The 61,206-nt window shown below is 35.0% G+C and overlaps 4 protein-coding genes across 4 annotated transcripts; 3 read left to right on the top strand and 1 right to left on the bottom strand.

The window, feature by feature from the left end:
• Window positions 1-21,489: 21,489 nt before the first annotated feature.
• On the bottom strand, window positions 21,490-27,918 carry LOC117315396 (BTB/POZ domain-containing protein 6-like). The gene is made up of 4 exons (XM_033869560.1): window positions 27,820-27,918; window positions 25,062-25,324; window positions 24,180-24,553; window positions 21,490-23,846 (listed from the first exon to the last, which is right to left on the bottom strand). Exons 1-3 carry the CDS (start codon window positions 27,853-27,855, stop codon window positions 24,469-24,471), a joined length of 384 nt encoding a protein of 127 aa, XP_033725451.1. The 5' UTR covers window positions 27,856-27,918; the 3' UTR covers window positions 21,490-23,846; window positions 24,180-24,468.
• Window positions 27,919-29,615: 1,697 nt separating this feature from the next.
• Window positions 29,616-37,533, top strand: LOC117315394 (BTB/POZ domain-containing protein 1-like). The gene is made up of 4 exons (XM_033869557.1): window positions 29,616-29,706; window positions 33,003-33,263; window positions 33,990-34,362; window positions 34,829-37,533. Exons 2-4 carry the CDS (start codon window positions 33,007-33,009, stop codon window positions 35,474-35,476), a joined length of 1,278 nt encoding a protein of 425 aa, XP_033725448.1. The 5' UTR covers window positions 29,616-29,706; window positions 33,003-33,006; the 3' UTR covers window positions 35,477-37,533.
• A 5,330-nt stretch (window positions 37,534-42,863) lies between these two features.
• On the top strand, window positions 42,864-49,415 carry LOC117315397 (BTB/POZ domain-containing protein 6-like). Its single transcript, XM_033869561.1, has 4 exons — window positions 42,864-42,957; window positions 44,167-44,429; window positions 46,905-47,277; window positions 47,462-49,415. The coding sequence occupies exons 2-4, from the start codon at window positions 44,173-44,175 to the stop codon at window positions 48,107-48,109; spliced, it is 1,278 nt and encodes a 425-aa protein (XP_033725452.1). The 5' UTR covers window positions 42,864-42,957; window positions 44,167-44,172; the 3' UTR covers window positions 48,110-49,415.
• Window positions 49,416-53,295: 3,880 nt separating this feature from the next.
• Window positions 53,296-57,347, top strand: LOC117314997 (BTB/POZ domain-containing protein 6-like). The gene is made up of 3 exons (XM_033869118.1): window positions 53,296-53,893; window positions 55,014-55,386; window positions 56,288-57,347. The coding sequence occupies exons 1-3, from the start codon at window positions 53,637-53,639 to the stop codon at window positions 56,933-56,935; spliced, it is 1,278 nt and encodes a 425-aa protein (XP_033725009.1). The 5' UTR covers window positions 53,296-53,636; the 3' UTR covers window positions 56,936-57,347.
• Window positions 57,348-61,206: the final 3,859 nt, after the last annotated feature.

Below are 61,206 nucleotides of genomic sequence, written 5' to 3' on the forward strand. Positions count from 1 at the left end.
TTAAGCCTTTCCGAGATCTAACCTTGTCTATGAGGTACCGTTTTTCGCTGTAAGTAAAACTAAAAATGCGTTCTTAGCACACTTTCCGAAAATCATGAAAATTTATAACCCGGAACCATTTTTCTTAAATGTATTTGTTTAGCAAATGTGAAACCTGCATATATTACTTCAATTTCAATTTCAAAACATTTTATTGACACATAAGGACAATAGGATTGGACAGCAGGCAAAGCCTATATAAGTCCTCTCCCAAAACAGTAACATACACAATGGTACAAACATGAACATAATAAAACACATTACATATTACAATCCCAATGCTTAACAAAGAGACATCTCCATTAGATTAGTATTAATTTTGTTTTATGAAAGGAATACTCTAACCTTTTTAAATAGGTAAGACAATATTTATAGCAAAAAGACAGAATAGGCATTTATTTCCTTATTGAATAAATTTTAACAAACTGTATGGAATAAACATCTGATGATATCCCAACAGATACAGGCCACATAGTCCATTTCATCATCACACTGGCCATCCACTGATGAAATTTAGAAATTCTATATCACCAGATAGTTTATATTGTTTGGGTTAAAGGTTAAATATAAAGTTTGAAAATGATTATTTGACTGAGAATAGTATTTAACAGGAGCTGCCTCACAATATTTACATGTAGGTAGATATATATATATTTTTGACCACCAAGCCACACTCGCCATAGTAAACAACCATATGACTTATATATAGAAAAATATAGGCAGAAGCAGGAAGTAGCATTAAATTATATGGTATCAGTTTCCTGGTATCAATATATATATACCATCTTTGTAAAAATGTATTCATTACTACTAGTATATCATAATTAATATACAAAATGTACATCATTTTTATTTATATCTCACTACACATGCATATTTTGTTAAAGGAAATAATAATAAATAGTAAATAATAATAAATAATATAAGTATGTCTTTTATATCATAACATGCTTACATACATGTACATTTTGTATAAGTACTATACCAATGTGGTTATAAGTTGTCAAGTATGAAATTTAAATCTTTTTGAATCAGAAATGATGAATATATTACTTCATATTGAATATGTCAATTATAGCATACATTTATTCATGTATTTATTTATTAATCTATTTTTTTATGCATATCATAATCCAGAAGTAATTTCCTTAACAAAAATAACATGACCAGTCTGTCCTACTGTATTACAATAACACATTTAATCGAGGAACAATTACAACACAAATACACACATACACCACTCGCAGTGCTATGATATGTTTATGGTGGCCTGTGGTATCGCTGATATATAAATGAAGATTAGGTGTGGCGGAATATTCCATTGAGGATGAGGAGCGGCAGCGTTTTGATGATTTTGTGTTCAAATATGACACTTATTCCATGAAACTTACTCACATATATGTTTATAAACTTTGTTCAATTATAAATATGATAAATTATTGATTAATGATAAATTTATCTGATTATTGGGACAATTCTTCGCTGGAAGGGCAGATATGAGTTGCACAGTTTACATGGTCATGGACTGTTGCATTATTGGTCACCCTTCGATGATCATGAAACGTAGCATTAATCACCCTCAACTTGATCCTACGATAAGGTGGCATTACCAAGGCTTTACGAGATCACAAGATGTCGCGCGCTGGTCACATTTACAGCATCATGGAACATCGCAACATTGACCGCTTTTCACATGCCCTCACAATTTTACATGATAATGCGGTTATTTTACATTTTATCAACAAACAATTATATCACGTGACTATGACGGAGATTCTGGTCGTACTCTATGGGAGTTACTGATATCTGCACTAGAGATCATCCCACCAAGATAACTATTGCATGGTTCTCCAATTATCTCTGTCGAAACCCGGAACTTGAATACAGCTATTCTAGAGTACGTTTCTCCGTCAATAACTTGTTTATGTTGTTGTATTCATTATCTGTCAAATAGAACATCTAATGGACAGTAACACCTATGTCAATGTATGCACCTTTTGAGAAGATCTTATGTATACAGTTGTATTTTATTTCATTTTTGTTTACTAAAAAAATCACATACAAGTGTTTGTATGAATTAAACTGTTAGATAAGGAAAAGTTAACATGAATACGGCATACTTCGAATCAAAATTGTTCGAAACATTTGAGCTTTTTACTGCAATCACATCATACAACTCCTCAAGTATTTGATTGTAGCGTGTTCGAAGTGAGGTACTTGTAAGAGGTAATTTTCCGAGTGACATTCATCAGTTTTAAATCCGATAACGTTTTAAAATCAAAAAATGAAAGTGTGGAAATCAGCTTAAAGAAAAATAAAGAAGTACATGCATATAACTTAATTTTGTGCATGTATATGGATACCAAATCGCATAAACTATTGGGCTCTATTACTATATATTGTAAAATATAAAAACAAATAAATAGATAACTATACAAATATAAATAATGTGTATACATTATTCTACAATGACAAAGACTAGAGGTTGTTATACGAACCTACCTTGTACAGATCATATCACAGACATAAACTATCATTTCAGTCTTTGCTATCTTTTTGGGGAAAGACTGATATAGAACTCACGCTGATGTCTTATCCAATTGTTAAATGTATGTTTGAATACTCTTTCTATAATGTTATTATTAAAAGGTCAATTGTAATGTGCATTATCAAAAAAATAGTTTGAATTATGGTCCAAACACGTCAAGTTTATATCATGGTCCAAGACCTTCTAAATCTGACCTCAAGACCCGTAAGTATCTTGTGAAACGAAGACCTTCTGGAACGGTACAAAAAATGCTCCTCAGTTGTTCTAATGCCGTTCAACTAAAGGGGATTTCTTTGTCAGGGCGAAATCGTCTTTTTTTCAAAATTTAATCCTATTTCTCTGTCAAAGTGTTATTATTGTATGGCTTTAACTGTGTAAACATTGTTCCACGGTAACAGTGTACACTGTAACCAAAATTTCATAATTATGGTTACAGTGTACACTGTAACCATAATAACCATTGTTTGTCTGTCACAATGTAACCATTCTTTTTCTGTCACAGTGTAACCGTTATTTCTCTGTAAGAGTGTAATTATTGTTTCTTTGTTACAATGTAAACTCTGTTTCTTTGTTAAAGTGTCACCAATGTGACACTGTAACCATTGTCTCTCTGTCACTGTGTAACCAATGTTTTGTTGGTTTTTTTTGTGTGTGTAACAGAGTAATCTTTGTCACATTGTAGCCATTGTTTCTCTGTTATAATGTTACCAATTGTTCTCTTTCACAGTGTAACCATTGACGTATATCACAGTTAATGTGTAGTTTTGGTGACAAAGTCATTATCCTTGTGTTAGTGTGCAATTCGCTTTCTCAAGACACATTACAACCATTTATCGTACGGTAACGATGTAATCTTTATCGCTGTAGCATTGTTATCCCTGTCACTGTCAAAATGTAATGCTTGTGACTTTTACAGTGTGACCTTGTCACTGACAAGTTGAAGTCTTCATCACTATCACAAACAGATCCCTGCTTTTGTCCTAATGTAAACATTGTCGCAGTGTAATCCTGATCGATGACCCGTCGATGGCAGTGTAAGCCTTGTCACAGTCACGATGTATTCATCCTTGTCACTGTCACGATGTCATCCTTGTCAGTATCACAGTGTAACACTTGTCACTGTAACAGTGTATTCGTTGTCACTGCAACAGTGTAATCCTTGTCACTGTCACAGTGTAATCCTTGTCACTGTTACAGTGTAATCCTTGTCACTGTAACAGTGTAATCCTTGTCACTGTTATAGTGTAATCCTTGTCACTGTTATAGTGTAATCCTTGTCACTGTTATAGTGTAATCCTTGTCACTGTTATAGTGTAATCCTTGTCACTGTTATAGTGTAATCCTTGTCACTGTTATAGTGTAATCCTTGTCACTGTTATAGTGTAATCCTTGTCACTGTTATAGTGTAATCCTTGTCACTGTTATAGTGTAATCCTTGTCACTGTAATAGTGTAATCCTTGTCACTGTGACAGTGTAATCTTTGTCAGTATCACAGTGTAATCCTTGTCACTGTAACAGTGTATTCCTTGTCACTGCAACAGTGCAATTCTTATCACTGTGACAGTGTAATCCTTGTCACTGTTATAGTGTAATCCTTGTCACTGTTATAGTGTAATCCTTATCACTGTGACAGTGTAATCCTTGTCACTGTAACAGTGTAATCCTTATCACTGTGACAGTGTAATCCTTGTCACTGTTATAGTGTAATCCTTGTCACTGTAACAGTGTAATCCTTGTCACTGTTATAGTGTAATCCTTATCACTGTAACAGTGTAATCCTTGTCACTGTAACAGTGTAATCCTTGTCACTGTAACAGTGAAATCCTTGTCACTGTTATAGTGTAATCCTTGTCACTGTTATAGTGTAATCCTTGTCACTGTAACAGTGAAATCCTTGTCACTGTTATAGTGTAATCCTTGTCACTGTAACAGTGTAATCCTTATCACTGTAACAGTGTAATCCTTGTCACTGTAACAGTGTAATCCTTGTCACTGTTACAGTGTAATCCTTGTCACTGTTACAGTGTAATCCTTGTCACTGTTACAATGTAATCCTTGTCACTGTCACAGTGTAATCCTTGTCACTGTCACAGTGTAATCCTTGTCACTGTAACAGTGTAATCCTTGTCACTGTAACAGTGTAATCCTTGTCACTGTAACAGTGTAATCCTTGTCACTGTTATAGTGTAATCCTTGTCACTGTAACAGTGTAATCCTTGTCACTGTAACAGTGTAATCCTTGTCACTGTTATAGTGTAATCCTTGTCACTGTTATAGTGTAATCCTTTCACTGTTATAGTGTAATCCTTGTCACTGTAACAGTTTAATCCTTGTCACTGTAACAGTGTAATCCTTATCACTGTGACAGTGTAATCCTTGTCACTGTAACAGTGTAATCCTTATCACTGTGACAGTGTAATCCTTGTCACTGTAACAGTGTAATCCTTGTCACTGTTATAGTGTAATCCTTGTCACTGTAACAGTGTAATCCTTGTCACTGTTATAGTGTAATCCTTATCACTGTAACAGTGTAATCCTTGTCACTGTTACAGTGTAATCCTTGTCACTGTAACAGTGTAATCCTTTCACTGTTATAGTGTAATCCTTGTCACTGTAACAGTTTAATCCTTGTCACTGTTATAGTGTAATCCTTATCACTGTAACAGTGTAATCCTTGTCACTGTTTCAGTGTAATCCTTGTTACTGTAACAGTGTAATCCTTTCACTGTTATAGTGTAATCCTTATCACTGTAACAGTGTAATCCTTGTCACTGTGACAGTGTAATCCTTGTCACTGTTATATTGTAATCCTTATCACTGTAACAGTGTAATCCTTGTCACTGTTACAGTGTAATCCTTGTCACTGTAACAGTGTAATCCTTGTCAATGTTACATGTAATCCTTGTCAATGTTACAGTGTAATCATTGTCATTGTTACAGTGCAATCCTTGTCACTGTTACAGTGTAATCCTTGTCATCGTCACAATGTAATCCTTGTCAATATCATAATGTAATCCTTGTCACTGTCACAGTGTAATCCTTGTCACGTTTACAGTGTAATCCTTGTCACTGTGACAATGTGTAATTCCTGTCACCGTTACTGTGTTATTCTTGTCACTATCACAGTTTAACCCTTGTCACTGTCACAGAGTAATCCTTGTCACTGTTACAGTGTTATAATTGTCACTATCACAGTGTAATCCTTGTCACTGTCACAGTGCAATCCTTGTCACTGTCACAGTGTAATTCTTGTCACTGTCACAGTGTAATTCCTGTCACTCAGTGCAATAATCGGCCATGTTTGCCGAGTGTCACATCAGTATATCGGGAACCACACAGACCAATACCAGCCCCCACCGATCCATTTCCTCTTGAAGTTGCATCTACTTCCAATTCCGGACATCAGTTTTTGCATCTCCTTTACGATTTCTGTCATAGATTGGTCGTCACGTTGTCTTATCGTGGGCATCCTTTGACACGTAGAGTCGAGACAAGACACAGGTTTACCTGTAATTGTTGTGAAATAACTTTATATAACACAAACTTTCTTTTTAATAAAAGTGTCTTTATATTTGATGGATGTAATGAAACAGAACGATTTAAACTCTACTTTGGGTAATATTATATAAGCCATTGATTAAAGGGAGACGACCCTTACAAAAATGTAAGATGCATGCATATGTAATGTATGTAATATTTCTGAGAAGGGCCAACATATTTAGAACATTATCGAAGATATAATGTTTTGTTTACCAGTTAAATATTTATAGACAAGTGTTAGGGTTAGGGTTAGGGTTAAGAGAAATCCAGAAAAGAGGTGGTTTGAGAATATGCTTGAAAAACAATGGCGATATAGTATAAATGCCACGAGAGACAAATCGTTATTTTGAACTCTAATTGTGACTTATCTCTGTAATTTGGTTAGCTTTGTCATTAAATTGTGTTTTGCACTTAGCTGCTCGCTTTCCTATTTCTGTTATTACAGTTACTATTTATGCTATCCTGTTCAGTGCCATTTAGCCTATGACCAAACATGGATCTCTTTTATAATTTGATAAGAAACAGATTCCTTAAAAGTCCGTGGCATGACGTCATCAATACGGGCAATGCGTATATATAACGTTCTGCAAGTCGTATAAACTATTAAATCGGGAATTAGAATATTCCCTCTTCCATATGGCAGCCATACTTAAACTCTCTCTCTCTCTCTCTCTCTCTCTCTCTCTCTCTCTCTCTCTCTCTCTCTCTCTCTCTCTCTCAATGGTATAAAATGTATTAATCATTGATAAAATATCGTAATGTTTTAAGTACTAACCTTCTACGATAACTTCGCACAGGGTTAAAAAACTGGATCTCTTTGTGATCCTGAGGTAGCGGCCGATAGTGTCAGTAGGGCATGCAAGAGTCCTTATTTCACCAGAAGGCACGTGAGCTTCAGTGTAATTGTAGCACAGCTTGGCTTTTTTAAGATGACCATCTGACCCAATGGCGTTCTTCTCTGATATTTCTACAGCAAAATCTTGTAGCCGGTCACCTATTTAAATGTAATAAATTGGTAATCATCTGACTCATGCCATTTCTTCGATTTAAAGATTTAGACATTTTATCCTTGAATATAGCATGGATTAACTTGTCTTTTATCGAACCGCTTTATTCCCTTTGGAATATAACATTTAAAGGTGCATTCCTTCGTGTGATAAAGTTGAGGGCGTCAAAATTAAAACTACTGGAAAAATATGCATTTTTCCAAGCAGTTAAAGTTATTAACATTAATAATGCAGTTTTACTCTCAGGATAAACCAAAGTTCTTCGAGAATAAGTCCTGAAAATTTTGAATTCTAACGAAGTACCACTGATTACCGCAAAGACATACGGTATTTGTATATCATACGCCTTTTTCTTGTGCATTTCGGCGTTAATGTCATTACATGTAGGCACATATAATCAACGTTAAGATATATATTTCATCAATAGAAATTGTGCATGTTACTGTTGTCCGAACGAAGGAATGCTCCTTGTGTAACTGAAGGGGAGAAAATGTAGCGGCCAGACCGGGGTTCGAACCCGGGACTTCCGAACACTAGCCGAATGTTCTACCAATTTAGTTACCTGGTCACCGATAATCGACCCAGTCCAGTCCCGCTACACACCTCCCTCTTTTTATCCAAGTCTTCGCCCTCGAAGACACACGAGACCCTTATACCACCACCGTAGGTATTTTAGTTGGGCGCCAATTTTGTAACAGGAGAGGAGAAAATGTAGCGGCCAGACCGGGGTGCGAACCCGGAACCTTCGAACACTAGCCGGATGCTCTACCAATTGAGCTACCTGGTCACCGATGATCGACCCAGTCCAGTCCCGCTACACACCTCCCTCTTTTTTTCCAAGTCTTCGCCCTCGAAGACACACGAAACCCTTATACTACCACCGTAGGTATTTTAGTTGGGCGCCAATTTTGTAACAGGACAGGAGAAAATGTAGCGGTCAGACTGGGGTTCGAACCCGGAACCTCCGAACACTAGCCGGATGCTCTACCAATTGAGCTACCTGGTCACCTATGATCGACCCAGTCCAGTCCCGCTACACTTGAAGGTATATGAAATGCTACTCCTGTACATGTATAACATTGTCCGTGAATAATTGACGCATTATATGTCACCATACTACTATGTTTTAAATACTGTTGCACATACATCAATGTATATTAAAGCTATATAAGTAGACTTCGTTTGCGCAATTCAGCGGTATTGTTGTGATGTGAAGTATTTTTCTATAGGTTGTATAAATTGTCCGTCCTACCTGAAGTCAATCTATTCTGAACAGAGACATGGGTGATAATGTAGATGTTTCCCAAGTCCACCTGTCACCACGTTTTTTTATCCGAGACCCCCGTGTGTGTGCATGACCTATATGTAGCAGTTTCCGAATTGAGATCCCCGTCCACAGCTTTTCCCGCAACTAGTTCATAATATGTAGACGACTGGGTTGCCGGTTTATTCAGTGCTATGTCGGCCAAACTGCATTCACCAGTGGATACTGAATTAAATAAAGGGAAAATATATACTGAAACGAAAAAGAAACGCAACTTCAAATTGTAGGTTTAATAAAATAATACTTGTGAGCATTATGTTTAAATTTCATATGTAATAGTTAATATTGAATATTGATGTAACATCCTTTAAATGTTTAGAGATTTTTAAGAACAGGTCACTTTGCTAGAAGGTCATGATTGGTAGTACCCTACGTGAATCCAAGTTGAAATGGCAGCAGTTTTGAAACCGTGCCCTAATATCGTGTGTGTCCTCCTCGAACAGTTATCACATCTCTAATTCTTTGTTGCATTGAGTTCATCAGGGCATTGACTTTCCGTATTGGAATGTTATTCCATTCTTGGACGAGTGCATTTGCTAACTGAGGGAGGGTATTTGGGGGGTTACGGCGATTTCGAATTCTTCTGTCTAATTCATCCCACAAATGCTCGATTGGGGACAGGTCGGGGCTATATGGAGGCCAATCTATAGGAACAATGTTCTGTGTCGCAAGAAAGTCTCTACAGACTCTTGCAACGTGTGGTCTCGCGTTATCTTGCTGAAAGGTTAGATGATGCTGCCTAACAAACGGCACAACATGGGGCCTAAGGATCTCATCCCGATAGCGTACGGCCGTTAAATTCCCATTGACTATCACCAAAGGCGTCTTCAAACCATGGGAAATTCCCGCCCAAACCATAACTGATCCACCCCCAAATCGGTCGTGTTCCAAAACACAGGCGTCAGCAAAACGTTCGCCTCGACGCCGGTACACACGTTGACGGCCATCTGCTCGAAATAACGTGAATCGAGATTCATCGGTGAAGAGCATAGACCTCCAACGTCTCATAGGAAAACGTCTGGGCATATGTGCCGTTGCCCATTGCATACGACGTGCTCGACGTTGCGGTGTTAGTGGTAAACCAACGTACTGTCGCCTTGCACGCAAATTAGCCTCACGCAGTCTGTTGATCACTGTTTGGGGATGAATTCGACGGTTATGATTACCAATCGTATTCCTTGCCGTTTCAGCGACCGTTAATCTCCTGTTACGTAGGTGTGCCAACCTAAGAACCCGGTCTTGACGTCGCGACGTTACGCGTGGACGTCCTGATCTCGGCTGGTCATCGACTCTTCCTGTTGCGTTAAGACGTGAAACTAATCGACTAATAGTCGATTTGTGAACTCTGAATTGTCGAGCGACGTGAAGTTGCGTGTTCCCTGCCAGAAGCATCGCTATAGCACGTCCTCTATCAACCTTTGATAACCGTGGCATAATTGTAAAAGGAATTATTGTTTGCAAAAGTATTGGCGATGATGTGGCTCAATGTTAGTGATGAATTGATACTGGTTTGAATGAAAAAAGAACGCATATGTTTGTACAGGCACGGTTTTTGATGTTTTTACCGCGCCGGAAGTGCATAGGTCTCTAGTCACACTTGGGTGATTTTGAAGATTGGTATGGGTGTTAGGCAGGGTGCATGTTTATTTCCGCGATTTTTATACAGATATGTATATTTAATACAAAATTAATCACAATTTTCCATGTTGCGTTTCTTTTTCGTTTCAGTATAGTTGATAACATAGACAAAAAATGATCAAACAGAGGATTGCAATATGGATGTAAACAAACAAATGATTGCAATATGGATGTCAAAGCAAATGAATGAAATCAATAGCTAATTTGATACCATAAACTGTATTTGTTGGTATCTACTAGGTATTTCCTTTTAGATTACGACCAACGCACCGCTTAGTTAACAACCGTTTATACCACAACAAATATCCCCGTATTTATTTCTGTTTCAAAATAAACTTATTAACTACCGTTTTCTTATCACAAATTGTTCCATATCATTATATCACTGTTGCCATTACACCAATTTCATTTCGGCTGCATTTTACCTTTGTTTGTCTCTAATCAGAAATAAAGAAATAATGAAAATGTCTGACACGTTTATGAGTTGTTCATGGTGCGATCGTTTAAAGTCAAAATAGGGGAATAGGTATACTCATCACACAAACGTTCACTAGTTATATTGAAAGTGACACTGATCATCAGGAAAAATAGCTCAAACAATATGATATATTAAAATGGAAAACACAGTTAAAATAAGACTGCATTGCATTCAGATATACATGTATTTCTAAACGACAAGACCACTTACCCACAGGAAATGATAATTGTGTACTAACATATAGCTTAATTGCTATTAGGTTTCTGTGTTTTGTAATACATCACATCGGAAAATTGCTTGCATAGTTTTTGTTTTTTTTCTCATAACGACGTGTCCGATCCTTTTGATAGAACAGATACCCAAATATAACGTGATGTTTTGGAGTGTTTACAACAGAGTGCATATATTTTACCTTCAGCAACCACCTCACAGAAGGTCAAAGGATCGTTCAGGATTTCAACTATTTTTGAAATCCTTAAGAATCGACTGACAGTGTCATGTGGGCAAGGTAAGGTGATTATATGATCATCTGGATCTTGTGACTCGGTGAAGTTGTAGCACAGACTGGCATTAAGTAGATGACCACTAATGTGAGAAGCGTTCGTTTTGGATAATTCTACAGCAATATTGTTCAATCCGCCAGCTAAAACGAAAAAGTTAAGATTAATTAATACACCTATGGAACTTCCATTGATCGTATTTTAAATTCCGCATTCCGCAGTTATCAATAAAGAAATAATTCGCCTTATAACAATGTGGAGCTGATTCTGCAACTTAAAAATCAGACGCATTTTGCGTCAGACAAGTAGAAAATGGATTTTTATGAAAATAATTAACATATGTATTTTTACATGTATGTGGACATATCTCAAATTGCATTATTTTTTCTCAAATTTTTAAAACTATATCGCAATGTCGTTGTCAATTAGCCTTCGAGAACTTCACTAAAAACAACCAACAAATGTTCATCTTTCCAAATTGTTGACTTCCTACAATTGGAGTTGATGATTTTTGAGATCCCTAGACAATAACTCACCTCTACATCTTAAATGTTGTACAACGAGTGCTCTGGTATCAGTGAGATATATCAAACATGCATATACTATGGTACGAACACACGTATATCTAACTCTAACGAAAATGTTATCTCATTGTTTACATATTGAAGTCTAGAATGTGGACATGACCGTGTTCGAATCTGTTTGATGAATTGATTGCTTAAGAATATTTGCAAAAATAACTAAATAATAAAATTAACGTAGTATCGCATTCGTTTCCATTGTATACATAATTTACATTACTTTTCGGGAATTTAACATTTTTTAATCGCCTCTTTCAGGTTCTGAAAAATGGAATTTGGACACGTTTCATAAATTTCATATGAAATAAGTCATAAAGATCACCTGTAGCTATATCACATGCAATATAATTATTTCCCTAAGAATGTTACACATACTTACGGTTACTAATATTGATCTGAATGGAAACGTTTGTTATCGTGTAGACTGATCCGAGGTCAACCTGCCACCATTGGTAACCAGTCTCCGAGGTAGACATACAGGTTGGAGGGTCGACCAATCCGTCCACAGCACGCGAGGAAGCTTCATAGGTCGTTGATTGGGTAGTTGGCCTGTTCAGTGCGACGTTCGAAATGACGCGACTGGAGAAGTAGCCATGGACTGAATCACAACGGAAATAAAAGTTGAAAAATACAAAAGTATGTGTCCGTATTTTGTTTATAGAACAAGAATTTTACAAAACGAACTTAATTGCACCGTTTAATGCGAAATAAATAATTTTCACATTGAAGGCCGAATAATGAATGTAAAACTACAGAGATGATTCAACTTTATCGGCTATACATGTGTAAGGCAACCAATGTTCACAGATGATGATGACGAGAAGGCATGTTTTAGTTCCAACATGAAAGTGTATACTGTTTACCTGGTACTTTTCGCCAAAGGTTATTTCCGCCCTTGAGCAACACAAAACATATTGAATGTAGAATTGCGTTGAAAACTGAACAAATTGTTCAACAAATTGAAACGTTTTTAGAAAACATATTTAAAATGACAACAATTTATTGGTGTTGATAAAGTTTCAGTGTAAAAATATAGATTCAGAGAACGGTATAAATCAGTAAGTGCTTTAGCCTGTGTTTAATATTAAATATCCATGCCCCCCTTGCCAATGATGCTGACATGTCTTAGTTTATTTGATAGTCAAGAATTGTCCCACATGTCTTTAAACTAATTACTTGGCCTGTGGCAACAAAATACTTGAAATAATAAAACAAATATAAGAATGTAAATTTGAAACGTATGTTTTACCTGTGTAATAGCAACACGATACTGTGTAAACTGTCCACCATAGAGTCCTCATCATGTTGAACAGTCCTTTCACCACCGTCATATGGACTCAATTCCGTAAACGGTTCTGGCACTCTACTCCACGGCTGATCTTTATCAAACAGTTGGCTACGTATACTGTTATATTAATACATGACGGTAACAGAGCTTTCGCATGCATTAGTCATGATCTTAAACAACATTTTCAGTGTCCTTACGGGATTTGAGCCTGTCGGTACTAATGGTGACATTATGACTTATTTATGAGGCTTATCTCCTTAGACAAACAATTCCTGTACTCAACAAACCTTTGACAAAAACGGACTTTTCTGAATTAATATATTAACGTACTGTTTCTTTCAAATAATACATACTATGTATAAGGACCGTTACTATATCTCCTGATTGCCACTGACAAGATATTTGTATATCATTGTCAGTTTCATGAAGTATTGCTTTCCCCAGAATTTTACTATCTGATTTTTCTTGATTATTGAAAAATAAGTTTACAGAATCTAAGGGAAAATTAAGATTTCTCTTATTAGGCATTATTTTGACAACCGTATATATTGTAAGGTATAAAGATTGTTATTGTACTATAATATCGATTATTGTAGCCTTTTGATTAGGTCAAAGAAAATAGGATCGAGGCCGAAGTTGCTTGTTTTTATTTCAATTGCGTGCAAAGTGTATTACAATGTTGGACAACACCATAGAGTGGTAGTTCATAAATAATTTCGGAAACACCCAGTTAAACAACAACGTTTTAATCATTTTTTTTCATTGTTGGTCAATATAAATCATAAACAGAAATCACTTGACAATGTTTTTGTTAGTGGCAAAGTGTGAAAAAATGATTTTATAAGAACATATGTAATGCTATGAGACACCAAATTTGATGTCAAGGGACTTCGTATAAAGCATTTGGCAACATGTTTAATGTCATGTGACACGTGTATCGTACCATGTGATAAGACATGTGATATTATTTAACACCATGTAAACAGTGGATCACTAAGGAAATAATAATAGTCTACACTCAAAAATCCAACCAGGCTATCTCAATCATAACATTAGGAAATGTTGGAAGACATTCACCTACTCATTTTGTTAGGACTACATGTCTGCAACTGAATAACATTCGGGTGTTCGAAAGAAATTGAATTGGATTTTATTTGTGTATGATTTTTCAGAGACATTTAATGTCTTTATAAAGACGCTGTTTTATTCACAAACTTTATATTAGTTCTGTTGCAGTGACAAAAAGAAAACCGAATGAAATTTCACGGCAAAACTAGTTTTACTTATCCGCGTAATATGCGACTGTTCGATTCGTTGGAAAAAACAATTGTTTTGACACATTTTTTTTTTTTTTTACTTTTGACATTTTTATTCAGATTTTCAAAATAAAGTAATCATATGATACAGAAAGAAATAAAGACAACTTTCACATACACACTTAAATACACAAACTATATATATATATAACTTGAATACAGAGTATGTGGCGTACTTATACCTAATAAGTGAATAATATGCATGAAACAAATCTTTTCTGTCTATTGATCAAAAATATTACGAAAAAGCCTCCATCATATCTTCTAAGTATACAGCATCCTCTTTTCTCAAATACCACAAAGAGAGTTATTCTTTTGATTGAGCGTTATGTACTTTCAGTTGGATTTTTATGCTGTGGAGGATCATTTCCGACACCGAAGGCAGTGCAGTTACACAGGTCACTATTCAGAACTCACATCTTGTACCAATGTTCATAATTCCGATCCATGGTTAGCGTTCACCTGGTCATAACATCATAAATTATATGATAATTATATTATCATATTAGATTGATAATGTCGTCAGTTCCTACTCACATGGAACTTTGTTGAAGGGGCAATGTAAACGTTTTACAACACTTAACATGTATATATTTTGGTCATGTATAATTATCTTTCTTTTTGGGTGATAATCTGCAATATTTGTTCATTTGCAATCTTTTTTCAATGTGATATTTCTGTATTGCTATTAGACATATCCAGTTCTGTACCTCAATGTACTACGTACGCGTACTGGAAAATTAATTAAGTTGCATCTAAAGTGACTTTTATCGATGCTCGTTAAAATCCTGCACATAACCTAGCATATAAAATGAGAGAAACACGTGGTTTAACACATTTACGACTTGAGCCTTAGCTCTATAGTTTCCTTTGATTTATAACATCTCCAGTTTAGTGCTCCGAATAACACTTCTGTCGAGTAAATGCGTACAACCGAAATAATCAGATGACACGTATATATACTTTGGACTCGTATCGTTTAACGACTCATCCACAGCCAATGTCATTTCAAGACTGCCTCTCCTGTGTGGGACATGTGTTGGTATGGTGAATGTGTGTGATGTTGCGGTATATTCGTGAATATTTACATTCTGTGTTGCATTTGTCTATATGTCGTTAGCAAACCAAATTGTATTCATGAGACTGTATACTACAATTTACAGTGATTCGGTCAGTGTAGGAATACAGCTCCAAGTGTTGTAGGTTAAACAATGGCCGCCAGTTACTTTCGGCCTAGAGAGCTTTGGGATGCTAGCATTTATTTACAAAAGCCACAACGAAAAATAAAGCAACGTCACAAGTTATGAGAATATCATTTGATAATTAGAAAAATGTAGTCAACACGAAATTACTATAAGTGCCATTCTTGATCTATACGAAATATGATCAAATTGTGAATGTCGTCACACTCACAGGGGCTCGTTCCGAATTTTCAGAAATGCAACATACGACAACAATAAAAGTAATGTATTTTCTTGTATAAATATCGGGAGTATCGACATGGTTTCCGGTTGAATATGTGTAGGCCTACTGGATTTTAGTTTTGTGATTATTCACTGATGTCAAAGGCCTACCTTACAAAATCGAGCCCCTGTGAAGTTGAAAATCGTCTGCTAAGTCAGCCTAGCGACACTGAGTTGACCGGTTAGACTGGAATCTGTTTCGAACGAAATATCCTTGGAATCGTTTCCCCTACTGTCAAGACGACTTTCGTTTAGAATCTAAACGCTGGTATTCTTGTTAAATTAACGTAAATCCAGTCGATAGAAATATAAGTGTTTCCGAGGAATCAAGTCTGTCCTGGGCAATGCCCGTTCGAACCGCATCACTTCTAAATGTTAACTTTATATCATTGCGCAGAAAAAAACGGTTTCGATTTTGAACAATCAGAAATTATGCAATTGTGAACAATTTGGCGATACCTACAAGCGTATATGAAATAAAAAATAAAGCCAAATTTGTACAAAAACGTTCGTATGTGCTTGCTATTAATAACGTCATCAGGGACTATATTATTCCTTCTGGAAATTTCGGCTGTTCCGTTATTTGAACTTGATGACGTCAGTGATAGGGTAAGCGGCAAATTTAAACGCGTCATAATCTACACTAAATAAAAAAAAATTCTTTATGAATGTAAATATAAGCATTTAACTGTTACCAAATAGTAGTATACAGTCGATATGAATACAATTTGGGTGACAGATAAATAGAATGTAGCCCGTTATATATATTCATATCGACTGCATACTACCATTTGGTAACAGTTCAATGCTTAATTATCCCTGTTTGATAACATGTAACTGATGCCGATTCACTGACGCACATCCGGCCAAAGACACCCGGGGGTACACTTCACCTGGTTACAAAACACTGTCAACGGGCGAACCCGTCGTACCACTCCCAGGATACTAAGTAGGAGCAGAAAACTAGTTATTTTATAGAGGCTATGGTCTGTCTTTGACAGGGCTCTTAGGGGCTCTTAGATGATATATATGACAGTACGTTATTTAAGCAATAAACTGCCTAGATGCGGCAGACCTACTGGTATAACTGCCACATGTGTCACAGACAAACTGAATGGTGCGCGCTAGCGCACCATGATTGTTTGTCTGTGACACATGTGGCAGTTATACCAGTAGGTCTGCCGCATCTAGGCAGTTTATCGCTTATATTTACGTTCTATTAATGAATCGCAAAAATAAAAAAATATGAAAAAAATCTTCCAAAATTCAAATTTCCCGCTTTCTACCGTCAGGGCAACTTCAGTTATACTCTCATAGATGAAGCTGCTTTTGGTAGGGATTTACTAGTAATATATAAGGGCATTGCCACACCAAATGTAAATATTAAATAGTAAAGCCGCCATCACACCATAACGCATGTGTATGACTGATGTTCTTTTCAACGTAGTTCAAAGCAGTCAGCTAGTTGAAGTAGAGTGCGGTAGAAGTGTAGAAGTCTAATGGTTTCCTAGTCAACCTTACTTCACTGCAGTTTCTACCGTAATTTTTCGACTATCGACTACATGTACGTTCACACTATGATCACATTAAGGTCTTGGTTCCCAAACTTACCCTAAAGATCTTTTAAACATGTTGAACGCGCCACGGTTAAATAATGGAGTTCTTTGATTATAACATCGTTTATAAATATGTTGAACAACGGTCGACTGTGTCTAACTACGCTCAATACGTTTGACATAGGTCAACTACGTCCCACAAGTAGTTATCCACTACTAAAACAACCAGAACGTGAATTGGTCCTGTCAATCAGCGATAATTATTAATTATATAAATAAACGGTAGAAAACTACTACCGAATACAATTATGTGTAGACCATTTTAGTGGTCTGTAGCAGAGATCGCGTCAAAGCCAACCGATTTATCTGTACAGTTTCCTTTCACGAACATTGAAATCATAACTAATAATAAACTCAAACTTATTGATCCGATGTGTTCGTGTAACATATGTCATGAACGGTGTTAATTTCATATTGATAGGTGGCGTTTTTGACATATCGACGGCTGTTTGGCGCTCTGGGAATTTACGGTAGTCAATTTCATCAGAAATTTTTAATACGATTTTTTTTTTAGTGTCTATGTCCTTCTTCAGTACAAACTTTATGTCATTTCAGTCGTTATGTTAACTCTATGGCGCTACCTTTAATTCATTATATATGTTGGATGTATGTTTATTGTTCACGTATCATATATACCGATCTGACTATAAGATAAACTTATTTCTGTACAAGAGTCCGGCATGGCTACGTCACTCAGATAGCTATTTTTCGATCAGACTCTGTGAATGGGAGTAACAGTGGAATTATCATGTTTATGCCTGTCATAAAGTGGAATTATCATGTTTATGCCTGTCATAAAGTAAACATTCGCTGATTAAATGATATCATAAAAAATCGCTTAATTTAGGTGTCGGGAAAATAATTGTTATGCAAGTGCTCACTAACAATTTCAGTGACCGTTGATATGTTTTCTTCATTTTTTTTTCACTTTTGATAAGACCTCCAGCCATACTACCCGTCTGTATACGCCCATATGTCTGTATATCATCAGTATATGTCTATGTCTGCTATAATATTATTCCTGAATGTAATTGATTTTAATTAGAGATTATATTTTTGGTGACAAATTGCAGGAACAATTTCATGCAATCAACATGTATATATATCTACACATGGCATATCAAAATTATGTTAAAATATGTTAGAATATTAAAATTTCAATACACTATACAATGTTTGCAATGAAATAACAATACAGCTTTACTTCACTATGCAGATATTCAGTTATCAGTTTCCGTTTCCATGATAAATTGTAAGGATTACATGGCTATGAATAACTATATAATTCAGCAGTGGTATAAAATGCGACGATGCCATCAATCTGTCTGGCGCTATAAAACAATCATGATCGCTAATTCTAAATATATACACGTTTGTCTGTTTTATAGATTAACATGTACAGAAATAATACACATACAATACACATGACTTTGACTTTTGAAGTGCTTACCAATTGAAAAACGGAATAAAGACACAACAATTTAAATTGATTAGAAGCACACACGTATATGTAGACATTGCTAGTTTGCACTTTATAAGTGGATATATTGTACATGCATTAAAAGTGCACAAATGAGAAAACTGCTCACGTAGCGAAATATAAGTCTTAAGTTCTTAAATCTATAGACACCAAAATTTACAAAACGTCATCATCATCTGTATATCAAGGTCTAATTGAATAATTTCCTCTATATTAGTCAACATTTGATCAGCGTATTATGATTTGGCTTTTCCCCCGCGCCCGTCCACTCAGCTTTTTTTTGTGTAATTGTGCTGTCGGAAGCGGTACGTAGATTCGACTATTTTAGGGGTTGTTACAATTTGTGTATTTCAGTCTCATTATGTTATATGGAGATATCCTGCCTCAAATCATATAGTCTAGTTATTTAATTTAAGGGCCTACAGAAGATTACAAGCATGAAGATTAATTATTATCTAGTAATTTAAGAGTCAATGCAATAACGACATGTAAAAAATAGGTAATCATATATCAGTTGGAACCAACACGTTCTCAGTTCTATAAATAGTATTGCTGTTATGTTATATGCTATCTTGAAATTGCAATTCTTTTAACATGAGCTCTATTCTCCATTGAACTTACACGTGGAAAAGGACTAATATTACCTTAGCATGCATATAGAGGTAAAACGATACAACCATTCCTCCCTCCATTCATTAGTTATCGTTGTCATTGGGTATTCAATAACACAGAAGAGTTCCAAAATTACCAATCACCATTAACAAACAAACATCAAATCATACCGGCGCAACCTTTTCACGGGTAAAGAAGATTGAATTTGAGAAGAATATTAAAGTTTTACTGGAAACCATTGTCAATAGAATTAATGGTTATACATAGACAATGGTCCTTCACGTGGAATTCACATGAAATTCGCGTGAATTTCACGTGAAGGAATATTGCCTGTGTATGTGGGCGTAGTGACTTCTTGGTAACGTTTGAATGCAGCTGGTGACAATACTGCACATATTTCAGGCCACGTGACCCGTCTGAACGAACAATAAATGTGTCGTGCACTAAAGTCTGTATTTTATAATTGACATGAAGAAATGGCTCGTGCATAAACATGATGGTATTTTCTTAGAATTATTTCAGAAGTACAACATAAGCATGCATGCGCGCGATCAATTTATCATGAACATTAAAAGATGAAAACAGTATTTTCTGAGATTGCCATCAGACTGTCATGAGATGAAAATCTAAACAAAACTTAACACAAATAACATTTCGGAATACATTGTTCATGTTTTTTCAAAGTTGGTGCTGTTGTTAAATTATTATGCTTATAACTAGAACTAGATACTAAGAACTGGTGTGTTGGGTGAATAGCTAGTCCGAAAGGCTTTATATACACTTCTATACTTATACACTTTTCTTTGGTTGTCGACCTCCTCATTAGACAAGCCAACATGTTTAGATTGTGTTCCTTTGAAGTTTGAGTAAATCAACGGCCATAACAGAGAGTTAGCGTTAGCTTTCAATGTGGGATCTATTTTGGTTATCAGGCTGAAATAAGATGATCTCAGTCTTTTTCTCTGTCCTCTTTCCATAGAGTCGACTTTGAATGGCTCTGGCGGGTAACTTTATGGTTATTGTTCATGTTATGTTTACGTATCATATTTTGTACCGCACTAGGAACAGTCAGCGTCAATTTGAGGTGGAGCCTCCTTGTAGTAGCTGATTGCTACCTCCTTAAACAACTTATAGGAGGCCCTTCACATGGCATCAAGAACAACCAAGGTAAAGTAGAGTGACACGCCGACGGACAAAATCGCATCAACATAGCCTGGTTCGTTTCACAGCTTTCAAAAAAAAAAAAAAACAACAAAAACAACAAAAACGGCAACAGCGTCAAATCAAGCACCTCGGATTCTCACCTGAGGTTACGTAGGCCAACTCTGTAACCGAATGAACTGTATTACTGACAAGCTGCCCATTGGTTTCATAGTAATGTCTTACCATGATTAAAGTCTCTTTTCCTGATGGCGATTCACTTTTTTCTTCAATAACTTTGTCAACATCTTTTTGTAGAATGTCTCTTCACCAGTAACTAATTTCTCGCTTTTTTTTCTAATAGGAATTCTAACCTAGACCGGGGCCGTCAAGGCATGTAAGCAGCTCCATTTAAATGAGTATTCCCAGCCCCTATTTCAAATCAGTGGAAAGCGATCTCTAAACAAGTAAAATATGTATATAAAGTAATTTAATGAAAGGCTAACCTGAGTTTGACTGATGTCCAACAACAATTTTCTCTCACACCCTTAACATTTTACTGATATTTCGGATGAAAGACTAATGGATCAAACTTGGATGAAAGAGGTCATAATTAATAAATTTGGTAAATTACTACAATTGTTAAAAAAAATTGGTTACCCTACTTTTCCTCTTCCTGCCAGCGAACGTGCGCTGTGTTGTCATATTGACGACATATGCCACTGCCCTTGTCACTAAACGTTTTCCTTTCTCTTCAATGCAAGCCACCCAAATTTTTCTTTTTTGTTTCTTTTCTCGACATCTTACAACTGTTTAAAAAAACATATACTGATGAACTATATACAATATTCACTTCACAGTGTCTCAAAAACAAAAATTTATAGAAAAATATCAAGTGTAAAAAAACAACGCTAAATGTAATATTTTGTTTACCTTTAATAAGCATTGACTTACGTTTACAAACATGCTGGTAATAATCAAAGTAAAACAAATTAGTGCTCGATAGTTAGAAATTATCAGGAAAACAACAAGGTAGATTGTCTTGTAACCTCTGTAGAAATGTAAAGAAACAAAGGATGTCAGCAATTATCATATTGCAAAGTAATTACATCTATGTTAAAACAAATCATGTCAGCAATGATCACATTTCGAAGTAATTAGCTCAATGTTAAAAACCAAATGATGTCAGCCATGATCACATTCCAAAGTAATTAGCTCAATGTTAAAAAGCAAAGAGTGTCAGCAATGATCACTTTGCAAAGTGATAACCTCATTGTTAAAAACTAATGATACTACCGATCCCCTTCACAGCTCTGAAACCCTACGATTGCAGACTGGCTGTGATTCTGGTACTAACCGGAATTCAAGGGGTCGATTTTTGGCAGTAAAACTTAAAAAAAAATATTGCATGGAGTTAATTTCAAGTTTTATTTTCACGTTCATTTCAAACACAACAAAACTCTATCTCGTTCATAATGGCGTAGGGTTATGATATCATGCAACAAGACAGTGATATAGTAAGTAAAAACCACTAGTGATTGATGAAGTGAAAGAGATCAAGATAATTCAATGCCTGATTGCCATTTTGGTTTTATGCTCCGAGTCCGGATATTGTAGGTATTGAAATCTCTGGAGGAGAAAGGATATCATCCACAGCATGTAAATGTTGCACCAGGTGCCAATCGAACACAGCGGTTTGGTTTGGTTTTATTGGTTTAACGTCCTATTAACAGTTAGGGTCATTTAAGGACGGCCTCCCGTGCGTGCGACATGCATGCGTGTGGTGAGTGCGTATGCGTGTTTTGGGAGGCTGCGGAATGCACGTGTTAAGTCTCATTGTCATAGGCCGGCCCTTTTGTCGATTTATATATAGTGCTACCTCACTGAAGCATACTGCCGAAGACACCCGGTCACATTATACTGACAACGGGTGAACCAGTCGCCCCACTCCTAATTTACTGAGCTTTCAGCAGGAGTAGCAACTACCATTTTTAAAGACTCTGGTATGTCTCGGCCAGGGACAGAACCCACGCATAACCTTACTTACTATGTACGGTTTATTAACTTGTGAGACACACACCTAGGCCCTTGTGACCTCGCTCTTGACAAGAGCTGTTATATATAATGTATGTTGTATAAGCTGATGGTTAAAACAAAAAGATTGACATGTTAAACATTTAGGGGAGCACTTCTTGAATATGTTTTATTTTAGCTTAATATTATAACTAAATACTGGTGCCTAATGTAAAATAAGAGCTCTTTAGCATGTTGGATATGTTGTTTTTTCTTTTTTTGTGTGTGTGAATGCTTAATATGTGAACTATTACTGAACTGCGGGACAGTCACATTATCTTTGCAGGGGGTTTGTTGAATCTAAAAACGAAACTTGGACATTCAACTATGAATGTCATCGTGTTTTACCGACCTTTCTTAAGAAAATTATGATAATCCAATTATGAATATTTCAAAGAAGAAAATGTGTCCCAACATTTTCATAACAGCACTAACTGAAATAATAAAACTAACACGTAGCTATCATTGACGCAGTGTCTAACAAACTCGAGGTATTGTCCAAAAGTGTTGGTGTTCTGTGGTATTGTAACAGTAGAGCACTAGACTTTCTAATGTCCATCAGAATCCAGCTTCGTCAGGATCAGGTAAGGCACACTTGAGGACATGTTTTCCCGTCTTTCAATTTTGAAAGTTATCATTCCTCCGTGAAAAGGAACCTGGTTTATTAACCTCCCAAATTTGTACGACTTTTCTGAGGATGCTCTTTCATTCACTGTGTATGTTGTTCCGGCTTTGAGAATTATGGGTTTTTCGAAGACGATTTCGCCAACTTTTTCTTCAGTTCTCACCAATGGTAACCCTTTTTCGGTTTTGATAAGATTTTCTTCTTCGAACACTTCCACATCAGACGTACTTTGCCTTTCGCCTGTGATTAGAGACCCGATTCCATGAAAGGCAGCTGTACAGAAAACCTGAAACGTTACTGCCTCTTCGGTACAGAAGCTAGATGAGAAGTGCTTTAGGGAAAAGTCGCAACATCGCCAAACTTTTGTTTTTTCCTGAGGGCTTCGCGATTGGTTGGTGAGAGGTGATTCTTTTATAATATGTGGGTGCTTCCGGTAGTTCACTACACCGACGGCCAGATCCGAATTCAGGATATTATCCAAAAATACCCTATCTAGTATAAAATCCAAATCCATTTTGTTGTATCTTGCCAAATATATCATATCTCCAAGGACTTCCTTTTTGTTCTCCCTCGTAGCCTACAACAGAAACACTACAGTTGGAATGTGTTTAAAGATTGATATCAAGTTACCAACGTTTGCTAGTATAAAGTATAAAATAAAACATCAAATTCAATTTACACGCTCTTATTGTTCTTCTACAATTTCAGTTTTTTTCATAAGGTGTCCTTGGTGTTTTAATGTCGGTAAAAGCAGGAAATAAAGATAGACGGGTTATTATTCTTGCTGTACGTCTTCATTTTTAGAATTCTATCTCTTCCACGTGTAATTTCATTATTTATAAAAAAAAAATGGAAAATATAATAATTTATTCCTGCTATTTCACATATCTTACTGAAATGTGTTACTCACCTCAATATTTTGACGACAGCATTCAGCTTCTGCCCAATTGGTGATCGCAAGGTACACGTCACTCTCTTCCGCATCAAGGTCATCAGCCTTAGCAACTGTTGCCATGCAGGTAGCACAAAGATCAGTGAAGGCTGCGGAACGTAAACATGCAGTACCGGACGAAACGATCAGTTGAAGACATTCCACTGATAATTTTTCATTCTGGAATACATGTGCATCTTCTAGAAAAAGGCACACGTTTTCAACAGACAAATTCTGATAGATGAAATCCTCGCAAATTTTAGATAATTTATCCACCATATACTTTCCTCGCAGCACTGAAAACTGGCACAACATTCTCAATGGTAAGATCAATTGTGTCTGTGTACAGATACCTGTGTAAAGAAAAAGAATATTTATCATTATTATTCTGATTTCAAATGGCGTACTACTTAATGTTAATGTCTTTGATTGACATTATAAGGAATTTACTATTTCCTTGAGTGGTATGAAAACGTTACATCACCTGTTTTTATTTTGAGCTATTCATAAAATCATTAATGCATTCATTTTGGTATGAAATCAAAAGACAAAAAAAAATTAAAGAAAAAAAAAAACGAAATCAAACACAATTTTTAATTTGAAAACATTGAAAACTGTAGAAACATTACGATTTTAATGCCAAATCGAAATGATTTAAACGTCAGTTAAAGGAAAACGTGTGATATGTTGGTAGAATTGCGTTTAATGATCTAGTAATGATTGCACATATAAGCAAACACATTGATAATATATCTTGAGAATAAACTTGAGGTACGTTTCATCAATAAGAACACATTGCATTTTGGTTAAAACACTTTCTTTACCTCTCTATAGCATTAAATGAATAAACAAATATGTTACCTTAGGAAGGACTTGAAAATGTCACCCCGGATATCCGGAATAGTTATCTCCCCCTTCTCCGGCAGGTGTCCTTCTAACATGGCGAAGAACACTGGACTCCGAATGGCTAGGATCATTTTATGTGCTGATATTTTTATCTTATCATCGCCTACGATGAATGTGACGTCACCAGCTTCACCGGAAGTATGCGCATATTCTAAACTCTCCGACAGTGTTTTTCCACTCTGCCAGTCTTTAGTAATGTGTACCGCTCCCCCGATTGCCTGCAGGAATATTAACAATTGAAAATAATGCTATCAGATTTATAATATGATAACAACTTCATCATTTACTTACCTATTGTTTCAAACATTGGATAAAAAAGATAAGATTGGACAATAACACATCAAATGGATGATTTGTATTCGCCATCAATTTAAAGATAAAGAGAGAAATTAAATCATGGCGAGGGTGGTAATATTCTTTTTTTGTTATCAATCTTTCATTGGAGGTGTAGTATTTTTAAATCAAGGCTATGAAAAAAGTAAGAATAATAATAATTACGAAACCCTAATTCTCACTCATTATCGATAAAACGAGTGGGCATTGGAAGTCGCAACAATGGAATGGTCACCACTGTAAAAGAAGGAGAACAATTCGTCAAAATCAAAGTATGTGTATCTTGAAACCGATGTTGATAAAAATTTGGAAATGCGATCGTATGACATTCTGAAAATATACCATACGTGTTAAAACAACAGATGCTTCATTAATCCTATGGCAGTAACCTTTGCAATGAAGGGGAATTGGTTCAAGTATCCATACCGCGCCGTCTATGACGACTACTTCATTTAAGTTTTCAGACACCGGAGAGAAAATAAGTTGACTTTCGATTTAAAACACACAGTCTGTGACACGAAAGCAAATTAAAAGAAAGGTAGGTAATATGATAATGATATAAGGTCTGAGTGTTATATATCGCCACAGTGAATATAACCGCAGCATTACAAAAGTGATTCACCATTTATTATACATGGTTTTTGAGTCCTTTAATAACCAGTCAATTTCTTTCTCAGCTCCCTGGAAAAATAATGCCGGAGCTGCCATTCTCAGATCACACACATTTCTTGCGCCAACCCGCAACGTACTCATTTACAGCCGGGTCAACAGGAACATAACAGAGTTAAGCATCTTGTTCAAAGATACAACACAGCGCCCGTGTCCTGACTCGAGCTAGCAACTCGTCGGTCATGTAGCCCTTCGCCCCACCACTAGACCGCCATGCATGGCTGCAACTATAAATAGCCGCACTTATAATGGTAGGTGGTTTGACTTCCTGGTAGTTGAAATAGACAACTCTTTTGTGATATCGAATGGATTTGCCTTCCTTAAGCTGAAAGTCATGAGATCATTTTGAACGTTCATTCCAACCTACGCCAAAGTAAATTCATTTGAATTTAAAAGATAAGAGAACTTCATACTCTTCGATGGTATTAATATTTAATTTTTAATAGTTCATATAAATACCATGCAGTAACGCATTCTTCTTTTAATTTAACAACACAACTGCCGCCCTGAGAGGTAGAATTTTTAAAAAGGAAATTATGTCGGTGTTGATTGCCTGCTTCCCACAGTTACCATAATACATGTACATATCAAATGATAATCATTTAATGTCACGAAGCAATGGATTCGAAGTTTGGGCAGATCAACATGTATGAGGTTTGTATGATTTGGGTGGTCGGGTTGCACAGTTGTAACACTCGCCTTCCACTGAGGAGGTTCGATTTCCTGATCGGACTTGAAAATGTCGGAAATGTAATAGATCAGCTTCCCAGCCACTTCGGCTTCGGTTTCCTCTCACAGTAACACCCCTCACATGCTTCCAACCGGGTCAACAAACAGGATTAATATCAGCTGACATGGATTGTTTGGTAATTGTTGTAAAATAAAATACCGTTTACTTTTCTAAGTCGTACATGTTGATTACGGAGTACAGATATTGTTCACCGGACAAACACTAGTCTCACAATGTTTCTTGTAAAAATACTTTTCTAAACTTTATCAACCAAATCTGTTATCTAATCCTTACACAAATTTGTATCTTTCATTTTATTCTTTTATTTTGGTAACAAATATGGAAATGATCTAGTATAAAATAAAAAACAGATTGAAATTGGTTTCCTATTATATACTCATTCCTAATCCAGTCGCTATATTATATCGAATACATATTAGAAATGTATGATAATAATTAGTAATGACATTTATCATTGACTTCCTCGTGCCAATCTACTGTGGTAGACTTAATAACACGTTAAGGTTCGGAAAAATTAAAATAGTGTTGTAATTGATTTTCACGTCTTATTGCAAATCTATCTTAAGACTGTTTGTAATCGTCGACAAACGAAAGAGAAAGTAGGAAATTCCAAAGTTAAATATAGAAACAACGTTTTATGGGAAGTGTTTGACTGTGGCATTAATTTGGTGAGTATCAGACAACACACTAGATATCCACTCGGCATATTGTTAATTGCACGAGCAAAAATATCATACCGAACTCCATATTAATCTCACTGGGGTCTTCATTATATATGGTGTGCGGACATAGGTAGAAACGCGTTATGATATTATAAGCACAACAAGTACCCATGCATGTATGTGTATCTGTAAAGAACTATTATAGCATTTGAAAACAGTCATGCTATCGTTCGATATCATTAAAGTATATTGTACGTGTAAAAGCAAAAAAGATTCATCAAATAGATGTTATAGTTACCTGTTGGAAAGGAAGGGAACTTGTCCCGTCCGTCATCGTGTGTTCCGGTACAGATAGTACAGCTCATATCAGTTTGAAGGAAAAACCAGACAAGTTTACTTTCGGTTTGTAATCACACTGTCTGTAACACATAACAAGTTAGGGAAAGGTATGCGTATAATTACAGTCAAATTAAAAAATACTATTGATGATTTACAACACATGAATTATAGTAAGTGATATGGATTATGGATATATATATATATATATTGATAATGATCATTAATAGGTAATTATGGTCATAAATATAGATTATAGTCATATATATATGGAATATGGTACTTGATATGAATTATGGTAATATATAAAGATTATGGTGAATAATATGAGTATATACTTGATGTGGGTTTAGGTTATTGATTTTAAAGACATATCCTATGACTCAGTCAGGTATGTACTGTCTATATGTCATATCGAATTTGCTTCCGTTTCCAGATTTTCTGACTTCGCCGGTACAAAACAGTGATTTCATTAAACCGGCTTATTCATAAATCAACTCATCATTGTTCATAAATAATCATTAGATATGCATATCTTCTGTGTAATGTGTACATTTTAAGTAACAAATGGGGTACCTTAGGGGATGATTTGTATTATAATATATTATATAATGTGAGTGTTGAATTAAACATCGTCTCGAGACTTGTTTAAAGTTCTGGTTTCTAAAACATAGTTAACGTACAGACTACTAATATTTAAGTTAATAAATTTAAAACAAAAACTAAATATGTAATATCCGTGTGAACTGCTATCAGTTGTGAATCTAATTGGGATATATATATTGGATGGTAGATTATTGAATAGTAAGACACCAGGTGGAGCTGTAGATAAATACAATTACAATGACTTGTGTAATTACTTTATGAAATAGTTATTGGTTTGATATCGATCGTATTTACATTTATGGTTAGACCCGTGATGTAAACCTGCTGGGCGGACATTGAATTAACAGCAAACATACAGCAATTTATTACATTTTTACCAGTGAAATATCAAAAATTATTCATTCTATAAAAGTGATATTTTTTACTAGTAAAAAATATCACTTTTGCTAATTTGACCAATCAAATTGATTATTAGAAAATACCAAAATAATTGACCAATCAGAAAGCCCGACACATATGTCAGCACCTGGACAGTGAAAACTACTTTTTTTTGTTTACAAATTATCGCTGTAGGCCTAGTTAGCATACGGGGTAGGTTTTTCGTTGATAAAAAATACAATAAACAGAATATCTAACACTCGTGAAAAATATCAAAATATTAGCCCCACTCGTGAAATATATTTGGTATTACTGAAGACACTGTTAGATATCCTCTATTTATTTCACAGCGACAGAGACACTGCGACCGATTTACTAAACAAATCATTTCCATACACAACAAGACGTGTAATGGACATGTTTGCACCTACAAAAAATGATAACATGTAATTATAGATTTATCATCTACGTTGGATACACTATACAAGACTACTCCCCATATTATTAAATACCAATCTATGTATATCAATTATGAAATGATCTACATGTAATTATTTAATTTCGTTTTTCGCCAGAACTCGCTTCCAGTTTTCTAATAAGTGTCTAACTTATATTTACGTCTGTCTGACGCTACCCGTGTCGCCTGAATTTGTATGTGCTAAAATATTGTCACCCTAATGCCTACCCGTCAGACCATAGGAATAATACTGATGTTCATTATATTATATAGCCAGTTATCATTACAATAACCCTTCGGTGGGCCCCTTACTTTAACTTTGAGAGAGATCTGGGAAAACCCATGCAGTGCACTTTCAGTTTGCATTCACTGGGACTGTAAAACGAAGCGTAAAGGAAAGGTAGAACGGTATGTAGAAGTATTACGTATACATTACAGTTGTGTACCCAACTGATTGAATAGTGTTGTAAATAGATATAACGATATATCGTATGACGGGGGAAATGTGTTAATGATTTATCCTCCCTTGTAAATAAACAACGTAACATTCAGGATGAGGTGCCTTAGGGAGGAATTTAGTGTTACATCTTTATAAAACCCTGGAAAAAGGTGAGAAATACTTGCCTCTTTCCCTGCTTAACGGACAGTTCTAATATCAAAGTTACACCAAATTGAAAATCACAACAACAACACATTTACAGTTGTGGGTCGATTTGTTTGTAAGAGTGGTCTCCCTTTAATCAACGTTTGATGGGTCGTGATTTAGTCACAAAAAAACAGCAATATATCTTTCAACTTAAATGCCAAAACGAATTAAATAGAGCTTTGTACTGATTTTTTTTTTTTTTTTTTTTTTCATTTTACTAATCGAAATTTCAAACCAGTAGAAGACCTTGCCTGCAGTGTCTCTGCCCGGAGTACATGCGACGGATAACAGGATAGTTTTAGCTAATTATTTGTATTTATTGTCTCAATCAGTTAACTCTTTGTATTCTCATTTCACATTAATATATTGTTCTAACTGTTGCGCATCACTAAGTACTGGTCTGTAACATGTACCTCACGATATGTGTCTTTATCAAAGGCGTCAGGAATAAGATATATTACAATTTATTATTTTCACCATATATATATATATATATATATTAATTGTTAACTTATTATTATCCATCCTATATTGTAAACAAGTTGTGTCCAGATACGAAGATTTATTTGTTTTTGTATGTACTTGGAAAAGGAATCAATATGAGTTTTGAGGTTGTTTTCCGATACCAAATTATTGAAAAATGTATATACAGTGGAACTTCGTTAACTCGAACTCGGAAAACTCGAATACCCCGCTTAACTCGAAGTACCTCGTCAGTCCCGGCCGAATTCTCTCTTTATCTTAGTAAAGAAAACTCGGAAAACTCGAAAAACTCGGATAATACGAAGTGAAAATTTGCTCCCAACAATAAAAATCCTATTTGAAATGATCGAATAACTCGAAGTATAATTTTCGTGTCCAACAACGATCGCAGGTAAACGCCGACATTTTTTAACAGCTAAATTCCGTTTGTAATACATCGGCACTACCAACCTACATGCTATTATAAGTGTTTCATAAATTCATTAAAGAAATTGTCGGTGGAATCTTATAACACTTGAATGGTGGTGGTGGTATTTTTCAGACCTTTTAAAAAAAAATACTATTATTCAGGTATTCATTTGTTCTTTATGACCTCCATGACAATAGCATATCTATAAGGGACATAACAGGACATTGTTTTATTGATTGTAGTTGTTTATACTCAAGTGTTATATACTTTGTACGGTATTGCACTCTTAATACATTATACATACCATTCCTATTGAAATTCCATGACTCTGCTTTCATCAACTTTCCTTACCTTAAGGAAATTTCTTATATCGAAAATTGTCATAAGACAGCATTACAGATGGAAATAATCTAACTTTAATGACATTCTTAAAACTTTTTAAATGCTTTCTAATGTAAAATTTGAAATTAAGGGATTCCATTCAGTTAATATTCATATAGTACTAATACAGAAAAGATGTATACAGTAATGTTAAGTTTAAATATATATTTATGCATTTTTGCCAGTGAAACATATAAATTTATCAAACTACATGTAATAAAACTTTTATTTTCACTGCAGCGATGAGCAGTGAAAATATAAGATTTTGCTGTGAAAAAAAATAAGATTTTGCTGTGAAAAATATAAGATTTTGCTGTGAACATGTAAGATTTTCGTTTTTTAACCAATCAGAGCGAACCATTATATTCATCTCATTGAAACTTGCCGGTTTTCCAATCCAAGCGGAAATAGATAGATTGGTTGTGAAGTGTTAATGTTTTGGATGAGTTACGTCCCTTGGTTTGTTTGTGGTCTCACACAACTAATTATTTTACTATATGTTAATACTAATGACTCCATCCCCTCAATCGCTCATTTAAAGTTCAAATGATGTGACATTCATATCAATTAAATTAAATTTTGAAGATTTCCCTACGAGAAAAATGATTTGATTGGATCAGTTTAATAGCATATTAGAGCACACCGGTACTCGAAACACAGTAACCCTCATGTTAACAGTTGAATGGGAAACCCCAACCGTGGGAAATCCCACCTGTTTACACCTGTAGTCCTACGCAATTCTTTTTAAAGTAGCAGTTTAAGTTTCTGTTATTTTAAAGCTCAAGGCCTCACACTTTCATCTCAAATATAGAAAGTACCTATTTCATATGCTAATTACTCCAGGAAATACCTACAAACCTCAGAAATATGTTTTCTTTTGGGACTTGGTTCAGGTGAAACACCAACTGATTGGCTGAATTAGTTGTGTGAGACCTTGTTGGAAATATTGTAGACAAGCTACCTCCCTTTGTTAATGAAGTGCCGTGTGCAAAACACGTTAGAATGAAAACATTTAGGCCTACAGACCACATGCTTCCGGAGTTTCTCCGGCGTCTCGTCAATTGTTTAATTTAAATTGTGGTCTGTCATAGTGTAAGTAGTAAGGTTACATTAATCATAAACATATCTGCAAGTGATTTAATGGGAATATTTCTGTTATAAGCATTTATAGACGAAAATTTAAAAGTTTAATTCTACTTTCGCTTTCGGGTTTCGTTTTCCCGGAATCGGTGAATTAGATTTGCTTGTATATTATTAGGACAGTACAATGTATAGGAACTATGTAAGCTTTGTAACAACAAGTTTTGGTTTCAATTACAGCCTTTTACCTCTTACACACATCAATGGTGTTTTGGTTATCTATCTGTCGGCAAGTAATGATCGAGGCAGAATATTGGTTATTTTGCTGTATTTCTGAAATATATATTTTGACAAAATAATCATTTTACGTTTTTTGTTCATGCACAGTTTTTCCTAACTGCAGAAAAAACGCTTAAAATGCGTTGACCAGTCCTTTCAAATGGTGCCGTCAAGTTGACGTGGAGTAACGTCACAATGAGATGACGTCATGAATTCCCTCACTTTTTGACACTATTAATTTTTCGATTTTTTTGAATTTTGTTTTTTAGTTTATAAAATACAATAAAAAGATAATTGAATGATTTCCCGTTTAATATAACATGTACTTCAGTCGTATGACCAAGAATGTTTCGATATTTTTCACTCGTGGTCCACTCTTGAAATAACGGTAATGTATAATAATATCCAAATATTTTCATTGCACAGAAAAATGGCGACTGCTTCACCTCCATCAGACTGGCAAGTCGGCAAAACACTGATAGAAAGTTTTGACCATTTACTGACTTCCGGTATTGCCAGTGACGTCACATTCATTGTTGGCGAGGAAAGGAACAGAATTTCCGCCCACAAACTGGTCCTCCTGAGCAGAAGTCCGGTATTCTACGCCATGTTGGAGGGTCCAATGGCCGAGAAAGGGGAGATAATTATTCCGGATATATCTGCAGAGACGTTTCGATCGTTTCTAAGGTACACCTCTAAAACATAACCAGATTAATGTATTATCTGTGCCCTGGAAAGGATCTAAATAGTATAAAATGATACAAATAAATGTTGATATATCAGTTGCCTAATTATGTTATCTATATTCAAAATCTGTGTTGTTGGGTAATAAACGAATACCGATAGGTTAACGGAAAAAAACCTTTTTATACAGGATTTTCAACAAAAAATACTTTCAAAATTCAAAACATTTTAAATTGGTTGACATTATGGTTTTAGGAATAATTTCGTCAACATCATAGTCAAGTCACATACACGTACTTGCCAGCGCCCGTATTGATTAAATTTCATATATAGGCCACTGCTTGTACATAAACATAATTACTTTTGTGACGGAAGAGAAAAAATAATAAAACGTAAAATCGTAACCATATTGGATTTTGAAGATTCATGACTGTGATTGTAATTTCTCTGTAAAAGTCATTATTTCCAAAATCACATATAAAAGGTCCCATGACAGTTTACTTCATTCTAAAGTGATATATATATATATATATGCTTTTAAAACTCAAACCTAATAAAAATCCATCAAGTTACTACGAACTATTTATTTCTAAGGAATGAAATATTAGTAAATTGTTATATGGTTAGACTTTCGGAACCCTGGTCTTATTTTTATTGTTATGTCACTATACATGTACTGTTAAATACTGATGTTTGCTTGTTCACATATTTTACACATCCCCTTTACAGATACCTCTACACAGACAAAATCGACCTGACAGACAGAAACGTGGTGCCAGTGTTTAATGCGGCCAGAAAGTACTGTGTCGACATCCTTGTCTCTCGCTGCGAGAAATTTCTGTCGGAGAATCTAACGATAGATAGCGCGTGTGTGCTTCTGGAGCAAGCTCACCTCTTTATGATGGAGAGTCTGAAAGACGAGTGTTTAACGTTAATTCTGGAAAACGCCCTTGATGTTCTACAATCTACATCCTTCACTAACCTCTGTCTTAAATCTGTGGCAAGTATTACCGAGTCTGATGAACTTCAAGCCGGTGAGAGAGATGTTTATGAAGCCGTCATCAGATGGGCCGAGGCGGAATGTGCTCGGCAGAAAATTGAGGTATTTTAAATATTTCTTCTAGAAATTTTTGTCATTATTTTTGTGAAAAACAACTTTCGTTGCATTCGGGAATAACATGTTTTAAAACTCGTGTGCATTGAAAAGATGAACAATCACAATTTTATGAGAGAAAAAAATTAGAAAAAGTGAAAAAGTAATTTGATGATCGAGTTTTTACAATAATACATTTATTTTTCTGAAACTTTCTTCGATAGTTAACAGAAGTAATATTTTCCTTTGCAAAAAAGTGGGTCAACATCTTTTGTTTTCCAAGATTAGCCCCGAAACGCATTTCATGTGACTTCACAAAGGAATCACTGCATTTACAAAACCATAAACCGTAAGTGGGATTTTGCTTAAAAGAACCAATTACTCACTTTACCATAAGACTTGATCTCAAATCTAGAATATTCGTGAGAAGTATTGTATATATTCTGTTTTACAACTTGGATCGAATTTATTTCAGGCAACTGCGGAAAACAAGAAAGATGTCCTAGGGGAAACTCTGTACACAGTACGCTTTCTTCACCTTCACGAGGGCTTCCTTCTTGGCAAAATATGTTCCGACATGATACTTAATTCAGACGACATACGTGATATTATAAATCACAGGAGAAATAATAAAGCATTGATTTCAGAAAAAATAATGACGACGAAAAGGTGCCTGAAAACCCGGAGATATTATAGAAATGGGCCTGTCCATAACGGCATATGGGGAAGCCAACCAGCTGACGAGGCCATATCCTTCAAGTCTACAGGAGATCTTTCTATGTTAGGATTTGGATCATTTCTTACCAACGTCGGGCAAAGCAGTGTCGACCTGAAAGTATTTGAGGATGACGTCTGTCTTGTTCAGACATGCAAACCAAGAGAACAGCCAAACCCCGATACACCATGTATGGGAGACGTTCTCTTAGACACTCAAATCCAAATACATGCCGGTAAAACTTATACTATTCTGGAGCATTCGCAGCATACAGTAAATCATTATTTTGAAACAGGGATCACACATGTGACTCATCAAGATGTCACAATCGAATTCATCAATAGTTTTAAAAGTAGGCACAGTAACACCAATAGAGGTCAGATACCGTATGTAATTCTTTCGCGGTGATTCCTCCATCATATACGTAACTAGGTTACCGGCATGTGACAGACAAGATCAAATTCAAGAGTGCTGTGAGCATTGGCCTCTGTTGATAACAATGTAGTAAAAATTTATTATCATCCTTCATTATATAATTTCTCAATTTTCGGAATGCCACTACGACTTCCTACTCATTACTCATATCATTTGAAATAGGATTGGATAAGTGCAAGTACCATCTTGATATATCTCTGAGTATTGCCATTGGTAACACTATTAGAAAACGTTGTAGATTTACGTTCAAGATAATGATTCTTTGTTATGCGTCATAAAACGATCAATTTTAGAGAGAAAAAAATGATAAAGCATTGCAAAATTAAGCAAAATTACTTTCGCGGTATTAGAACAGGAGCCCCAATAGACAGATGACATTGAATCAACACTTCAGTGATATAGAACTGTTGTCATTATAGGAATCAAATCAAATAAAAACAAATAAGTATTCTCGAGTGTTATCCATCAAAAAATTTGAAATATTTCAGTTTATGTAATGTAAAAGGTGTTATTTAACACTAGTTTGTAAATAAAACTCCCTCAACACAACATCCTTACACAAACTCTACCGTCATTCTCTCCCTCACTCCCCATGCTCACACAAACCCCTTCTGTCCTCTCCCTCTACCCATCCCTATACAAACCTTAGTCATTCCGTTCCTTCTCCCTTTAAACCCTTACACAAACCCTACCCCCTTCTGTCCCCTACCTCTACCCATCCCTACACAAACTCTACCCCCTTCTGTCCTCTCCCTCTACCCATCCCTACACAAACCCTACCCCTTCTGTCCTCTCCCTCTACCCATCCCTACACAAACTCTACCCCCTTCTGTCCTCTCCCTCTACCCATCCCTACACAAACCCTACCCCTTCTGTCCCCTACCTCTACACAAAGCCTAACCCCTTCTTTCCCCTCCCTCTACAAATCCCTAAACAAACCCTACCCCCTTTTGTCCCTTACCTCTACCCATCCCTACACAAATTCTAACCCCTTCTGTCCCCTACCTCTACCCATCCCTACACAAACTCTATCCCCTTCTGTCCCTTCCCTCTACCCATCCCTATACAAACCTTAGTCCTTCCGTTCTTTCTCCCTTTAAACCCTTACACAAACCCTACCCCCTTCTGTCCCCTACCTCTACTCATCCCTACACAAACTCTGCCCCCTTCTGTCCTCTCCCTCTACCCATCACTACACAAACCCTACCCCTTCTGTCCCCTACCTCTACACAAAGCCTAACCCCTTCTTTCCCCTCCCTCTACAAATCCCTAAACAAACCCTACCCCTTTTGTCCCTTACCTCTACCCATCCCTACACAAATTCTAACCAATTCTGTCCCCTACCTCTACCCATCCCTACACAAACTCTATCCCTTTCTGTCCCCTTCCCTCTACCCATCCCTATACAAACTCTACCCCTTCTGTCCCCTCCCTCTACCAATCCCTACACGAACCCTAACCCGTCCGTTCCCTCTGACTTCTAATCCTTACACAAACCCTACCCCATACCTCCTCTCCATCCACATCCTTACACAAATCTTACCACTATTATTTCCCTCCACTCTCAAACCTTACACAAATACTACCACCAATTCTCTCCATATACTCAACATCCTTGCACAATTCCTACCCTACCTCGACGGTTCCGCAGAGATGTAGAACGGAAGCATCGAAACGGAAACTCTTCTGGGTGAAAAGGTGAAGCCGCCGTTTCGAAGATAACTTGAAAATAACGATTACTCATTTGAAGACGTTTGATCATTTAAGCGGTTAATCTTAATGATATGCATCTGCTGATGGTAAATGTACATGTTACGTATGAGACATTATAATTCCTTTTCTGAAGAAGTTGTACCTGTGGTTATGAGTTAATAAACATGTTTTTTTACCATATAAAAGAATCTACCTGTTACTCAGAGCCTGGAAAGATCCCAGGTCTCTATTACATTAGCCTTATTATTCGCAGTTACAACAAGGTAATTAAACATTTTTTGAACATCTCATCAAGTAATAAAATTTGGTCATCTGCCTCTTTGTCTCCTCTTTATATTCATGAGTACATAAGAATTTTTATTAGACTCCAACTATTTTTAATTTGTAAGCGATAGCCATGCGTGTATAGTAATAAGAATCTTAAAGACTCGACGCCATGTCGATACAACACCATAGAATATATACAGATTGATGATATACTACGGATTAATTACATTTTAACATAACATAACATAACGTAAACAACCGGAGATAACGTTTTTTGAGAAGTGTTTGACTGTGGCATTAATTTGGTGAGTATCGGACAACACATTAGATATCCACTCGGCATATTGTTAATTGCAAGGGCAAAATATCATGCCAAATTGTACGGGTGTCTTTACTAAACTAGTTAAATATGGTGTGCGAGCATAGGAGGAAACGCTACATGATTATGTGTATCCTGAAACAGCTTTATTATAACTAATTGTCAGACAGTCATGTAATTGTCAGATATCATTTAAGCATATTGTACATTTTTTACGTGTTAAAGCAAAAGGATTCATCATATAGATGTTATAGTTACCTATTGGAAAGGAAGGGAACTTGTTCCGGTGTAACGTTGAAAATGGACCCCCATGGAAAATGGAACCCGGGTCCATTTTCAACGTTGAAAATGGAACCGGGATGCCGTGGAAAAATGACTCTCCTGTTGAAAATGGACCCCATCAGGTCTCTATTTTCCACGTGTAGCCTGTTTAAAATGGAACCCGTTGAAAAATGAGCCACATATACATGTTTCTCTGAATACTGTTATAAGATACAAGTCTGTATACAATTAAACAAGCATACACTTTTGATCGATATTGATTAACAATTCGATCTTTGGTGACCCATATAATGACCTTTGGTATATCTTCAAACTGTAGTATAATATGCATATAAAATGTATACAATATTGATCAACATTGGTAAAACATTTGACCTTTGACCTTTGGTGACCCATATAATGACCTTTGGTATAACTTATCACTGTTATCAGATATGCATATGACATGTACACGATATTGATCGACATTGGTTGATAATTTGACCTTTGGTGACCCATATAATGACCTTTGGTATATCTTCAAACTGTAGTATAATATGCATATAAAATGTATACAATATTGATCAACATTGGTAAACAATTTGATCTTTGACCTTTAGTGACCCATATAATGACCTTTGGTATATCTTCAAACTGTAATAGGATATGCATATAAAATGTACACAATATTGATAAACATTTCACCTTTGACATTTTGTGACCTATATTATGACCTTTGGTATAACTTATCACTATGATAAGATAACACGTACACGATATTGCTCGACACTCATTGACAATTTGACCTGTGACCTTCGGTGACCCATATAATGACCTTTGATATAACTTATCACTGTAGTATAATATGCATATAAAATGTATACGATATTGATCAACAATGGTAAACAATTTGACCTTTGACCTTTGGTGACGCATATTATGACCTTTGGTATAACTTATCACTGTTATCAGATATGCATATGACATGTACGCGATATTGATCGATATTGGTTGATGATTTGACCTTTGACCTTTGATACTGTCAATGGTCCAGATAACGCAAACATACACAAATTGATCTGAATCTCGGCCCAACGATGTCGCCTAGTGGGACTACAGCCCATATTTCACCGCTGTTACTAAAAATAGACATTAAAACTCATTTATTCTTAAATTAACATAATTCCAGTTGATATCGAATATTGTAATTGTTTTCAACACAGCAACTACATAATACCTATAATCTGGCATCACAACATACAGTCATGAACGCATAATTCGGCTAAAAATCTGTTAACAAGGTGCAAAGCAGCAAATTTCCGACCGCTGGCTATAGTTCTCGAGGCTATAAATAGCCCCAGAGAACTAAAAACAGACATTAAAACTTAGTTTTTCTTAAATTAAAAGAATTCCTGTTGATATCTAATATTGTGATTGTTATCAACACGGCAACTACACAATACCTATAATCTGACATCACAACATATAGCCATGAATGCACAGTTAGGCTTAAAATCTGTTTACAAGGTGCAAAGCAGCAATTTTGAAAATGGACCCCACGACATACTGACCCATTTCCATATTATTTACTGGAAATGACCCCGGTTCCATATTCAACGTTGAAAATGGACCTCACAATATACTGAACCATTTCCATATCATTAGTTTAAAATGACCCCGGTTCCATATTCAACGTTGAAAATGGACCCCACGACATACTGACCCATTTCCATATTATTTACTGGAAATGACCCCGGTTCCATATTCAACGTTGAAAATGGACCTCACAATATACTGAACCATTTCCATATCATTAGTTTAAAATGACCCCGGTTCCATATTCAACGTTGAAAATGGACCCCACGACATACTGACCCATTTTCATATTATTTACTGAAAATGACCCCGGGTCCATATCCAACGTTGAAAATGGACCCCACAATATACTGACCCAGTTCCATATCATTAGTTTAAGATGACCCCGGTTCCATATTCAACGTTGAAAATGGACCCCACGACATACTGACCAACTTCCATATTATTCACTGAAAATGACCCCGGGTCCATATTCAACGTTGAAAATGGACCCCACGACATACTGACCCATTTCCATATTATTTACTGAAAATAACCCCGGTTCCATATTCAACGTTGAAAATGGACCCCACGACATACTGACCCATTTCCATATTTTTACTGAAAATGACCCCGGTTCCATATTCAACGTTGAAAATGGACCCCACAATATACTGACCCATTTCCATATCATTAGTTTAAAATGACACCGGTTCCATATTCAACGTTGAAAATGGACCCCACGACATACTGACCAACTTCCATATTATTCACTGAAAATGACCCCGGGTCCATATTCAACGTTGAAAATGGACCCCACGATATACTGACCCATTTTCATATTATTTGCTGAAAATTACTCCGGTTATCAGATTTTCAAAGTGACACCAGTTCCATATTCAAATGTTTTTTGTAGCTTATGATAGTTAATATATATAATATGTCATTATATGTGTCACCAAACTTCAAAGGTCAATGTCGATTAACATCATATACGTAAGAGTGTGCATATCAAATAACAGTTTGAAGTTTATACCAAAGGTCATTGAAATTGACACCAAAGGTCACAAGTCAGATTCTTTAAGAATATGGACCAACGTCGTGAACATGCCATATGCGTATATAGTTGAAAGTTACACAAAAGGTCATTATATGGGTCACCAAAGATCATAGGTCAAAATGTTTATCAATGTCGATCTATATCGTTTTCATGCTATGTGAATATTATATAGCAGTGATAAGTTAAACCAAAGTTTATTAAATGGCTTACCGAAGGTCAAAGGTCAAATTGTGTTTCAATGTTGATCAATATCATATACATTTCATATGTACATGTATAACCTAATAACAGATTGAATATATACCAAAGGTCATTATATGGCTCACCAAAGGTCAAAGTTCAAATTGTGTATCAATGTCGATCAATATCGTGTACATGTTAAATGAATATCTTACAACAGTTATTTCAAAGGTCATTTTATGGGTCACCAAGGGTCAAAGGTCAAATTATTTATTAATGTGGACCAATGTCGTATATATTTCATATGCATAACTTATAACGGGGATGAGTTATACGAAAGGTCATTATCTTGGTCACCAAAGTTCAAAGTTTGAATTGTGTACTATGTCGATCAATATCGCGTACATGTTAAATTAATATTGTATAACAGTAATGAGTTATTTCAAAGGTCATTATATGGGTCACCAAAGGCCAAAGGTTAAATTATTTATCAATGTCGATCAATATCGTATACATTCACTATGCATATCATATTTCAGTTTGAATATATACAAAAGGTCATTATATGGGTCACAGGTCAAATTAATTATTAATGTGGACCAATGTCGTATACATTTCATATGCATAACTTATAACGATGAGTTATACGAAAGGTCATTATCTTGGTCACCAAAGGTCAAAGGCTGAATTGTGTACCAATGTCGATCAATATCGTGTACATGTTAAATGAATATCTTATAACAGTAATGAGCTATTTCAAAGGTCATTATCTGGGTCACCGAAGGTCAAAGGTTAAATTGTTGATCAATGTCGATCAATATCGTGTACATGCCATATGAATATCTAATAACAGTGATAAGCTTAACCAAATGTCATTATATGGGTCACCAAAGGTCACAGGTCAAATTGTTAATCAATGTCGATCAATGTCGTTTACATTTTACATGCATATTTTAAAACAGTGTAAAGTTATACGAAAGGTCAATATCAGGTTCAATTAAGGTCACGGGTCAAATTATCAATTAATGTCGATAAATGGTATACATGTATAGGGACATCTTATTTTAAGTGATGCTAATGGTCATTATCTGGGTCACCAGATGTCATGAGTTAAAGTGTTAATTAATGTACATAAGTATTATATACATTTTATATACACTTCTCATAACAGCCTAATGTGATATCAAAGGTCACCTAAGGTCACGGGCCATTTTATTTTACCATTGTCCTTCAATATCGTTTATACATTGTAGCATGTAAGCAAATCTTATGGCAACGTCTATGACAATATAAACTGGTACCGAGATCCAATACTTTTATGTGGTTTAATATTCAACGGGGTCCATTTTCAACGGGTATGTAAAGAAATTTAATATTTGGTTCCGTTTTCCACGGCATCCCGGTTCCATTTTCAACGTTGAAAATGGACCCGGGTTCCATTTTCCACGGGGGTCCATTTTCAACCCTGTACAGATAGTACAGCTCATATCAGTTTGAAGGAAAAACCAGAAAATTTTACTTTCGGTTTGTAATTACACTGTATGTTACACAAAAGAAGTTAGGGAAAGGTATGAATATAATAACAATCAAATTGAAATATCCTATGGATGATTTATTGTTCATGAATTATAGTAAGTGATATGGATTATGGATATATATATATATATATATTGATTTTGATCATTAATAGGTAATTACATTGATATGGTCTTGAATATAGATTATAATCATATATATATATTATATATATATTTACCTAATGAAATTGAGAGGGTAATATTAGCCAGTTATAATAAAGATTATTACATTGAAAGATAATTACAATTACCCTTCGGGGGGCCCCTTACCTTACTTTACCGAAGATCTGGGAAAACCCGGGCAGTGTACTTTCAGTTTGCAATCACTGTGACTGTAACACGAAGCGTAAAGGAACGGTAGAAAGGTATGTATAAGTATTACGTATACATCACAATTGTATACCCATATGTTGGTTGGTTGGTTAGTGGTTTAACGTCTCCTTTCACTGGCGACGTGTGGGGGCCGGTGGTCGAGTGCCTCCGGTGCCTGTGTCACCCTCAGGTGAGTCTTGTCCTATCCATCCGGTACGTCCACAGGGCCGGACATCTACCTGGGACGGACATGGGCGCGGCTAGGTGGTCCTTCTCGGTCCGATGTCGAACTCAATATCAAAACCATACCCAAATGATTGAATTGTCCTATAAATCGTAGATATCGTTATACATGTGTACATCGTATGACGAGGAAAATATGTTTATGATTTATCTCCCTTTGTTAATAAAGCCTGCGCTTTGTCTGCCCGGGGAACATTAAGTTTACTTTATATGTTTAACTGTGCTCAGCTAGGTTACCGAGTCACTTTTATAGCAGGTAGTCTGTATAGATTTATGTAACATGGTGCAATACGTTACCAAGGACTATATTACATAAGCAGACTTATTGTCTACTTGAGAATGGCGGCATCCAAGAACCTCTACGGTACAAAGTAAAACTGTACGTTATCTGCAAAATTAGGTCAGTGTGAATATCATTCAAAGAATATATACCAGTAATTTGGTAAATAATGGCTTAATACAGAAGAAGATACCGGGCCAGAATACAAATACAACTACAACCACTATACACTAAAGGTATATCCTGGTAAAGCATATCACTTACATTGTATATATCAGACCACCAGTCCACGGTGGGTGTTTTTCGTAATCATTTGTTCTTTATGACGTCCGTAACAATAGCATATTCAAAAGGGACATCAGGATAACAAGGCATTTCTTTATTGATTCTAGGTGTAACTGTTTTATACATTTCCATCTACGTTTATATGTAGTCTTGATAAACACTACGCGCTAGAGTGCATCTATATTTACACTTTACTGCGTACGATATGCCATTTTCATAACATTATTTATATCCTTCATATTGAAATTCCCTTGCACTTAAGGAAAATTCTTATCTTGAAAAATTTCATATGAAACCATTACAAAATTTAAGGAAAAAAATCTTACTTAAATAACGCAACTGGAAAATTAAAGATATGGAATTGCATTAAGATAATATTCATACAGTATTTATAAAGAGATGTGTATCTCCTTGTGAATAGTAATGTCAAGTTTATATATATAACCTTTGTATGAATAACAGAGACATCAGCTGTTTATGTATATCACCATTGTAAACAAGTTTTTATCAAATAAACATGTCTTAACTAAACTGTCTTGGTTAAGCAAAATTTACTGTATTGCATAATACTATCTTATACTTTCATTACAGACAAAAATGGCGACTACTGCACCTCCATCAGACTGGCAAGGCGGCAAAACACTGATAGAAAGTTTTGACCATTTACTGACTTCCGGTATAGCCAGTGACGTCACATTCATTGTTGGCGAGGAAAGGAACAGGATTTCCGCCCACAGACTGGTCCTCCTGAGCAGAAGTCCGGTATTCTACGCCATGTTGGAAGGTCCGATGGCTGAGAAAGGGGAGATAACTATTCCAGATATATCTTCAGAGACATTCAAATTGTTTCTAAGGTAACAAGCAAATACATAACGAGTTGCACAGTTGTGCATTGTGATAAGAACAAGGAAGTTACCTAATACAATTGTAAATTCAACACACAATAATAAAAAAATAAAATATTTTATTTAACAAGGGTTACAAGGGTTTAAACAATGTCTAGTTTACAATATGGCTTAGGATCAAATATATATTCAAGCATGACACGAGTTAAGATAACGGTTTGACTAGGATGTAAATATAGTATCATCACAGTCAATATAGCTTAAAGTTAACAATCCTAAAAATGTTATTAAATAGTGAACACTTACATATTACTAGTGTTACTACATTTGTAAATGCCGTGGTTTAAGCAATATTATAGTAGAATACTCATACAATACTAATATAACACAGGGGGGAAATTGACAGGATAAATACTAATATAACACAGGGTAAAAAATGACAGGATATGCACTAATATAACACAGGGTAAAAAATGACAGGATATACACTTATATAACACAGATAAAAATTGACAGGATATACACTAATATAACACAGGGTAAAAAATGACAGGATATACACTAATATAACACAGATAAAAATTGACAGGATATACACTAATATAACACAGGGTAAAAAATGACAGGATATACACTAATATAACACAGGTTAAAATTGACAGGATATACACTAATATAACACAGGGTAAAAAATGACAGGATATACACTAATATAACACAGGGTAAAAAATGACAGGATATACACTAATATAACACAGATAATAATTGACAGGATATACACTTATATAACACAGGGTAAAAATTGACAGGATATACACTAATATAACACAGGGTAAAAAATGACAGGATATACACTAATATAACACAGATAAAAATTGACAGGATATACACTAATATAACACAGATAAAAATTGACAGGATATACACTAATATAACACAGGGTAAAAAATGACAGGATATACACTAATATAACACAGATAAAAATTGACAGGATATACACTAATATAACACAGGGTAAAAAATGACAGGATACACACTAATATAACACAGATAAAAATTTACAGGATATACACTAATATAACACCGAATAAAAATTGACAGGATATTCACTAATATAACACAGAGTAAACATTGACAGGATATACACTAATATAACACAGAGTAAAAATTGACAGGATATACACTTATATAACACAGATAAAAATTGACAGAATATACACTAATATAACACGGGGGAAACATTGACAGGATATACACTAATATAACACAGGGTAAAAATTGACAGGATATACACTAATATAACACGGGGTAAAAATTGACAGGATAAACACTAATATAACACAGGGTAAAAATTGACAGGATATACACTAATATAACACAGAGTAAAAATTGACAGGATATACACTAATATAACACAGGGTAAAAATTGACAGGATATACACTAATATAACACAGATAAAAGTTGACAGGATATACACTAATATAACACAGATAAAAATTGACAGGATATACACTAATATAACACAGAGTAAAAATTGACAGGATATACACTAATATAACACAAGGTAAAAATTGACAGGATATACACTAATATAACACAGGGTAAAAAATGACAGGATATACACTAATATAACACAGATAATAATTGACAGGATATACACTAATATAACACAGGGTAAAAATTGACAGGATATACACTTATACATGTATAAAACAGGTAAAAATTGACAGGATATACACTAATATAACACAGGGTAAAAATTGACAGGATATACACTAATATAACACAGGGTAAAAATTGACAGGATATACACTTATACATGTATAACACAGGTAACAATTGACAGGATATTCACTAATATAACACATATATATAATATCCGATGGCTGAATGGTTAAGGTGTCACGACACCCATTTTGGGCTGTTGCCAGTAATTGACCGTACGCCGATGGTTTTTCTCCGGGTACTCCGGTTTCCTCCACCTCCAAAACCTGGCACGTCCTGAAATGACCCTGGCTGTTAATATGACGTTAAACAAAATGAAAGCAAAAGTATAGGTCAGTCCCAGACCTGCGAGTGATAGGGAAAGGACAGGTAACATGCTTGCGCGTATACTCACACCGACAACCAATCAAAACGCATTCCAGATAAGGACAATAATACAACCACACCCAATCATCACCCTTACATGGACACACATCACACCTAAGACTGGACACTGCGACAAGACTGTGACAGGAAACTGTATACAAATGTCGCACACTGTTTTTAATAAATAAACAACTTGGTGACATCCTACCCCTCTTAGAGTAAATACCTCCTGGAATCTAACAATGTTAGAGGTTCAGCACTGTAAGAAACTTTCGACTGGCGCCGTGTAACATTTTACTTACTTGACAGATTGTATAAGTGTGTCATACTGACGTTTTCTCGTTTAATTATCGCATGCTTTTATTCATGTTTTATTTAACGTTGTCTTACAGATACCTTTACACCGACACAATCGACCTGACAGACAGGAACGTTGTACCTGTACTAAATGTGGCCAGAAAGTACTGTGTCGACATCCTTGTCTCTCTTTGTGGGGAATTCTTTGCTAAGAATCTAACGGTTGATAGTGCCTGTGTGCTTTTTGAACAATCCCATGTTTTTGTGATGGAGAGTTTGAGACAACAGTGTCTACAATTCATTCTAAACAACGCTCCCGGAGTTCTGCGATCTGCGACATTTACCGACCTCTGTCTCAACTGTATGACATGCATCTCCGGGTCTGATGATCTCAAAGTCGTTGAGAACGGTGTGTATGAAGCAATCATCAGATGGTCGGAGGCGGAATGTGGTCGACAGAACATTAAGGTATCTTTACATACATTTTTACCAAAAGAATATTTGAAAGTTTGTGTATATTTTGTGCGCATGTGGAACTCGATACATGATATTAATGTCGTCTTTTACGAAGCTTAGACTTTTTATCCTGCATAATTTGCTCGTATATGTAATAATTTACCCAACGCCATAACATAAACGTGATTTATTTCAGGCAACCGCGGGCAACAGGAGAGACGTTCTTGGGGAGACTTTGTACAATGTACGTTTTCTTCATCTTGAGGAAGACTTTCTTCTTCGTAGAATATGTTCAGATATGGTACTTAGATCAGATGACTTAGTTGATATAATCAATCACAAGAAAAACAATAAGCCATTGCTATCTGAAAAACTGAATGCGAAAAGAAGGTCAAGCTTTCCGTGGAGAATTTCTAGGATTGGAATTGTAAAACATGGACAATGGACATTAATGCCAACTGACGAGGGTATTTCATTCAAGTCATCAGTCGATTTATATATGTTCGGATTTGGATCATTTTTTACAAAGGTTGAAAGAAGCAGTGTCGACCTGAAAGTATTTGAAGATGACGTCTGTCTTGTCCAAGGAACCAAGTTAAGAGGCAAGCAAGAGCCTGATACACCGTACATGGGAGACATTATTTTAGATAATCCAATCAAAATACATGCCGGGAAAACGTATACTGTTATAGAACGTTCACATCATACAATATTGCATTTCTTTGAAAAGGGGATTACAAAGGTCACGCATCAAGATATCACAATAGAATTCATGAACAGTTCTAAAAGCAGAAGCACTACCACCGACAGGGGTCACATACCGTATCTTATTCTCTCATATTGACTTCTTTAATCAAACTATGTATCCGGAATAGTTGAAAACACAAATACCAAGAGTGGTGTTAGCATTGTTCTCCGTTAATGATTTAATCATAAAAACATATAATCGTATTACAATATCTCCATTTTGCAATGCTATGAAACTATCCAACCACTTTCATCTCATTACAAATAAGGTTGGAATAGTGCAATAAGCAATAAAACTGTTGAGAAAATTTGTAGATTTACGCTTCTTCAAGGCAGTGAATTCTGCCGTGCGTTATCAAACCATCAATTTTGGAGCAAAAAACGTTGCAATATTGACTACAATTTTCTTCGCAGTATTATTACAGGAGCCCAAACAGACAAAAGTTCAACACGGAATAATCACATCATTAAATATAGAACTGTAATTATCACAGGGCTCGTAATTTGAAACAATAACGTATTACTTAGTGTTAACCATCAATTTCATAGATATTTACGTTTATGGCATGTAATGTGAGAGAAAATATTGAACTTTATTGGAATTTGACATCTCCATTTGTATATACTTTGTGTTGGTGTTTTGATTCCAATATATCTACATTTGTTGAATTGTGTGTATGTATAAGTCCTTCGATACGTCCAAATACCTACCGAATCCTCTCCCTCCAATCCCTATCCTGACACATATACCTACCCTCATCATCAACCCTACCCCCGTCCTCTTCCTCCATTCCACATCCTTGTACAACCCTACCCCCGCCCTCTTCCTCCATTCCCCATCCTTGCATAAACTTCTCGTCATACTCCTAACCCTTACGCAAAACCAACCCAACCTCGACGCCTTCTCACTTATAAAGGACCGAAATATCAAAGGGAAATTTGTTCGATTAAAAGCCGAAATCGCCATTGTGGAGAAACATATGAGAATGCCAATTACTCAGAGGAGGACGTTTGGTCTTTGATGATCTTTTTTACTCGATTGAGAAACAATAATCATAAGTCGTTGATTTTAATGTTATAATGCTGTTAAGATTGTGAACATTCCTTTTCTGTAGAATTATAGTATGCAGCGATTCACGAAATATGAAATAGGTCAACGTCATGTCTATACATCCCTATAAATTATCAAGAGATTCACGAAAGGCTACGAATTGAAACATGATTATAACGGACATTTAATCGTGAACAATCAGAAGTTTCTGGAAGTAAACAAATAATCTACTAAACAATGGTTTATTTTTGTTTGTTTGTAAGTTTATCTCAGACGTGAGACTATCGTAGAAGAGAACTAGACAGAGGTTGTTATTATACATTTCAGAAAGTAATAAATTTGGTCATCTGCCTCTTTGTCTCCTCTTTTTATTCATGAATACATAAGTAATCTTGCAAGATCCAAACTGTTTTTAATTTGTAAGCGACATTTTTACGTTTATAAAAAACTTAAAAACTCAACGTCATGTCGATAAAACACCACAGATTGATGATATACTACGGTTTTAATATCAAAGATATCTACACATAAACAACAGGAGGTATCTGGACATAACACCATCATCTACCGTACTATGGATTCTTTGTATCAGTTTGTTACCTCAGATGTTAATCAGATTAGATTAGGTAGCTGTTATTCACACCCGTGACATTCGACCTTTTGACCTTCCTCATTGCAGCAAATACCCGATGATTGTTCCCGATATATACAATTGTTTTATTTCGCGCACTTTCAAATATGTGATAAAAGAAAAACAGCTAACCATAATCTCATAACCTGACAAACTATAATAAAACCTTTGAGTGTTTATTAATTATCTGTACCGTATTTTCTAGACCTCTCTCTTTTACCTTTCTATGTCATGGTTGGTATCTCTCGACGGACCTCTTATTTGCGGGTATTAAGGATTGCGTATGAAAATCTAAGTACATATTGAACGACTTGAACCTATTGTGTCTTTTTTACACCAGATCAAAAGTAAAATATTAATTATTATCTATTAACGTATACAGTTATATTGAGATGAACGGGATTAAATAGAGGTTACACAACGAGTGGTTGTTGGATATGGAATTTATTTCACACTTGTAAGTTATTTTTTAAAAGTTGCTAAAAACACTCGCTAAAGCTCGTGTCTTTTGTAACTTTAAGAAATAACTTACTCGTGTGAAATAAATTTCATATCCAACAATTTCGAGTTGTTTGACCTGTTTCTACCACAATAATATCGGTTTGAATCAAAGGGAAACGTGGCTAAGTATAATTTCGCGTATGCAAATAAATTGTACCGGTGACGTCCGGGACCCGGTGATGTGACGTCATTAGATTATTGATGACGTCAATAACAATTGCAACTTGGGTCACAGTTCACCGTGTTAGCCAATCAAAATGCGTACAGAGTTTATACCACTTGTGGTATAAACAGATTGTTAATCAACAGCTGTAATGATTAAATTATGGTCTGAGAGTTGAATAACACAGTGTATTGTGGTAGACATTTTTTTAATCCATATGTAAATCATGATATCTCTTAAGGGATCATTTGCTTACATATACAAAATGCATTCTTAGTTTTTTGGGGGGTTTTTCGTTATCATTGAATGTCTCTTTAAAGATATTTCAAGTAACTCCGTATTGCTTTAATAGTAATAGTAATGTCCCTTCTATTTTAAGTAAATTGCCTACAAATATTTTATGACTTGGAAATAGTAAAAATGCAATGCATCAAATACATGTACCAACCTTGCTTGTATCTAATTAAAGTTAATCAATAAAAAGCGAAATCAAACTGATTAGTATCGTTGTTGTTTAATATGTACTGTGTTGATGTTTCTGGGATGATTTCTGTCAAATGTACATTTTAAGCTTCGGGAGTGTCACTTGGATGTATATAAAATAAAAACACATTACAAAAAAAGTATATATGTAATAAAATTAACAACCGTGTAATGATTCTATTGTGTATGTAATTAAGTAATAAATACACTTTATGATAATTATATAGTATATAAAATATAGTCATATACATAATTATGATTATAAACATTATCAATGTACCAACAAGAACGTTTTGCAGATAATAACGTTGTTAGAATATCTCGTATTATCTCCAGATATTACATTCGTCCTTTTGGAACATTACTTGCCTATGTTTGTATGTATTTCTTTAACATTGTATTGAGTTGTGTAAATTAATATAGACTATATATATTTTTGTATCAAAGATATGAATCATACAGAAAGATGGGGAATGTTTCACCTCTATCAGACTGCCAAGCCGGAAAGACGTTGTCCGAAAGTTTGGACCTGTTGCTAACTGGCATAGCCAGTCACGTCACTTTTATAGAAACAGAGGAAAACAAAAGGATATCCGCTAAAGATCTGGACTTATAAAAGGAGAGTCATCTTACTATACTGCTGATTAAGACAAGAGGAGAGATCTATTAACACGCTATAGTACAATGTACATTATATCAAAGATGTATGGAATTCGATATCACACGTTTTCATACCTTTTACGAAACCACGAAAATGTTACATTAACTTATTGTAGCACCAACTATTGCAACTGTAATCTATTAACTTGAAACAAAAAATGTTTCAATAATGTCATACCTATTTATAGAGATTTTTGCAATATTTTCCAATTTTAACTCATCTGGTGTTACAGTACCTATAGATGGTTAATTATCCAATATCATTAATATAGGGAATATATGTTCTGTACCTTTAAATTATCGATCAAAAGAATATGTTTTGATTAATAGGTATATCAATTACAACGGAAAATCAGTAGTTCTACTATAACAGTGTATTTTGTAATATGTCTATGGTGTTCTTGGGGAATATTTAATGTGTCTAACTATGTACGTATATGTCGTGTGTGTTAAAAATATATTCCCTTTCTTGGCGTATTACTGTATATAGTCATAACGGACCAGGGGAAACCAGAATAGTGTACTTTCAGTTTGTTAACAAACTGTGACGTAGAAGACTTGGGGGAAAGGTGCGTATAAATTATAAGTTAATATATAAATCACGATCTGAATAGTCCAATATTAACTTTATCGATACACTATATGACGGTGTTATATTACTAATGTTATTTCAGACCTTTAATTCACTTTTAAATATCCCGTCTAACAGCGCAGACACAATAGTGTTATCAACTTTAAAGTACGACTGTAAAGAACGTTAAATTTTATTCGTTATGTATACATACAGTTTTATTTTGAGACAAAGAATGAATTTGCATTGTGAACACTTATATATGTTTAGTGGTTTGATGTATCATATATATGCAATGTGGGTGATATTTCCATACTATTTTGAACAAAAATAGTTTGCTTCTTACTGCTAATTAGGCAATTAAAATGTTCAAAATACATCAAATCGAAAACCACACAAAGATAAACATATGTCATTGTGTCGAAAAATATAATGAAACAATGGATTTGTTTGTTTATTTATTTATTTGTTTGTTTGTTTTTGGTGCGTCATTGCCAATCGACGACTGTGACCATTTATGACATTAGTGATGCATTTGTTCACCTCATTTTAAACAAACAAGATGATATCAGATATAAATGTTCTTTTTTAATGATAAGGTTAAAAATTAATCGTTTAGATAATAAAAGTGAGAACGATTAGATTATACGGACTATGTGATATATATTTAACGCCAAATGGAGTTAGGCGAGTCTATATAATAGATCGTTGTCAAATAATTAAATATCGTTACGAAAAGCGTGGGATCTACATGTTAAGTCTGTTTATAACATATATACTGTATTTATATTAGTACAAACGGTCCACGTATGGTAGTGTGTATACAAAATGAACCTACGAAATTGAACTACGTGCTTTCATACTTGGTGGATGAGGTGGTGTGTTTTTTCAAGGTAAATACCAGTAATAAAACTCGTAAATGATTTACAGTGTATAGAAGTTGACAAGGATTTAAAATTCCTGACTTGTTTGAACAGCGTTTATTATTACATAATGCTACTAATTACCATACTTACTGAGTATACAATAGCCGTAACAGCGGTAAGGCCTTTACCTATCTTCCTTATGCTTGATTTGTAATTCAATCAGATAGAAATTGTGCATAATAAAAAAACGTGCTATTGTTAATATTAGCAACTTTTCAACAATAGTTTTTTTCAACTTAATTGATGCAGACGTGCCGGAATTCTGACCTCTGATCTTTACCTGTGCATTTATGAATGACGCCATTTTGCGTAGTTCTACAAGCAGCGATGCCGGCATATCACTAAAAGTACACAGTTCTTAAAAGATATAAATAATTTAATTTGAAGAAAATGTATGTTACAGATTTTTATTTATATATATATATTTGACTCTCCTCGCTTATTGACGCGATAAATAACCCCACGCGAAATATAGATGATTTACGGAATGTCGCCCTAATTTTTCCATACCTAAGCGTTGATAATACTTCTTATTCGACTTTTTTATCATGATCTTTTGACTTTTATTAACATGGAAGGACGAATTCTGTTATCAAAAAGTATTCTATCATCACAAACATTCTCATTACACAGGAAAAATGGCGACTTGTTCACCTCGAGCAGACTGGCAGGTAGACAAACCACTGATAGAATGTTTTGACCACTTACTGACTTCCGGTATAGCCAGTGACGTCACATTTATAGTCGGTGAGGAAACGAACAGGGTATCCGCCCACAAACTGGTCCTTATGAGCAGAAGTCCGGTATTCTTCGCCATGCTGGAGGGTCCAATGGCCGAGAATGGGGAGATAATTATTCCGGATATATCTGCAGAGACGTTTCGACTGTTTCTAAGGTACACCTCCATAACCAGATTAATGTATTATATGTGCCCAGGAAAGGATCTTAATAGTATCATATCTACAGAAACATTTGATTTGTTTCTAAGGTACACATCCGATCCAAAACCTGTCATATTATATTGTCTTTTGAGCTCTGTTCAGTATAATTTTAATCGCATGTCAGACATGTCATAGTAATTCAATTTTAACACACTATAAATATGTTGTCTAGGTCAGATTATTTAATGTAAGGTTATTATCTGTGATACGTAATTTCCCTTCTATAATTGGTATACAAAACAAGACAGTTCATTGTAAACATACATATACTTCACGAATTCCAACATCATTCTCTTCTCGCAGAAGTAAAGGATTTACCTGATGACATTACGAGAATACTTTCTACCTCAAACTACTTAAATAATTCAATTTAGATATATATCGACTCCTTTATTCCACGACAAAACAGGTTTTTATGCTCGCTATTCATTGTCTAAGTGAATTTTAATCAATAATATTTTTCGAGCTTCAGACAAATTTCCATTGCAGCGTTACTGTTGACACATGTTTGAGAACTAATGTTGATTTATTAAATGTTACTCATATAATATTATATGCCTTTCCCTATTGCATGATTCTAGCATGGTATAGTGGAGGAAAGATCGTAATACTTGATTTAAAAGGGCAATGTAGATTTTTTAAAATGAGACAGTCACAAAAGTCACAAGAATTTGTTTATATTTTTCTATAGAATGTTTATCAAAATGCCACAATTGTTATATTTATGCAATGTTTAATAAATCGTTAATCTGATTAGGTGGCTTTTGTAGAAAGGCCTTAAGAATACAAAAGGCTAACAGTAGGATATTAAGAACATGACTTTATGGAATTTGATGGGGGGAGGTCATGAACGAATATATAAAACTTATTTCTTTGTAGTCATTTATAGTATTGTCAGCAATAGAACGGCATTTCTTTGTTTTATCTCAATCTAAATTCTTGAGTGTTGATGAGAAAGTGAACTGCAGCCTTCGGAACCCCTCGTGATCTTACTACTGCTGTGTTACAGTATAGTGATGCTTGCTGGTTGACCAGTCCTATACGTATACATCATCGACATTCCTGCTATTTCAGGTACCTCTACACCGACAAACTCGACCTAACAGTCAGTACTGTTGTACCTGTGTGTTATGCGGCCAGCAAGTACTGTGTCGACATACTTGTCTCTCTTTGTGAGACATTTCTGTCGGAGCTTTTAACGGTGGACTGCGTTTGTGCGCTTCTAGAACAAACCCACAACTTTAAGATGGAGAATCTTAAAACAAAATGTTTACGGTTCATTCAGGAACACGCTTTTGCTATTCTGAAATCTGAAAGTTTTGCTGACCTCAGTCTGGAGTGTGTGATAAGCATCATTCAGTCTGATGATCTCGGTATCAGTGAAAGAATAGTGTATGAGGCCGTCATCAGATGGGCGGAATCAGAATGTTCTCGTCGGAAAATTGAGGTATGTTATGTACATTTTCACTAGTAATATTTGAAATGGTTGGTAAGTTTGTAATATTTGTTCTTCCTATACTACGGGCAACTTGTTGTTCTTCATTTTTTTAACAGGTAAGTGTTGTTATTTTCGAGACCATATAACATTTTTACAACTAACTTCTTTCATTAAAAATAATGAAAATCATACCGAAATACATGGGGAAAGCACCAATTAATTTTAATGATGTTGAGAGCTATTGGCTGCATGACAAGGGGTATATCTATCTATGTTATAAACATTTTTTCTGCAGCTTTCCACTTTTATGGAAAATATTATCAGGAATATTTTCCTTCCCAAAATTATTTTGTATACTTTGTTTAATTATCGCGTTTTTTCCCCGAATACCAATTTTCTGGATCAATAAGAAAAAAAATGAAAATATTGAGTGTCGGGTTAGGACTCGAAACTGGCGGTGTTCCGCAAGCAACGGAACGTGAACTATCTCCTTGGGCTACCAACGTTCGTATGCCGAATATTCCGTCAGGAATACTAGTATTTGTTTACCTGACCGGTATTAATTAGTAACTTAGTAATTTTCGTAGGGCCACTGTGGTCGAGTCTGAAACCTAAATGACATCAGACTGTATTTAACCGGATCAGCCTTATTCCACCATTGTTATAGATAGATATTATTCCTCATGAAAATACTTATTTTGAAATTCACTTAAATCATATTATTTGATTACGACGGGGAAACATTTGACATCTGATGGCATTAATCTTATTAAGACTTTATCTACGACGTCATGAAACAGCTCTCTCTTGTGTAACTTTATAATATTGTCTTTTTACTTCTCATACGTTATACTATTTATTGTGATAATTTATGTGTTATACATCACGATAGTAATTAAATATTTTTCAGGCAACTGCAGAAAACAAGAGACATGTTCTTGGAGAAGCTCTGTACTCTGTTCGCTTTATTCATATTGATGAAGACTTCCTCTTTGACAGAGTACGTGCCGACAAGGTACTTGTCTCAGAGGACTTGAGTGATATTAAAAATCACAAGAAAAACAAAACAGCATTAAAATCGGAAAAATTGAATACGAAGAGAAGGTCATACATCCCACGAAAATGTCATAGGAACGGGGTTGTCAAAAATGAACTGTGGAAAAACCCACCGGATGATGAGGCCATATCCTTCAAGTCTTCAAACGATTTATATCTGTGTGGATCTGGATCATTTCTTACCGACGTCGGGCGAAGCAGTGTCGATTTGGAAGTATTTGAGGACGACGTCAGTCTTATCCAAGGAACCAAACCAAGAGAACAGCCAGAGCCCGATACACCATACATGGCAGACGTTCTCTTTGACACTCCAATCAAAATACATGCCGGGAAAACGTATACTGTTCTTGAACATTCGAAAAACAAAGTGACTCATTACCTCGCAGGAGGGAATGTTCACGTGACTTATCAAGACGTCACAATTGAATTCACCGATAGTTCTAAAAGTAGGAAAACAAACAAAAACTGGGGTCAGATACCGTATCTAATTCTCTCGATGTGACTGATTTTGTCTAATCTAACTGTGATTCTGTTTTTGGAAACATTCATTTTACCATATTGATTAACATTAATGACCTTATCTGTGATATAACATATCGAAGCATATGTTTCTATTATAATGATTTATATCAATTAGCTGTGATCATGGGTTTAGAAGGTATTAGTTTACATACATCAATTGATCTGTGATTTATGTATGATCGTTTTATCAAATCAATTTATATTAGTTACTAGGGATTGTGAGTTTGGAGGGGGAAACTTTTAACATTTACATATTTATCTTGGAATATGCATATGATTTGTCTGTTTATCTATTTACTCGTTTATTTATCTATTTTTTATATCAATTACGTTAACTGTGATTGTGATCTTGGAATCATTCGTTTTATTGTATTGATTATCGTTGATATTACATATCGAAAATACAAAACAAATTTTTAAAAAGTTTTGTGTTTTGTTTTATTCAAAGTGGTGGTTCATTTTCCATATATATTATAAATCATCATTGCCAATTTATACAGTGAATAAAAAGCCTATGAATATTTTTTTAGTTTAAGATACCATCTCTATTAAGAGACCACTCTCCATTAAGAGACCGTTTTTTCAACTTCCCTTGAGTGGTCGCTTAATACAGATTCGACTTTAATTGTTTTCATCATAATGATGAAAATCAATTAATTTACTTGTGATAGTGCGTTTGGCGAAACAATCGTTTTTATTATATCAATGACTTAACCCGTGTTTGAGAAATTGAGGAAAAACTATTTTTATGGCATTAATTTGCAAACATAAATGTAACTGTGATTTTATGAATGAAAACTTCGTTTTATCAAATCAATTTACATTTGTGAGTTGGGACTTTGAGTTTTGGAGAAAAAAGGTAGTACATGACTTTTTTACGCATTGAAAACAACTGTTATCATCACATTAAGTTACATGAATGACTTTTTTTTGTGATTTCACTTATTTAAAACATATTTTTATCATATTTATTTTATATTAATTAATAAAACTGTGATGGTAGCTTTAGAGGGGAAAAAATCACTAATTCACCCCCTAACGAATCAATCTTTCATTGACAATTTTTTCATCATATTAACTAATATTTACTTAATGACCTGTGATTGTTAGTTTGGAAAGATGATAGCATTCTATCGCATTAACCGTATTATTCGCAGTTACAATAAGGTGAGAAAACTATGTTAATACATCTCATTAAGAAAAGAATTTAGTATCTACCTATTTGTCTTTTCTTTTCTTATTCTTGAGTTCATAACAATTATTTCCAAATTTAAAATCGACATGTTTATGTTGTGCTTTGAATATCTTGAAGCAAAACTTTAAAAAAAAAATAATACATGTGTATAAACAAACATATCAACAACAACCTGGAAAGTCTCCACTCAAAGTCGATGTAACAATGAAGAACATAACTGGAACATTTAATGTGACAAACAGGAAGTATTTGGATATTCGCTTCTTATCTGTCACTCTCGTTAACGGACACATTATTGTTTACATAATCTACAAAACAATTTATTTTATCAGTCTATTATCTCATATGTAACATAACTGGAACATTTAATGTGACAAACAGGAAGTATTTGGATATTCGCTTCTTATCTGTCACTCTCGTTAACGGACACATTATTATTTACATAATCTACAAAACAATTTATCAGTCTGTTATCTCATATGTAACGTTTTTGTTTGAGATAACTCGATATCATTCGGTATCATTCGAACACCATGACCTTCGACCTTTGGACCTTTTACGGTCGAGCTAAAGACTCACAGAACATCACCGTCATACGATTATCTTTTGTATTTTTATCAAATTCGTGATATAAGCAAAACAGCAAACCATATTCTGACAAACACCAAACGAATCCCTAACTTTAGTTGATTCATCATATCAAGCTCATGGTCAATGCTTCCCTTACGGTTCCATATAATAAATCGTGGATAATTTCGGTTGGCGTCTTGTTTGTCAGTAGGCAACTAATTAGCGAGGGAAAATCAAGGCTAGTTTACAAAGAACGCTAAAGAAAGGTATATAATTGACTATATCCGGACATGGGTAATGCATGACTGAGTAACGTGTAAAGATATAACGATATCCGATTTATCTCCCTTTGTATGGATCACGCGGACACATGTGAATAAAAATGTTAATTGATTACAGGTATATCGCGATAAGGGAAATCTTACCTTTGTGCAGCTTAAAATATGGGGTCCCTTAAGAGGTAATTTTACATGAGTTTTAGCGTTATATTAATGTAAACTTTATTTCGTTTCTTTTGATAGAGCATATGACAACATTTTTGTATCAACAAACAGAAACAGGCTATGGAAACAAGCTTGAACGCTTATACTAGTCAACTTCCTTCAATTGGAATTTACATTATTGAAATGGACAGCAATCAACGAAATCTGAGAGAGAAAAAGAATCTGATCATATATAAACCTTAATATTATCTACCAGAAGGAGATGGTGTACAGGGAAGAGGGGATAGGTGAAAGTGCAGTGGGCTTGCCAGAGTAGTAGGAAAGTACCGCTTGGTACTTTCGTAATACTTGCCAGCTTAATTATTAACAACATCAAATCTTTCATGATTATACTTATCTTCATTTAGAGAAAAAAAATACAGGGTACTAAATGATTCGTTAACTGAGATAGTAATTTCCAAAGTGATGAAAGTAACGAACATATTATGTATGAAATCAAAAGCGTTTAGTATCAATTATAAACTTTTGGATACATGTAAACAATTCCTTATTTTCTTTGAAAGAGAGGTTTTCATCTCCAAATAGTAACATCCTTTCAGTTAAGTGATATTGATTGATCGGATTAAAATATGACGTGCGGAGATTAACGTATAGAGGGCATCGCAAAAGATAGTGGAAATTAAAAAAAAAATTCATTCGATAGTCCGCATGAACAGAGAGGACTATCAACTAATCAAAAAAGCCTTTCGAGTAAAGGTGGCCATTTAGGGAGCTACATTCCATTCTTAGTCTCGCATAGAGGATCTGAACTTGTCTGCTTCCAGAGGAGAAATATAATGGTACTTTGGTTGAAGGTCCATGCAGGTGCTACGCATTGACGGATTCGTTTTAACATCAGACGGAAGAGAGTTACAACATTTAAGACAGAGGGAATGAAATTATTTTGAAACAAAGAAGTATGACAAAAAGAGGACGAACATTTTCTCCGTCTCTAGTAACACGACTTTATTAATACTATGTTTAACATAAACATTGTTTTTGTTCGCTATAAGACTGAAAAGTGCTATTATGTTTTTTAAAAAAGACAATGGAGCTTGTTTATAGTTAAAATCAGCATGTGCATCATTATTATGAATGTGGTGGGATTATATCTCAGGAAATAAAAACAAATTTTATAGAATACTTCTCTATATTCCAACTAGTGCATTGTGCTGTTTGTGTGCACAGACGAATATGTCATGCATCCCGACTGTAATTGGCATGGCAAAATAGTACATTTCTTATATTTCTATATCCTTCAGATTCTGTTGTCAATACAAATCATGGCGACTGCTTAACCTTTGTCAGACTGGCAAGTTTGGGATAACTACCCCATATCTATATATATTCAAGTCTCGCACAACTAACTATTTCATTATATGTTATTACCAGTCAATTGCTCATTTGAAGTTCAAATATTGTGAAATTTATATCACAGTAAAGTTTCCCTAAGATTTCCCTACCAAAAAAAATGTTGCTATTAGATAGGTTTAATAGCATATAAGAGCAAACCAGTACCTTGAAGACAATAACCCCGTTATTTACAGTGGACTGAGGAACTCCCACCTGGGGAATTCCCGCATTTTTACATCTGGAATCATGTTTTTAGTAGCAGTGTTTGTTTTTGATTTTCCAATTATCAAAGACCCTACTCTTTATTCTTACATATACGTAAAAAGTACCCATTCCATATGTTATTTCCTCAGGAAAACAGCTACAAACCTAAGAAACACATTTTCTTCAGGGACTTGGTTCGGGATGAAACAGCAGCTTATTGGTTGATTTTCAAATAGCATGTATGCTTAAAGTACACGTCTTTCAACTGTTTTTTTATCTCATAAAATACTTTTTTCGCTTTAAAGTAACTTGCTACTCTTGCTCACACTGCTTAGGACTTTACTAGAGATTACTGAGAGTTGCTTAAAATATATTCTCAAAATATAGGTCCGCTGAAAACAGTATTGTGAAAACCGTCCGTCCATTACCCGTAGATCGCCACAAAAA

The sequence above is a fragment of the Pecten maximus genome, chromosome 17, assembly GCF_902652985.1.
Source record: "Pecten maximus chromosome 17, xPecMax1.1, whole genome shotgun sequence".
In the NCBI taxonomy this organism is placed as follows: Eukaryota; Metazoa; Mollusca; class Bivalvia; order Pectinida; family Pectinidae; genus Pecten; species Pecten maximus.

Coding starts and splice junctions, on each gene's coding strand:
- LOC117315396 (XM_033869560.1), bottom strand. CDS start 27,855: ATGACGGACGGGACAAGTTCCCTTCCTTTCCAACAG. Junction 25,325..27,819: donor GTTCCCTTCCTTTCCAACAG/GTAACTATAACA, acceptor ATATTCCTGCAG/GCAATCGGGGGAGCGGTACA. Junction 24,554..25,061: donor ATTTTCAAGTCCTTCCTAAG/GTAACATATTTG, acceptor TTCTTTACACAG/GTATCTGTACACAGACACAA.
- LOC117314997 (XM_033869118.1), top strand. CDS start 53,637: ATGGCGACTTGTTCACCTCGAGCAGACTGGCAGGTAGACAAACCACTG. Junction 53,894..55,013: donor ACGTTTCGACTGTTTCTAAG/GTACACCTCCAT, acceptor CTGCTATTTCAG/GTACCTCTACACCGACAAAC. Junction 55,387..56,287: donor GTTCTCGTCGGAAAATTGAG/GTATGTTATGTA, acceptor AATATTTTTCAG/GCAACTGCAGAAAACAAGAG.
- LOC117315394 (XM_033869557.1), top strand. CDS start 33,007: ATGGCGACTGCTTCACCTCCATCAGACTGGCAAGTCGGCAAAACACTG. Junction 33,264..33,989: donor ACGTTTCGATCGTTTCTAAG/GTACACCTCTAA, acceptor TCCCCTTTACAG/ATACCTCTACACAGACAAAA. Junction 34,363..34,828: donor GTGCTCGGCAGAAAATTGAG/GTATTTTAAATA, acceptor AATTTATTTCAG/GCAACTGCGGAAAACAAGAA.
- LOC117315397 (XM_033869561.1), top strand. CDS start 44,173: ATGGCGACTACTGCACCTCCATCAGACTGGCAAGGCGGCAAAACACTG. Junction 44,430..46,904: donor ACATTCAAATTGTTTCTAAG/GTAACAAGCAAA, acceptor GTTGTCTTACAG/ATACCTTTACACCGACACAA. Junction 47,278..47,461: donor GTGGTCGACAGAACATTAAG/GTATCTTTACAT, acceptor GATTTATTTCAG/GCAACCGCGGGCAACAGGAG.